This window comes from Bos javanicus, chromosome 11, assembly GCF_032452875.1.
Source record: "Bos javanicus breed banteng chromosome 11, ARS-OSU_banteng_1.0, whole genome shotgun sequence".
NCBI classification, from domain to species: Eukaryota; Metazoa; Chordata; class Mammalia; order Artiodactyla; family Bovidae; genus Bos; species Bos javanicus.
The window spans coordinates 75,807,841-75,879,929 of NC_083878.1; the positions used below are offsets into that span (position 1 = coordinate 75,807,841).

Below are 72,089 nucleotides of genomic sequence, written 5' to 3' on the forward strand. Positions count from 1 at the left end.
GAAGATTTTTAGGATAGTGAAGACTCTGTGTGATACTGTAATAGTGGACACATGTCCTTACACATGTGTTCAAGTCTGCAGAATGTACAACACCATGAGTGAACCCTAATGTGAATTTTGTTGTTGTTGTTCAGTTGCCCAGTCGTGTCTGACTGTTTGCAACCCCACAGACTGAAGCATGCCAGACCTCCCTATCCCTCACCATCTCGTGGAGTTTGCCCAAGTTTGTGTTCATTGCATTGGTGATGCCATCAAGCCATCTCGTTCTGACGCCTTCTTCTCCTGCCCTCAGTCTCTCCCAGCATCAGGGACTTTTCCAATGAGTCTGTTCGCATCAGATGATCAAAATACCGGGGCTTAAATTTTAGATGATGATGTATCGTGTAGGTTCATTGACTGTAACAAATATACCACTCTGGTGGGGATGTTAGTAATGGAGGGTCTGTGCATGTATGGGGATGGTGGGACATGGGAAGTCTCTGTACCTTCCTGTCAATTTTGCTCTGAACCTAAAACTACTCTTAAAAAAATCTTGGAAAAATGTTCTGGGTCCCTGGGAAGTCATAGTGAGTCTCAGCAATCCAAGGTTGGGAGATAACTACACATGAAGGGAAGCAAATCTGGAACTTGTGTAGAACTATGAAAACTTCCAAATCGCTGTATGTGATAGATTTTTTTTTTTTTAAATAGGGGTATAGTTACTTTACAATGCTGTGTTGGTTTCTGCTCTATAATGAAGTGAATCAGCTCTATGTATACATACATCCCCTCCCTCTTGGACCCCCATCCCACCCTCTAGGTCATCACAGCACCTAGCTGAGCTCCCTGTGCTATACTGCAGGTTCCCACTAGCTGTCTGTTTGATGTACGGTAGTGTACACACAATAGACTTTTAATCCCAAAGGAGATTCTATTTGTAAGACAGTGTCCACCAGGAAACAGTAGAAGAAGGATACCTAGGACCCTCTCTTCTTGTCTGGCTTCAGGAGATGGGCTCAAAGACAAAGAAAGAATGGGGACAAGAGCCTTACAGACAATGTGACACCTGTGTGCAGTCACTTAGTCCCTCGGGGAGAGAGGGAGACTTCCTGTTGATGTTGTCAGGCAGACTTGCTCATAACTGCATACACTGTAGCAGCCACAGTTGGGAGATGTGAAGCTGCTCTCAGAGCATGTGGCAGGGCCAGAGATTCCTTCCCTGTGTGCAATTGACAGACCTATGAATGAGGTCCCTGGATGAGGCAACTCTAGGTAGGGCTGGAGGACAAGGGGCTTGGCCCCAGCAAAGAAACTTGAATTCCTTAATTTTCCCCTCTTGGCCCTGGTCACCCCATCTGAAAAAGGTGGGCAGATTGAAGATCTTGTGTAAATCCTAGCAGCAATCAACAGCAGTGATTCTATAATTATATAAAGAGTTATGCCACAGCATTTTTAAATAAATACTTCTCAGATGATTCATGTGAAGATCGTCTGAGCCAAGTGTAACTCTTGAATTTTGACTCAGTCCATGGAGATGTCTAGGTCATGTCCTCCTACTTATGTTTGTTCATCTTAACTCTTGGAGGAACTCTTGGGGCTCCTGAGTTCTGCCTCTTATCCACATTCTAGCTTTGCTGTGACCAGCTGACCCCTCAGGGCCTTAAGAGGCTCCAAAGTTCCTAGGATGGAGGAGAAAGATGTATGCACTGATGATTATGGGATATTTCCCAAGCACCAGAGAAGTAAAGTGTTTTACTGCTCACTGTGGTTGCAGAAAGAGAGGACCAGTGGCTCACAGCCCTGAGCTGAAGGAGGGTTTAAATAGCTTCCCTTTGTGGTCCACAAAGGACATGACTTTGGAAACCAGAGATGACCTTAGAGTACATGACCTACAGGGAAGGGTCAACCTTTTGGATGGTTTCTGGGACCCCCTGAACTTTGAGGGGAACATGAAGGGTCTAGGGTGAAATGGATCGTCCTAATAGTTGGGATAATATTCTACTGCAAGAAGAAAAAAAAAAAATCAAGCCACGTGGGTAAGAGAGGAAGTGGCCCCTTGGGGCCCAGGGTGGGGATCAGGGAGAAATCAGAGGATGGAGGAACAGAGGAGGGGCTACATGAGCAGAGTTCTGGGGTTAAGTCCAGACTTGTGTGTTTGGGCTGCTACAACCAGCTGAGTGTTTCTGGGGTGTGGAATGAAGGGGAGGCAGTAACATGATGGGCTGAGGCTGGAGAGCTGGGCAGTGGCAGACCAGGGAAACCCTTATGGACCAGGCAAGGTGTTTGAACTTGACCCTTTGAGGGGGTGGGGATGGCAAGTCTTGCAGGGTATCAGGTGGGGACATGCCACGGTTCATCGAAGGTTCATTGCCCTTGTTCCCTGTCGGCAGGTGCACACGCTCTGTCTCCTTATTTCCACGGCAGCTGCAGGCTTTACACTCAAGGAATTGTCACTTCAAGCCGAGAACAAGCAGAACAACAAATTCTCAAGGGAAATCTGTGCTTTGCCCAAAGTGTTGCTGCAGAGTGGGAGGAAAGAAACTTGACATCAAGATATTTGGGACTTTGGGGACAAATAGTGTATTCCGCATGTTGCTGCAGGGCATATGGGCATCCTCTTCTTGCTTAATTACATCCTGCGTGTTTTCATGGAAAATGTTGAGGTCACAGCAAGTCCGAGGCTGCACAACTCCAACTAACTCTGAGGATGCTGTACCCCCTCCCTAGACAGTAACTCTCAGAAACAAAGTAGACTCCATTGCAGTCTAACCAAGGGCTGCAGGAAAACAAAGAGAATAAAGGGGGAAAAAGAAACTCCTCTTGCTTAGTCTTGCTGGACACAGTGGGTGTGGCCAGAGCCCCACGTGTCCAAATGTGTCCTGATCAGTGACTGTGAGGGAGGTAGCACTGAGTCATCATCAGGCGCCTCTGTTTCAGTCCATTTGTCCGCTGATGAGCTGTGTGACTTTGAGCAAGTCTCATTCCCTTTCTTGACCTCAGTGTTCCTGCCGGAGGAATGAGACATTCAGCCAGACATTCTCTTTTTGCTATAAAACACTGGAAGTGTTTTCCTTGAAGTCTGAGTCCTTCCGCCCATTTTATCTTAAATACTTTGTGATGGTGCTTATTATTTATAACCAGCTATTTCCAAAGAGGATTTGAGTCAGCTTACAATATGAGATGTGGTCAAGATGGAGTCATTAAAAGGCAATTAATGATCAAATGTCATTTGATAGGTGGCGGTGATGGGGTGAAAAATACACCAGAAACCTAGGATGAAAATAGCTTTTTCAGGGAAGTACCAAAGGAGAGTTTTGAGCTGCCTGGATGCCTGAAAGAAGGAAAGCCCCATCCAATGCTCAGAAGGAGCCTGTCATGATTAGGGAGTGGGTGTTTGCTGGCACCTACATAAGAGGTGCAGGGAGCATTTAAAAATACCAATCACCAACAACACTTATATAAAGATGCAAGATACTGAAGTTACTCTACTTGTGGCTTTATTTTTGCTCTCATAGAGTCCTCTCTCCTTTGGCAGAAATGAACAGCTCTGTCTCACAAACTGATGAAGGTTCATAGTACTAAAGTCTGCGTTGAGCATTTTCTAGAAGGTGGGAGAAGTAAGCAGGGTCTCCTCTCTGTAGGGGTGGATATAAAGCATGTGCCTTCTTTCTGGAGGTGCTGAGCCCCTGGCTCTGGGGCACCCTCACTGCACGTGAGCTTGGAGACTCTTCTGGTCCAGCTTTCCTAACTGATGCCTCACAGCCTGAAGATAGACGCTCCTCTCCCGTCTCTAAGTGGCTCCCTTACCAGCCCCTCCAGGGAGCCAGCCCCAGGCTTCTGGACCACTCTTCTCTCTCACTGACCTAGAAAAACCTTTCTGAGGGTTTTGAGAGTCTGCCTTTCCTCTTCTGAAGCAAGCTGAGAAAATGTCACCTACTGAGTGGATCTTCTGCACAGCAACCTGTTGAAACCAGAGAAAATAAAAACTTAGCTTGAAAATGAGCAAGTTTTATGTTCTGCGATGGCTGCATCAGAAGCCCGCGTCTGCTGCCTGAACTCTGGCAGAGAGAGAAAGCCATCCTTCAAAGGCCTGTGATTCCGACTCTGCATAAATTTTGGGAGCTGCCCTGGGAACTGAGGGGTCCAGGACCAGCTCTCTTTCCACTGCAGGTGCAGGTGGCTGACATTAAGGATAATATAAGATACGTGGGCGCTTGGACACCAGCAGAATTTAACTCATAGCTTGGTGGAAGCATTATGCGTGTGTATGTGTTTAACTTCGGGCTGCAAATAATGGTAAATGAAGAGCTCAGAACATCAGCTGTATATCCATTTTTAATACTGTGAGACTTTTAAAGATGCAAGGGTTCGCTTCAGTCTAATCAGCTGCACACAGGATGGAGGCTCAACTGAGAGGCTTTGGTGATCCCACACGCAGCATAAAAATCGGTGAGGCTGGAGCCCTGGGCAGATTCTAACTAGGAAAGCCCTAGAACATGCATCTCGTTAACGCCTCCCTTGCTGTTCCTCCTAATCTCCCCTGTTTACTGAAGTCTTCCACTCCCATCCTTAAAGCACTAATTCCCTTTCTGACTATACTAATCCTGATTCACATTCTTATCTTCATTCCTCTTTGAAATTTCTCTTGAATCCTCAAACCACCGGTTAACTATAGGATTGTAATCAGGGCAGCTCAAGGCTGGTGGAACCTTAGAAAAGGTATTCACCTTCACTTTAAAAAAGGTTAAGGTTCACTTCACCTTCACTCTTCTTCAAGGGAAGGGGTTCCTTAGAAAGTGTCTGTCCCTGGTGGCCCTCCACTTCTGCTTGAGCACTTCTGGTGATGGAATACTCACTACCTTGTGTACTGTGTACTACTCAGGAACTTGTGCTCTGGAACTAAACAGGTTGGGTTTGACATCTACTCTGCTGCTTACTCATTGGTTGTTTTTTTTCCTTTTTTGGCAGTTTTTGCAACTTCTCTGAGGGCTTTCATCCAAAATGGAGTTACTCATCATATCTAGTTAGGGCTTCCCTAATAGCTCAGTTGGTTAAGAATCCACCTGCAATGCAGGAGACCCCGGTTCAATTCCTGGGTCAGGAAGATCCACCGGATAAGGCATAGCCTACCTATTCCAGTATTCTTGGGCTTCCCTTGTGGGTCAGCTGGTAAAGAATCCACCTGCAATGTGGGAGACCTGGGTTCGATTCCTGCGTTGGGAAGATCCCTGGAAAAGGGAAAGGCTACCCACTCCCGTATTCTGGCCTGGAGAATTCCATGGACTGTAAAGTCCATGGGGTGGCAAAGAGTCGGACATGACTGAGCAACTTTCACTTTCACTTTCAGGGTTTTTGGCCTAGCCTTGGGTTTTGACTAAGGTTGTGCCTTTTAGAGGCTAGCATTTGTAAAAGTTTCTTTCAGAGAAATTGTGCCTTTTCACTTTTAAAGAAGTCAAGGTTTAGAGTTACCTAAATTATGAAATAAAACCCACATACCTGGCTCAGTGATAAAGAATCTGCTTGCCGACACAGGAGATAAGGGTTTGATCCCTGGGTCAGGAAGATCCCCTGCAGAAGAGAATGGCAACTCGCTCCAATATTCACGCCTGGAGAATCCCGTGAACCACGGAGCCTGGTGGGCTACAGTCCATGGGGTCACAAGAGTCAGATGGGACTGAGCAACTATCACTTTCACTTTTTCCACTTCACCAGGCTGGCCATCTGAGGGTGGAGGCTTGGGTCTAAGTTCTACTGATGACCAACAGTTGTATGATGCTGCCTGAGTTTCTGGACCTGTATTTTCCCCACCGTTACGTGGGTGTTTTGACTTGCATGGCCATGGAGGTCCCTTCTACTCTAGAGTTCTGTGGTTTGAGTGGCCCATTAGTTTTCATGGTGAACTGGCAGAGATTCTAAATGTGAGGCTCAGATAGTGGTGGGGGGGGAAGGGGTTTCTGAGCAGAGGGGCTTATGCTGTTTGGTTACCCTCAGATCACACCATCCGGGTTTCAGGAAATGGACAGCAGTTTTCCATGGTTCTGAAAGAATCCTTTCTTCCTCTAACATCCTGTTTATTAGCTACAGTGCTGTATTTTGAAGGCCCTAAAAGCCCCATAAAGGGATGATTTGGGGTGAGGCAGCTGAGGAACGCACTGACTTTAAGAGCGTATTGGTAGTATTTCATAAAAATAAATCAACTTTTACCTTTTATGGGAACAAACATTTTCAAGTGGGAAAATTGTGGTTTTTTTCCCCCTCTACTCTAATTCTTAGAAAAGTCCTGCAAAAATGGTACCCAGTAGAGTCCTTTGTGCATTCCTGCCTCTTTACTTTACTGTTGAAGTCCTTGTAGGATGGTTTTACTTTTGTTAAGTGACAGTGTTTAAATGTTGATCCGTGTCAACAGAACACCGAAGCCATCAATGCATAATTGCATTAATATTAATTCTCATTTCAATGAGAAAGCTGCTTTATAATCACTTGTTATTTAACCTTGACTGGAACCTTTCCAGGAAAAAAAGAGGACCAGTTGGCAGATCTGAGCCATTGTACTATCTCTCCATGTAGGGAAAGAACAGGAGAGAATGGCAAGCCTCTCCATCACACAATGTGGTACTGGGCACACATCAAGATTTTCATCAAAAAAAGGGAGATTGGTACTTTTTGCTGGATGTAAGAATCTAGACCTAAGCCAACTCAGGGGGAAATGTAGAGAAGTTTTTTGTTGAGTGTAGTTAGGAGATCCTGACTCAAGACAGATGAACCCTGGGGTGACTCGCATTTCGATGCACTTCCTGATGCAGTGATGTGTGTGGCAAAGTTTTCTCTTGGAGAAAGTCACTTCGTCTTGGGGTTGGGAACAAGGTGTCGGGAACAAGGTGTCTTCCAATGGGGGAAGCGTCCCTCGCAGATCCATACAGTGATTGAGGAGGGAGTGAGGACCATGGCCTGAGGTCTCCCAGTTGGTGCCGGAAAACTGCTGTTTTGCACATCTTGCCATAGGAACATGGCTAGCTGGCCCCTCCCTCCCAAGGTGGGGAAGTGAGTACTGTGGAAATCTGGGTACAGCAGGGAGCTTATAGGAAAGAATGTTTCTCATCATGCAGAATCTCAAAGCCTGGCCTATTCCTTGAGGTGGTGAGACATTTAGGCTGTATCTGTATTTTACTTCATTCCTTTGTGATTAAATTGCCAATGGTGTTGCCTTGACTCTGGTCAAGGAGATCTCCTGACTTGCTCTTCTGCCAGGAGACACGCCGGGAACTCAGATTGTCTCAAGAGCAGCAGAGGCCAAGGCCTCTGTTGTTAGAGCACCTGGCGAGCCTGGGTCAGCATCCTAAATTCAGCGACTGCTGATTCAGCCTGCCTCTCCTTGCAGCTTGGAGAATAACTGATGCATCCTGGAAACTTCTGGAAAATATTCTGATCTTGGAAAATTGATTTTATATGTACTAATGTGAGATCTTTTAGTAAGTGAAGCATCACAATCATGGTGGTGTGAACCTTTAAAAATGACAGGATTTCCTTTTTCTTGTGTCTATAACCCAAGATGGGGCTTAGTTGAAAATGCTTTTGCATGTGGAGGGGAACTGGGGTGGACCATGACTGTGTGAGACCAGGCTCCTTGGGGAACAAGTGGGAACTGGGGTTTCAGAATTCTTCCCTGAGTTTGAGTTGGGGTAATTATGTCATTTCTAAAGAAGTCAGGAAATTGATTTTTCTTCCATTGCTCTACTTCCCATGTGTTTTCTTTCTGAGGACAAGACAGAGCCCAGGTTTCTACCTCTGCCTCCCTCCCGTCTTCCCATATAGCTGCTCCCCATTCATCAGGGCCTTTGTGGTCCTTACTTTTTCACTGGTAAGTGTCTATTCCTTTCTGAAAGCAACCTTCTTTCTTTGGCCGTCAGGGACTTCCTGGGTGGCACTAGTGGTAAAGAAAGCCCCTTCCAATGCAGGAGACATAAGACATCAGGGTTTGATCCCTGGGTTGGGAAGATCCCCTGGAGGAGGGCACGGCAACCCACTGTAGTATTCTTGCCTGGAGAATTCCACGGACAGAGGAGCCCAGCAGGTTACAGTCCATAGGGTTGCACAGAGTTGAACACAACTGAAGCAACTTAGCTCACATGCATGCATAGCTCCTCCCCTCCCCTCCCATCACTATGACTGTCTCTGTTTTTTGCATGCAGAGTCTTTGGACAGGAGACTTGAGGGGGTGGGATGATGTTGGGGTTTCAGAGGTTCTATCTTTCCACAAGCCAAAGCTGAGTTAACATCCATGAACCTTCCTCTTGAGGGACCGGGTGCTTGCTCCCAGCTGCCATCTGGGAAGATGGGCCAAGATGCTATTGACAGCATCCTCTCGGGGGTCTCTGGAAAACAGCAAGCAAAGCCACTCTCCATCATGCTGAGTTCAACTGGCTATCCAGCAGGCTTTCCCTGAGGGGCCAACATGTGCCAGGCGCTGGGCTCCGTGGTCATGAACCCACCATGCTTCCTACTTTGAGGTTCGCAGCCTCTCTAACAAGACAGGATACCCACAGGGAAAACTGCCTTATCTAAGACCTAGGATTTGCGTCTGCCACAATTACTTCACAGCAAGGCATCCATACCTGTTTTGATGAATGATTAAATGAAAGAAGTGCCAAATGGCTACTAGGAAGGAATTTCCAGGAGGAAAAGTGCTCTGAGATCTGGGAAAATCAACAGAGAATGTTTGGTGATTGGGTAGCCCTGCAAGACCTGCAGGGGATGAGCAGACAGAGAAGAGGGGAGGGCTTTCCTGGCCAGAGAGGACTGACCTCAAGGCTGGGAGGAACAGGGAAGAACAGAAAGGGAGCTGATATATATGTATACAAATATATATACATATTTCTTCTAAAAACTTCTTTAGTTTTTTTCCTCATTTTACTCTTTTCAACCCATTTTTGCTACTGCCACCCCACTATACTCTCTGATTTCCTCTTTGATATTGCATTATTTTAAAAACAGGCTGGGGAAGTACTGCATTTTAAAGCCTCTCTTGCCTGCCAAGCTGTGCTCCCAAGTCCTCTAAACTCCACATGCAGCCAGAATAACTTGAGGATGAAGCTCATTAATAATGTGCATGAGAAATCACATCTCTCCAGGAGGCCAGGAGAGGGGGAGACTCTGCCCCTGTCATCAAGCTTTCAGAAATGGAGCTCACAAATAGGACATCCCGTCTCCACTGCCTGAAGGTCTGGGGCTGTCCACACAGGTGTCCTGGGGGGACATTTCTTGGGTGAAATTTCTCCATCCGAGTGGGGCCTCAACCATAAGAGCTTGCTGTCCCTAAGCGTCGTTGCTTCCTGGCCCGGCATCTTCATAGATATTTCCAGTTGGAGGAGGGGGATTTCCAATGGCATGTCACTTAGTATGAGTGCACCCATTAGTTATAATTAAACAGGCTGCTGCAGTGATGACAAATAAATTTAGCACCAAAAGGACTGTGTGGATATTCAGAGCCAGAATGGTGGCCTTCAGACAACAAATCCACCAGGTTTTCCAGCTCTGGAGGGGGCTCAGGGGAGGGGTGTCTCCTCTTGGATGGATGACCTCACATTCTCAAAAGGCGATGCTTCCTGAGAACAGCTGGATCTTGAGTCTATTTCAGACAACATCCTCAAGCCCTGGGACCCTGGGAGCATCTCCTTACTTTTTCTAATATTTGTGAGGCATTTCCCCACCCCCTGCTTCTTTCTGCATGCATTTGCATCATCCATCTCTGACTTCTTTCTAGGAGGTAAAGAGGCCTGCTGTTCACAGTAGAATTTCCCTGTGATTGGCCACCATCAGCGCCCACACGCCTACAGGGTCCCGAGGAAGAGCCCATGTGGACACCTCAGCCCTTACACTGGACCACTTTTGGTGGTCTCACCAGCCAGCCATCATCAGGTGAGGCTAAATCCCATTTTGTGTGCTTGTGGTGAACATATTATATCCTGGATACCCCCACCTGGCTATTTGCTTTTATGTTTCAGAAGGCTACTTTGTTATGCCTTTGATATCCCCTAGGCTCCACATAGGCAGTGTTTCACTAGGCTGCTTGAAATATGGACACAAAATTTGGGGAATGGGGGAGAGTATCAGAACTTAACACAGAATAAATTGGGAGAGGGATGATGGATGATGGGAAGGTTCCCTGGGTAGACGGCAGGGAATCAAAAGGAAAGACTGTCGTTTGCAATAATATGAGTCAATACAGAATGAGCATGACGGTGTGTTAGTTGCTGTGCGGGTCCTTTGCATGAGGGCAGCGCGGGGAGACAGCTGAGAGCACGACCATCATCATTTGGTGCTTGATGGCCTGGCTTTGAAGCTTAGCTTTGCGGCTAACTTAGTAGGCTGACCTTAAGCAAGTCGCTTACCTTTCCTGTGCCTTATCCTGCATCTGTAAAATGGGGGCTAATAGTATTGTCTCCCTCCTGGGATTGCTGTGACAACTAAGTGACACGATTTATGTGAAGCATACAGAAGAGGATCTGTATCTTGTGAAGGTTAGTGAGTTTTGTCACCTCAGGACGTCCCCACCTTTAGACGTCATTAGCTTCACAATTTTGCTAGAGTCATACACCCATGTATTCACTTGATATTCAAAGACCATGTAAGTTTTTTAAAAATTATGAATATAATGTATTGAAAAGTGCAAAAAGCATAAATCAAGACATCATCACGAAATGTCAAGAAGCAGAACAGGGTAAGGGCCTTGGACACTCTCCTTGGACACTGCTTCGCCAGAGGTGCCTCTGTCCTGCCTCTCACTCTTTTGTTTGGTTTGCTCATTACACATATGGAATCAGAGAGTGTGCATGTGTTTGAGTATGTCTGATTTCTTTTATTAATTAATTTTTTGGCTGTGCTAAGTCTTCATTGTTACGGGCTTTTTCTAATTGCAGCAAGCAGGTGCCACTCTAGTTGCGGTGCGTGGGCTTCTCATCACAGCAGCTTCCCTGGTTGCAGAGCATGGGCTCTAGACCTACGGCTCAGTAGCTGTGGCTCATGGGCTTAGTTGCCTCGAAGCATGTGGAATCTTCCTGGACCAGGGATCAAACCTGTGTCCCCTGCATTGGCAAGCATACTCTCAACCAGGGGACCACCGGGGAAGCCCTGTGTGTGTCTGATTCCTCTAATTCAATGTGGTGTTTGAGAGCATGGCTCTGATTGCGTACAACTGGGGATCTTTCATTTTCCTTACTGTGTAGGATCCCATTGCATGATTATAGCACCGTTATGTATTTATTCTGCTGTTATTATTTACTTATTTATTCTGCTGTTTGTGAACATTTTTTTGTGTTGTTTCCAGTTTCTATTGCAAATAATGGTAGTATTAACATCTTTGTACATACTTATTAAAACACTTGTATGCTGAAGATATATTTAGGAGTATAATTGCTGGGTTATGCACTGTGACATTCAGTTGCAGGAGATAGTGTCAAATCGGCCTTCCAATGGTTGTGCCATTTCATCTGTTTTGTAATCTTTTATTGATTTGTAGAAATTCTTTATATATTCTGTATACAAGCTCATTTGTCCCTTTGTCAGTAACATGTATTACAAATACCTTTCATGATCTGTGTAGACTTAAATGTTAGGTTTATCTTAAGTATCTGTGTGAAATTGAACTTGATATTATTTTTTACTGAAAGATATATGTATACTAGATCAAAGTTTGCCCCTGCTCCAACTAAAATAATTTTCTCTACTCCTGATGGTATGCCTTATCATTCTTTAGGAAACATCGATTATTTCATTTAGTCCTCACAAAGAATCTATTAGGTAGGTACCATGGTAACTCCTGTGTTCTAGGTTTGGCATTGGAGGCAGAGAGGTGTCAAAATTTACCCAAAGACACAGCTGACATGAGGACCAGGTGCAGTGCTTGCAGAGCTCATATTGTTTCTATCATGTCACTGATCATCAGGCTATTTTATCGTCTCTTATACGCCCTGAATCCTCGAGAGACCCACTGCATTTCCACAGAGTCCTGAGTACAGTGAGGCCCTCAGCAAACATTTGGGGGTAAATGAATAGATGGATGGATAGATGAATACGTGGATGAATGAGTTGGTAGATGGGTGAATGGGTGAATGGAAAGATGGATGATGTCGAGAGTCAGTGTTTTCACAAAATCTCCCTGCCCAGGGAGGAGTCCATTCTCAGGCCAGGCCCTGCCGTCACCCCACAGCAGCCCTGCCATGGCCCTTCTCTCCTCAATGGCCTTCGAGGGAAAAGGTAAGAACAGAACTGGAGCTGAGGTCAGGATGTGGCAGTCCCAGCCTTGCCTTTGCTGGGGAGAAGTGCACTGGCGACCCACTCTAGTAGTCTTGCCTGGAAAATCCCATGGACGGAGGAGCCTGGTGGACTGCAGTCCATGGGGTCTCTAGGAGTCAGACATGACTGAGTGACGTCACTTTCACTTTTCACTTTCATGCATTGGAGAAGGAAATGGTGTTCTTGCCTGGAGAATCCCAGGGGCGGGGGAGCCTGGTGGGCTGCCGTCTATGGGGTTGCACAGAATCGGACACGACTGACGTGACTTAGCAGCAGCAGTGTGATCACATCTTTACCAACGCAGGGGCTCTTTTAGGAACTCTTGCTCACAGAGGAAGCAGACACTTGTGGTCTGCCTGCTCTGATGGGTTGTTATACCAGCTCTGTCTACATATCCAGACTTGGGATATGGGCGCTCCTCTGGGGTGCCTTTCATGCCACGGATGGGGGACCATTCTCTGCTCTATATCTAGGAAGACAATGGGCAGATTCAAGAATTGGTTCCTGTGTCCTTGAGACCTGTTGCATTTGATCTCGCTTCACTCATGCTTTCGTTTGCACAGCAGAATTTGCCCTTGTTCACTTGAACATTTTCTAGCTCTGTCCCAGGAGCTGATCTGGGTGTTTCTGTAGAAAGGATGGTAAATTGGATTCTGTCTAAAGAGCACAGATGAGGATCCCACAGGGAGAGCTCTGCTAGAGATTGGGATGGGGTGATTATGAGCGTCACTGTTCCTGGTTTGAACTCTCTCTTGAGGCATTTGTTGAAACTTTGTTCATACTAAGTAGCTACCAGAACCTTTTTCCATTTTGAGGGCTGGTGACATGCTGTTCTTGACTCTTTCTGAGCACTTGCCTGGGAAAGTGCTTGTTGTATTTAATAAATTGTGTTGATTTATTGCCTTTATTGAACTGCCGAAGTCCTCTGTATTATCAGAGGTGATGGCCTTCTTAGGAAAACATGGAAGGTCTCTTCATTAGCATCCATTTTTCTATGAGGCTTTGGAGGGTGAAATACCGAGATGCACAGTGTTCATTCTGGTGATATATTGAGCACCATCAGGGTGAACAATGGCTTCCGTATAAATCAGGTGGAAGGAAAGAATAGAGGCCATTTGCTACAGGCTTGCAGGAGTTTTGTGATGAAACGAGCAGGCTACTTTTCTTTCCTTTGGTGATGACAAGCTCCTCTCTTAATTTTCCACAAGGGAGTAGCAGCAGGCGGAAGGAGCTCTTAGGGGAGAAGCACACCTCCGCAGGCAGATCGGTCTATGATGTTTCAGCACATCCCACTTAAGGCTTGTGCTGTGACAGCAGGTGAATCACTTGGCACGGTTGCGCCTGTGCTTCTTGTCTGTGTTAGTTGGTGCCCTGACCCTCACAGTGACAACAAGCTTTCTTTGTATCCCTCTGCTTCTTGCCCCAGATCCAGCTCAGTCTGAGACTGGCTCTGAGGCTTCCTGCATGCATCAGACCCCAAGTTTCAGGGAGAAGTCCAGATGAGCCTGAGAGAGATGCCAAGAACCTCGGGGGGCAATGATGCTTGACACTCCCATCACTTTCCTAGGACCTGCCTTAGGCTTCTACCTTCTTCTGGGAGAAACCTCGTAGAGTCTGGTACCTGCTTTCACCTCCTTACTGAGGATGCTGTGGGCTTAGGAGCACTATCCCTGGAGCTTTAGATCCTGACAACTGCAGATCCTTCTGTCTTTCTCATGGATGTGTCTGTCAAGCACTCAAAGCTCTGTGGATCTTTTCCACATCTGGATAGAAGCACTTACTGCTCCTTGCACACTTAGAGGAGAACACACTTCCACTCCAGGGGAACTCAGGCCAGCACCTGTGGGGACCAGAGACAGTTCTGAGTTTGAATCTAGCCAAGCTGTGTGACCTTGGGCAGATTACTTAGTTTCTCTGGGTTTTGGGCCCCTTATTTGCATGAGGGGGATAATAATGCCACACTCAAAAGACTATTGCAAGGACTAAATGAGCCCATATTTGCCAAGTGCTTAGCAGCGTCTGACACATAATGCTTGTTCAAACAATGCCAGCTATGATTATTAGCAAAGTTTTCATAAATGCTCGTTAAGCAGGGGGTACTTATAGCTGTAGCCAATGTGCCCTGTTAACTGTAGGCTCTAAGAGTAAAATGGTGAGTGAAATGAGATACCCCTGCCTGCAAGGAACTTCAGTTCAGTTCAGTTCAGTTGCTCAATCATTTCCAACTCTTTGTGACCCCATGGACCACAGCACGCCAGACCTCCCTGTCCATCACCAACTTCTGGAGTTTACTCAGACACACGTCCATTGAATCAGTGATGCCATCCAGCCATCTCATCCTCTGTCGTCCCCTTCTCCTCTCCCCTTCAATCTTTCCCAGTATCAGGGTCTTTTCAAATGAGTCAGTTCTTTGTGTCAGGTGGCCAAAGTATTGGAGTTTCAGCTTCAGCCTCAGTCCTTCCAATGAATATTCCAATGAAAGCAAGAAACTTAGTGTTCAGCAGATAAGGCTGGAAGTGAAACAGACAATTAAAATACAGCATGAGAAGTAATATGGGTGGTGGTGGTTGTCACTGATCATTGTTGTTCAGTCGCTCAGTCATGTCTGCTTTGCGACATAGACACCATGGATGCTTTGTGACACCATAGACGCCAGGCCTCCCTGTCCTTCACCATCTCCGGAGCTTGCTCAAACTCATGTCCATTGACTCAGTGATGCCATCCAACCATCTCGTCCTTTGTCGTTCCCTTATTCTCATGCCCACAGTCTTTCCCAGTATTGGGGTCTTTTCCAATAGTTGGCTCTTCACATCAGGTGGCCAAAGTATTGGAGCTTCAGCTTCAGCATCAGTCCTTCCAATGAATATTCAGGGTTGATTTCCTTTAGGATTGATGGGTTTGATCTCCTTGCAGTCCAAGGGACTCTCTTTTAAGAGTCTTCTCCAACACCGCAATTCAAAAGCATCAATTCTTTATGGTACAACTCTTATATCCGTACATGACCACTGAAAAAACCATAGCTTTGACTATACGGACTTTTGTAGGCAAAGGGATGTCTCTGCTTTTTAATACAATGTCTAGGTATCACTGATCATAGGATGAGCATATAGGAAGGGCTTCTAATCCAGTCTAAGATCTGGGTATTGGCCCTCCTCAGGCTGAGCCAAGCCTCCAGAAGCTGACCAGGACAGGACAGGCTAAGGAGTAAAGGCAGTGTTGGAAGCCTTCTGTTTATAGCTGAGCAATTAGAGGTAAAATCTTCACACTCCGCTAACTCTGGCCAACCAGAAAAACCTTCCACTCCCATGATGTCACTCAGCCCTTTAAAAATTGATCAGCCTAATTTCTCTTAGTAATTGTCATCTTTCTTCCCTGCTGGAATGGGCACCCCCTACAGGCAAAGCTCAGGGCTGTCAGTTACATCCATAGCACTCAGCATAGGGTGTGATAAATTTAATACTTTGGGCACCTGATATAAAGATCTGACTCATTGGAAAAGACCCTGATGCTGGGAAAGATTGAAGGCAGGAGGAGAAGGGATGACAGAGGATGAGATGGTTGGATGGCATCACCGACTCAGTGGACATGAGTTTAAGCAAGTTCCGGGAGATAGTGAAGGACAGGGAAGCCTGGCATGCTGCAGGCCATGGAGTCGCAAAGAGTCAGATTTAGCGACTGAATTGAACTGAACTGAACTGATATTAATACATTAAGTGAGATGGAGAAGACATTGAGATTTGCCACACTTTGCCTTTCAGAAATGCCCAGTTAAAACTACTGGGGGTGACCAGCAGAGTCAGTTCTCTATGCCCCCTTCCTCTTCTCTCCTTCTCACAGCTGGGGCCTGACTCACAGTGGGGAGGCTCTGGGCCCCTCCGACCACCAGGCTTGGAGCTGAGCTGGGAGTTGTACTCATCTAGGCAAAGTAGGAGCCCGCAGCCCCCTCCTGAAGCTGGTTTCGGCCCTTTTGCTCTGGCAGGGGGCTCCTGGCTGTTCAAGGCTGCTGTACTTCGTATCTGATAATCGATGCTGCCCTTATCTTGGGAGGAAATGCTGCCCAGTGATATCACACACTGAATCGATTAAAAGCAGAACTTTGAACTTGTCTGTTTGGAGAGGTCCCTGTAGAGTGAATCACTCAGTCCTCCTTTAATGCGGTCCAGATGCCTGCCAGAGACCCCATCTGCAGCTCAGGAGCAGCTCCATGGCAGGGCCAGAATATCCCGAGTTTTCACAGGTTGCCTGGGGCCAGAGCCAGAGGGTGTGTTTATCTACAATGACATCACCTTCTTCAACCTACCCATCCCCCTTCAATTTTTGGTTTTGACTCACTTCAAAGAGAGAGACTTCCACGTTTTCTCTGCTTTTTCTGTTTTGTTTTAGCTTTGTGTTTTAATCCAATGCTTTACCATTGCTCTACCTTCTTTGTAGAGAAAATCCCCAACAGATGGCTATTTGTATCCATTGCAATTTTCCCAGCCCTCAGCTCTGTGGGAGGTGGAGGTCTCGTAACTCAAAAATGAGGCTAGGAAAAAGAGGAGTTCAGGAAGTGTGTGATCAAGGCTGAGTTTGTGCTATGGACACCTGGGGATTCAAGAGTCCTGAGGGAGACACATGTGGCCTAGAAAGGCTAGGAAGACTTTTATCAAGGAAGTGGGACTGGAATTGGGTCTTGAAGAAGGAAGGAAGGATTTGAAGAGAGCTGGGGTAGGGATGCTTTGAAGAGCACTGGTGATGGGTAGCTTGATAAAGCACAGAGCTGATGGTGAGTAAGTAAGACCAAGGAGAAGGAGCAGGCACTGTCAGAGGTATAGGTGGGCAGGCTTAAATGTGATGGTCGGAGAGCAGAGTATGCTGAGTATGATGGTTCATTTGTGTGTCATCCTGGCTAAGCTATGGTGCCCAATTATTTGGTCAAACACTACTGGAGATGCTGCTGTCAAGGTATTTTTTTAGATACTATTTTAATCAGTAAATTTTGGATAAAGCAGATTATGGTCCATAAAGTGGGTGACCCTCACCCAATCAACTGAGGCTTTAAGCGTAAAGACCAAAGTTTTCAGAAGAAGGGATTCTCCTCAAGACCATCACACTGACAGCCTATCAGTGTTTCCAGCCTGCTGCCCTGCAGAATTCAGACTCAAGACTGAAGCACCCACTCTTAATTACCAGCCTACCAGGCTGCCTTACAAATTTCAGACTTGCCAACTGCCCTCCCCACAGTCCCATGAGCCAGTTGCTTAAAATAAATCTTTCCCTCCGTATATCCACTTAGATCCTTTTGTTTCTCTGTAGCACCCTGGCTACCACCCGGATCAGAGCCAGGCTTGCCGGAGTGATTGTAGTCCAAGGGCAGTTTTGGAGAGCCAGGCTCCATTCGCCATGTATTTGAGGACTAGATACTGAGTCAGATTCTGCAACCAAGTTCCATGGCCACGAGACTCTGCCCAGAGGACCTCACACAAAGGGAATCCCAAGGACTCTAAATAGGAGCTTCCATGCAAAAATGTGACAAGGATTCTGGGTGGAGCCTGGCTCACGCCCAGTTTTTTCCCTTCTTGCATGGACTTGGTTTTAATTGACAAAAAGTCCTACTACCAGTGGATGTTTTCTTGTTAAAACCGACACTTGCATTCTGTCGTGCAGCAAAAAGATTGCTTTTTTTTTTTTTTGGCAAGCAGGCCTTGGATTTTTCTGAGCTAGCTGTGTGAGAGACAGCCCTCCTGAAGGCCACTGTGCAAGTGAGTCCCTGCAGAAACATGCCTACGCTGTCAGGTGCGGGGAGAAATGTCTTTAGTAAGAGTAGGTCACGGAACGAGACTTCCCCACTGCAGTGTGGATGGGCAGGGGGGCTTTCCACAAGGACAGGTCTTAAGAATCTCCGTAAAAATGCATGACTCCATCTGTCTCCTCTCTCTTCTTTGGCTTCAGATGAGCTGAGCCATTTAAAAATTCCCCAACGAGAGACCCTAGACACCAGAAGAAGTGATGAACAGATTTTCAATTTGGCCCGATTTACATGAATTTTTTTTTTTTTTTTTGGCAGTGGAAATCATTGTCTGAACTAGAGGTTGGAGACGGGGATTCGGTCTTCCCTAGAAGAGGCATATTCTTGATTGGTCTGGACAGACTGCTGGTGCTCTGAGTGAGCTCTAACCTCAGTTTCTGAAAAGGAGGAAGATGTGGCAAAGAGGGAGATGGAGAGGAAATTGATGATCTGAGTGGTGAAGAATCTGCCTGCTAACGCAGGGGACATAAGAGATGTGGGTTCAATCCCTGAGTTGGGAAGATCCTCTGGAGAAGGAAATGGCAGCCAACTCCAGTATTCTTGCCTGGGAAATCCCATGGACAGAGGAGCCTGGTGGGCGATAGTCCATGGGGTCCCAAAGAGCTGGACACATCTGAGCATGCAGGCATACACACACGCTCGTGCTGACACTGTCCCTAAGCTACCTCTGGGCCTTGACGCTGTGTCCTTTTCTCCAGCCTAAAGTGCAGTCCAGCCCCACGCCTGCTTCCCGCAGTCCTTTATATAGAAGTACAGACCTTCTAGGAGGCTGCTACAGCTCAGTGTCAAGGATCTTCCAACTCTGTAAGGTGTTTCCCCAGCGCCTTGTTCAAACCTTTCATCCTACCCAAGTGCCCTCCAACCTCTCTCTTCTTACCAAGTCAGATCCTGCCTCCTGGCCATGGAGGCTCAGCTCCTGTCCCCTGGACTCACCAAGATAGTGAGAGGAAGACTACCTCCTCCTAGGATGGTGCTCTTTGGGAATAAGATTCAGTTTGATCTGGAGAGGACTCTGAATTCACAGTACTCATCGCAACATAAACCTCAAGTCTAGATGAAAAAACGATTCCAGTCCCACAAGTGGGCAGGATGTCCGTGTCCCCTGAGAAGACCTGGAGAGACACCAACTTTTGAGGGCCCGTCTTGACTCCTTCCTGCAGCCTTGTGAGGGCAAACCCACCTCTGGAGCCTCAGTTCAGTCCAGTCACTCAGTCGTGTCTGACTCTTTGCGACCCCATGGACTGCAGCACATCAGGCTTGCCTGTCCATTGCCAACTCCCGGAGTTTACTCAAACTCATGTCCATTGAATCAGTGATGCCATCCAATCATCTCATCCTCTGTCATTCCCTTCTCCTCCCACCTTCAATCTTTCCCAGCATTGGGGTCTTTTCAAATGAGTCAGTTCTTCACATCAGGTGGCCAAAGTATTGGAGTTTCAGATTCAGCATCAGTCCTTCCAATGAATATTCAGGACTGATTTCCTTTAGGATGGACTGCTTGGATCTCTTTGCTGTCCAAGGGACTCTCAAGAGTCTTCCCCAACACTGCAGTTCAAAAGCATCAATTCTTCAGTGCTCAGCTTTCTTTATAGTTCAACTCTCACATCCATACATAACTCCTGGAAAAACCATAGCTTTGACTAGACGGACCTTTGTTGGCAAAGTAATGTCTCTGCTTTTTAATATGTTGTCTAGGCTGGTCATAACTTTTCTTCCAAGGAGCAAGCGTCTTTTAATTTCATGGCTGCAATCACCATCTGCAGTGATTTTGGAGCCCCCCCAAAAATAAAGTCTGACACTGTTTCCACTATTCCCCCATCTATTTGCCATGAAGAGATGGGACCAGATGCCATGATCTTAGTTTTCTGAATGTTGAGCTTTAAGCCAACTTTTTCACTCTCCTCTTTCACTTTCATCAAGAGGTTCTTTAGTTCTTCTTTGCTTTCTGCTATAAGTGTGGTGTCATCTGCATATCTGAGGTTATTGATATTTCTCCCGGCAATCTTGATTCTAGCTTGTGCTTCATCCAGACCAGTGTTTCTTCTGATGTACTCTGCATTTAAGTTAAATAAGCAGGGTGACAATAAATAGCCTTGACATACTCCTTTCCCAATTTGGAACCAGTATGTTGTTCCATATCCAGTTCTAACTGTTGCTTCCTGACCTGCATACAGGTTTCTCAGGAGGCAGGTCAGGTGGCCCCTCTGGGGCCTAGGCATCACTTAAAGTCCCTTCAACAGGGCAGAAAAGAAAGGGCCAGCACTCTGTTCCGGGCGAGAAGGGAGAGCCGTGGGGAGGAGTGTTGCGGGGGGTCAGGGCCAGGGCAGGAGACGGGTCAGGGTTGGAGGGGGGTGCTCTGCTGTGTCCCTAGAGAGGCAGGACTTCCCTGTGGTGCCCTGGCCACACTGAGTACAGAACACCCCTCAGCCCTCGGGCACCGAGCCCCTGTCTCATCAGCCGTTGCCTTCTCCCTTCATAAGGTAGACTGAGAGGCTCGTCATTAAAGTGGTGTTGTCCAGAGAGAATTAAATGATAAAAATGATAAGACCAGCTCTTAATTAGAGCCCGTGGGGCTCCAGGCAAGGCCTGCAGGCAGTTTTTGAGAAAGGTCTGAGGGATCTCAGCATGCGGGCAGCAGGTGCCAGGCGACAGATTGGGCCGCGGGCACCACTCGGCCCTGTCATTTTACACATGAGAAAACCGAGGTTGTGGACAGGAAAGTTGCTCCCACTAGGTCTTGCAGGACCTATGCCCCAGTCTGGGGATCCCTCCACCTCAGCTCAGACTTCTCCAAGGGCTTCACATTGCCAGGATCTACCTACAGAGGGATGCTCTGTGGTTGGTACTTATGACAGCATTCATTCACCCAGTCATTCATTTGTTCAACACATATTACAGAGTGCCTTCCATGGGCCAGAGAGTGTTCTGGACACAGGATAGAGCTGTGAACAAAACCAGAAAAACAAACCTCCCCTCACAGAGTTATTACTGGTGCATATTTCTTCTGGTAGGGGGACGAGACATAAATTGAGCACACATTAAATACTGTGTCAGAAAGTGGTAAGGGCAGTGGAGAAAGTGTAGACAGGAGGGTGCAGGGTCCCCTCTGTGGGGTCTCTCTGGTCAGAGAGTGGTAGGAACTCTTGGGCAGTTGTAAGATCGGTGACAAGATTCCCCTGGGCCAACCCCTCACACCAGCCTCCCCCTGCCCCATCCCTCCACCCCCCCGTGAAGTGGAAGGAGGATGGAGTTGGGGGCCACAGTTCACAAGACCATGGAGAGGTACCCAAGAGGCAGGGTCCTGGGGGCCAGGCCTGAGCTGTGGCGTGAGCTGGTGAGGTCAGGGTGAGCTTCCCCACAGAGGGGAGGCTGGACTGGGCACTGAGGATTTGGCCTCGGGGAAAGGGCAGAAGGAAGGCTGAAGAAGATGGTCCTGGTTGGCTGGGGGGCAGCACGTGGGAAGGGAGGAAAAGGGGATGAGACAGAAGGTGAAGCTGAGAAGCAGTGTTGGGGGGACAATGAAGAACCCACTAAGCAGGCTTTATCTCCCAGGCATGGAGGGCTCCCTGTGTTTACTGCTGGGGGATGATATCAGGAAGAAACCACCTTTAAAAAGGTCCCTCTGAAGAGATACAGAAGATGTTGGCACATATATACAATGGAATATTACTCAGCCATTAAAAAGAACTACTTTAGTTTGCTGTTAATGATCAGTTGTGAAGGACTCTGTGTGACTCCTTGGACTGTAGCCCACCAGGTTCCTTTATCCATGGAATTCTTCAGGCAATAATACTGGAGTGGGTAGCCATTCCCTTCTCCAGGGGATATTCCTGACCCAGGGATCAAACCTGGGTCTACTGCATTGCAAGCATATTCTTTATTGTCTGAGCTACTTAGATTGTCCCATTAAAAAGAATGAAATAATGCCATTTGCAAAAACGTGGATGGACCTAGAGATTGTCAAACTGAGTGAAGTAAGTCAGACAGAGAAGGAGAAATATCATATGGCATCCTTTATATGTGGAATCTAAAAAGAAATTACACAAATGAGTTTACAAAACAGAAAGAGACTCACAGACTTAGAGAACAAACGCATGGTTGCTAGGAGGAAGAATGAGGGGAAGGAATAGTTAGGGAGTTTGGGAAAGTCATGTACACACTGCTGCATTTAAAATGGATAAGCAACATGGACCTATTGCGTAGCACAGGGAACTCTGCAGCCTAGATGGGAAGGGAGTTTGGGGGAGAATGGATACATGTATATTATGGTTGAGTCCCTTTGCTGTTTGCCTAAAACTATCACAAAATTGTTAATTGGCTATACCGCAATACAAAATAAAAAGTTTAAAAGAAGATGCCTATATCCACTTGTACATTTCTTTAAAAAATAAATGAAAATAAAAAGGTCCTTCTGCCAGGTACCGGAGAGTTGTGTTGGAGCAAGAAGTCATCTACGATCTAGGGCAGTGATGGTGAGATGGAGAGAGGGGATGGATGCAGAGGGAGAGGAAGGACCACAGGACTTGATCCCTGAGCTCCAGCTTCCTCCAGGCAAGGCTGATTGTCTAGGTTTTGGCGAGACCTGCAGGATCCTGTTTCACTGCTCTGTGCAGGTGGCAACTCTCCAAGATGGGAGAAGAGACCTGAGCACCCAGGGGAATTCTCCAGATGTCAAGTCTTGTGCTCTGACTGCCATATACACCTCCCAATCTCTGCTTCTATTTCCACCTTCACTGAGTCTGGCTCAGACTTGGACAGCTCAGATCCAGCAGACCCAGGGAGGTGGGGGGCGGTCCACTGGCAGGAAAATCTGGGGTCAGCCCAGGACTAGAGGAGATGCATGCGATCTATTCCTAGAAAACCAGCCAAGAAAATTTGGAGGCTTTTTATGTGTGGGGTCTAGCTACAGTGCTGGAAAGAAGCCCCAGGGCAGGCCTGGGTCCCTGCCAGTCAACAGGTACAGCTTGGGTAGGCTAGGACACCAGGGACCACTCTAAGGATCTGACTAGCCTGGGTCCCTTGGCGTGTTGCAGTCTGGCTTTTTATTGTCATTGTTTAGTCATTCAGTCATGTCTGATTCCAGCCAGAATTGTGTGTGACTATAGCCTGCCAGGTTCCTCTGTCCATGGGATTCTCCAGGCAAGAATACTGGGTGGGTTACCATTTTCTTCTCCAGGGGATCTTCCCAATCTAGGGACTGAAACTGTGTCTCTTGTTTGGCAGGCAGATTCTTTACCACTGAGCCACCAAGGAAGCCCCTGTACACCCCAAATTTTAGGGGCCCCTGTTACCCCAAAATTTTAGGGGTCTCTGTCATACTTCAGGTGCCCCTAAAATTTGGGAGTGTATAAGACCCAACCCAGTGCTTGGTGGTCCATCCCAAGAGTCTTTGCCTGTAGCCTGCACCAGACTCTGGGTCTGGTAGGGGAATCTTGCTTATGATTCCAAGCTTACTTAATGCTCCTGGTGGAATCCAGACAGGTATAACCAAAGCCACCACTGAACAGAACTGGGCTGGCTGTGATGGGGGCTCTGGGGACAGCCAGAATACTAAAGGAACATCCCAGGCCTGTTAGAGCCATGGCTGCTGTTTGAGTTGTAGCTGCTGAGGCCTCCGGACTCACCTTGGCTGGGAGAGCCCTAAGGTGGGACCTAGACTTTGGTGATGGGGAGGCTAGATGGAAAACTGAAGACTGAAAATGAAAAGTGGCCCACATTTAATGCAGCACAGGGGATAGACTTCTGCCACTCTCTTCCAGCCCACTGCCTGTTCCTTGACTCCCAGGGCTCTTAAGTGAACTATGAGCTCATGGAGGCCAGCACAGGACTGTCCAGACTGAGAGCCAGCCATCCGAGGCTGGGATTCTCCTCTGCCTCAGCCAGGCAGCTGCTCTGGGCTGTAGTTGGCTTCCCCACCCTCTCTGAGCAGACTGAGGTGGGTGTGTACTTTGTGCTTAATTATAGTGCTCATAACTAGAGAGGAGCTGCTGGGAAGCACATGTCATTTTGTTTGGGGATAATACGCACAAAGGCTGCAAAGTATCTATTAGATCGTCCCGTCCTGCCTCTGCCAGACGCGTGTCAGATCACACGTGCTTTTCTCCTGCCTGTGACTCAGGGAGGGATGGGGGCTGGGCGGACCTCCTGAAGGCTGGCAGCCCCTCTGCTTTCTCTTGAGCTCTGCTCTCCTTTTCCTCATCTATCTACTCGGGTTTTCATCCATGCATCTGGTTCTGCTGGCCTTGCTCTCGTGTCCTCCCTGTGAGCCTCGATTCTTCCAGTCCCTGTTTCTGGAGACCCCACTGTGTGGCAGGCCTGCCCCAGCTCAGTTCTGGGGGTTCAGACAGTGATACACACCCACCCATCACAGTCCAGAACAACATGAGACCTGCCCACAGATGGTTCTGATTTAAGGCTAAATATGGGTGCACCATGCAAGGAGGGAAGGGAGAGGTCACCCTGGGCTCTGCTTGTTGGGATGCTTCATGGAAGAGACAGCCTTTGAGCTGGGAGAATGTCACCAGGTGGGGAGAAGGGAGGCGCCTCGCTGGAACCTGCAGCCCCTTTCTCATCCTATTGTTAATATCCTGGTCTCCCCCACACCTTCTTGGTCACGGATTGATTCCCTCTAAATCTAACCTTTACCATCTCAATCCTTCACATCTCCCTCTTCTCTGTCCACCTCTGGCCCATTTTAGACACAGTGGGCCAGTTGGTCAATGCTGAAGCAGAGGTGGGGATCTGGAGATGAGAGAACTTAGGGCCATAGCTATCTCCCATCTTCAGCTTCCTCACCTGCAGAATGAGGGGTGAGGGCTCATCTCTATGACCCCTTCAGGTCTGACGTTCTAGGAATTTCTAAAGCAGGGAACCACTCGGCAGAACCAGGGCCCAGAGGCGGCAGCCTTGCATCTGTTTCTTCCTCTTCTTGACTTCAGCTACCACCTCTCTCCTGACAGCTCACAGATCTGCATCTTCAGCACAGGTTCCCTGCCTGAGCAATGGAAACACACCTCCCACTGCTCTCTGCGTGTGTCTCCGGAGGTGCCTTAAAATCAGCACATGCAAAAGGGAAGTTGCTATATTGTACACCCCCCTGGTTCACCTGCTGCCGGATATATGTGCACCACGCATTCACACACTCACATCCTTCTGGATCCTGTTACTTTCTTAAAACCACTTCACCAGGATAAAATCTCTGGAGAGCTAGACATTGTAGGGCATAGGTCTTTTGAGACCTGATGGTAGGCACATCTATCAAGACTCCCTGACTCCCCAGACACTGGACCCCAGCCAACCCTAACTGCTGAGCATACCTTTTCTGCGTCTTTGCATGAGTCCTTTCTCTGGTCTAGAAGATCACTCTCATGCCGTGGTTTCTTCCAACTCATTCCTTAAAACTCAACTTGCCTCTCACCTCTGTGATGAAGCCTTCCCAGACATCACTTGTCCTAGCTGATGAATCATCGCCACTCCTTCTTTTCTATCCTTGATCTTGTGAAGGCAGTTTTGATAGCACTTCTCAATTAGTTATTATCAGTTTACTGTGATAAACAGTGGGCACCCCAACTCCCATTCATCTTTTGGCTCCAAATTTTTCTAGCATGTTGCCCAGCACTTATTGAGTGCTAAGGATTTTGTTCTTTAAATGGACCTGAGTCCTAATGATTGCCCTGTGGTGCTCACAATCCCTTGACATCATGGATCTGCCCAGAGTCAGGAGTACACCTGACTCTATACACGTGACAGCCCACCCCAGAGGACGCTACAGTGGGGAGCGGCAGTAAGTCTGTTTTCAACTTGATGCCTGCCCTGAGTTAGGTGTTAGGAGTTTTTTTTTCTCAGACTGGGGTAAGCCCTTGAGCTGACCCAGTTCTGAGCATTTATCACTGAGTGTCAATGACCACGTATTCCACCTCTCTGCCTTGTGCCTGGAGATGAGGGAAGAAACACAAGCTCATGTTACAAAGAGTATTTCTCTGGTTTATCAGCTCTCCCTCTCTCAGCCCACGCTCAGAACGATTTCTTAGTTCTCAGCTTTTCTTCCTCTGATCAAAGTGCCCGAGGCAGTGAGCACCAGGAGGGGAGCCCAAGCATTTCTGGCTCAGTCTTGCACTCCCCTCTTCAGCACTGTTTGAAGAACCTGTAGCCCAGAGTTCTCCAATCAGGTGGGCATGGTGGCCTAGCTGCAGAAGGGTCTCCAAGGGCTTGGTGAGGGGATGATGGCCCTGGGATACTGGGGGCTCCTGCCTTGCCTCCACCTGGATGAGATCAAGGCTGCCTGTGTCCTTCCTGGTCCATTTTTTCCCATTCTGTTCACTCAATCGCTCTTTTTCTCTCCAATGAATTCAATGCAGAAAATCCATGAGCAGGATTTCTCTCTTCAAAGGATCAAATAACCTTTCTTTTTTTTTTCCTCCCTTTTAATTTTTTTTTCCCCAAACTGCAAAAGGAAAACATGCAAACAGACTTAGAGTTAAAGGTGAGAGAAAGAAAGAAAAGTTGCTGCAAAGTAATTTCAACTTGAGAAGTAGAGCGGTTGAAACCCAGAAAAAATGTGCATTCAGCAATATGGTCCGCTCCTACAAATTAATTAACCCAGAGCGCTGTGTAATTAGTGTGCAGGGTAGGGAATTGAGCAGCTCACAATATCCCTCACCCAGTGTGGAATTACGTTTGCGAAAGAATTTCCTCTTCCTTTCCCGAGAGACTTGAGAGAGTCACCCCGTTGGTCTGGTACCAGCAGGTGCCTCACGGCTGGAGACACATTTGGGACTGGGTTTCGCCTGTGAGGAGGGGTCTTACGGCTGCATCCCCCTGATGTCTACCTTTGACCATGGCATAGCTGGGCTGTCACAGAAAGAGGAGGCAGCCAGTCAGTTCTTCTCCTGGAGAAATGGACCCTGAGGAGACCCTTCTGCCCATGTGCTACATCTAAACTCTGAGTTCTTGCTTTTTTTTCTTTTTTCTTTTTTTAATGTTTTTTGGGGTTGATTTACAATGTTGTATTAGTTTCAAGTGTGCAGCAAAGTTAATCACTTATACATATATGTTTGTATGCTGTGCTTAGTCGATCAGTCATGCCCAAATCTTTGCAACCCCATGGAGTGCAGGCTCCTCTGTCCATGGGGATTCTCCAGGCAAGGATATTGGAGTGGGCTGCCATGCCCTCCTCCAGTGGATCTTTCCAACCCAGGAGTCAAACCCAGGTTTCCTGCATTGCAGGTGGATTCTTTACCAGCTGAGCTACCAGGGAAGCCCATACATATATGTATATCCACTCTTTTTTAGATTCTCATCCTGAGTAAAGTTGATGCTGGTAAAGACTGAAGGCAGGAGGAGAGGGGAATAACAGAGTATGAGATGGCATCACTGACTCAATGGACTTGAGTTTGAACAAACTCTGGGAGATAGTGAAGGACAGGGAAGCCTGGCCTGCTGTAGTCCATGGGGTTACAAAGAGTCGGACATAATTTAGCGACTAAACAATAACTGAGTGAAGTAAGTCAGACAGAGAAAGACAAATAATCATACAATATCATTTACATGTTGAATCTAAAAAAGAGGGGGAATGGAGAGTTAGTGTCTAATGGGGACAGAGTTTCAGTTTAGGAAGGTGAAAAATTCAGGCGATGGACGATGGTGAGAGTTGCAGAATAATTGAATGTACTTAGTTCCACTGAACTGTACAAATATGATTGACTTCTATCACAATTAAAAAATTTTAAACATTTTGAAAAGGCTACTTATGAACTTATCTACAAAATAGAAATAGAGTTAAAATGTAGAAAACAAACTTAACAGTTACCAGGGTATAAGGAATGAGGGAGGGATAAATTCGGAGATTGGGATTGATGTATACATATTATTGTATATAATTAGATAACTAATTAGGATTTACTGTATAGCACAGGGGACTCTACTCAATACTCTGTAGTGGCCTATATGGGAATAGAATTCAAAAAATCAATTTCCCAATTTTGACATGAATGTGGATATTTATCATCTCTTGAGGAACTATGTAAAGTACTTGCAGGGCTGTATTTGAAGACTCTGTGACTGATACTGTCACAGGAACCTTTATGGTGGGGGCATGCTTCATGGGGGTCATTGCAGGGGTTGGCTAACCACCTTTTCCCTTTTTTCTGTACACTCTTTCAGCATCTAGTAAGGCCAATGGACTTGCTATAAATTTAATGTTTTTGTCTCCCAAATTCATTAACCCTAATTCTCAGTGTAATGGCATTTGCAGACAGGCCTTTGAGAGGTAATTAGGTCATAAGGGTGGAGCCCTCACGAATGGAATTAGTGCCTTAAAAAGAAGAGATATGAGAGAGGCGATCTCTTTCTGCCATGTGAGTGTAAAACAGGAAGTTAGCTCTCTGCAAGCATTTCTTCACTAGACACTGACCTTGATCTTGAGCTTCCAGGCTGCAGAACTGTGAGAAATCTGTGTCTGTTGTTTAAGCCATTCAGTCTGTGGTATTTTGTTATAACAACCCAGACTAAGACAGGACTCATCCTCAGAGTGCTTTTAAATGCACAAAATAAAATATATAGGATTACAAAGGAAACTAATAATATTGACATACAGTTATCAAAATACAAATAAAACAGATATGTGGTATAGTCATATATGTGCTTCTTTGTTATTAACTCATTAAAAAGCAGGATCTACTTATGGGTTGAATAACTGACATGTCATAAATAAATAATATTTTGAGAAATCTGCAACAATCATACTAAAATAACTGATTTCTACCATTGACAAATCATGTGTATGTGTTTGTGTCCTCAGTCTGACTCTTTGTGACCCCATGGATTACAGTCTGCCAGGCTCCTCTGTCCATGGGATTTTCCAGGCAAGAGTACTGGAGTGGGGTGCCATTTCCTTCCCCAGGGGATCTTCCTGACCCAGGGACCAAACCTGAGTCACTTGCATCTCCTGGATTGGCAGGTGGAGTTTTTACCACTAGCACCACCTGGGAAGCCTGTTCACAAATCATAGCATTGCTAAAATAACTGTGGTTTATTGCCCACTTTTGTCACTGAAGGAAATGCTATAGTTCAACTAGAGACTAGTGAAAAAGCAGACAGACATTTTCCCCACCTGAGTTCATTGACCTTCTGACTTCTGTCCATGGGCCTCTGGATGAGTTTCTGCTGATGAATAAATGGGTTTCTTAGGAAAATGATGGAAACATTGGTGACATCTACTGAGTCCTTCTGTAAATTCCTCTGCTTGTGGGGGTTCTTTGTCCCTCTCTGAAGGGGAACTGAAGGACCGATTTCTTGGAGTCAGGTGTCACTGAGGGTTGTTGCTAAGGACTTGGAGAAGCAAAAAGACAGAGATGATAAGGGAAACATCACTATGACTTGTGCATGTTAAGAATCGCTGGGTTGGTGGCCTGTGCTGTGAGCAGAGGGGTGAGAGTGGACGTGTGCATGGCCAAGGAAGGATGTAGGGCCACGTGCTTCCCAGGGGGGAAGCCTGGATGCCTAAGGGGTAAACTGGTGAAAGGGAAGTAGCGTGAGGCTAGACAGGGTACAGGGAGTGGGTGCTGGGGCATCTTGGCTCTTCAAGGCAGTCTACCTCTTTGGGCTGTGGGCAACTAGGGGCTCTCTGAAGCTCATCAGGATAAAGGACGCTAGACTTGTGTTGCAGGCATATGGACTCTTAGATGCACCGAATCACATGGTTTGAAGCCCTGCTGGTCTATCAGGTCTCCACGAGCCAGGTTTCAGCATTATCACTGTACTTAAATCATTTTCACCTACAGGTCATTCACTTCCTCCACAGCTCCTTCCAGATTCAGGCTTCATGAACAGACATTTGTAAGTTGGTTCTCATTTGCCATCTATTCAGTGCTATGATAACTGAAATCATCTCTGAACAGGAAAATATTTTTATCTGTCTTAGTTGCTATTCAGAGGACCTGGGGTGGGCTACTGAACTTCTGTACTTGAGAAAGATAAGTTGCTCCAGGTAATGTTTAATTTTACTAAAGAAAAAAATCCCAAAATGACTTTTCCCCTTAAGTTAATAGTTTTTGTCCTTGAAAACAAAGCCGACACAATACAGGTGAATAATACCTTGAAGTCTTTGTTCTCTGGGCTGAGTCTCAGAGCTGAATGCATCAGACAGGGCGCTAAAACTTGCAGGCAGAGGTATAGAATCCCAATCTCTACCTTTTAACATGAATCCGGGCTCTTCTAGATACCAGGCCAACCACGTGCCCCTCTGGAGACCTCATGGTGAGAGATGAGAATAGATGAGAATCCCTGTTGCATATTAAAAACTATTGTGACTTCCCTAGTAGTCCAGTGGTTAAGAATCGACTGCCAGTGCAGGGGACAGGGGTTCGATCCCTGACCTGGGAAGGTACACGCCGCAGAGCAACCGGTGTGCTACAACTACTTGGCCTGTGCTCCACAAGAGAGACCACTGCAATGAGAAACCCGTGCACCGCAACTAGAGGGTAGCACCCGCTCGCTGTAACTAGAAAAACCCGCTTACAATGAATGTTAGTTATATTGTATTTTTTTTTTGTACAAAGTCTTCAAAATTTGGTATGCATTTTATACTGACAGCACATCCCAGTTGAGATTTGCCTCATTTCAAGTGTTTTGTGGTCACATGTAGTGAGTGTCTGCCACACTGGATAGTGCTTCTCTCTCTCTCTCTTTCTCCCTCTGTAATAAAATGTAGTTGACACTCAATATTATGTTAGTTTCAGGTGTGCCGCATAATGATTTGATGTCTACATACATTACATAATGACCATCACAGTAAGTCTAGTAATCCTACTGTCCCTGTACAAAGTTATTACAATTTTAGTGACCACATAGTGAAAAGGAAAAATGTTAGTTGCTCAGTCATGTCTGACTCTTTGTGACCCTATGGACTGTATCCTGCCAGGCTCCTCTGTCCATGGATTTCTCCAGGCAAGAATACTGGAGTGGGTAGCCATTCCCTTCTTCAGGGGATGTTCCCGACCTAGGGATTGAACCCAGGTCTCCTGCATTGCAGGCAGATTCTTTACCATCTCAGCCACCAGGGAAGTCCATTGGCCACATTCCTTATGTATATTACATCCCTGTGACTTACGGGATTCCCAGGTGGCTCAGTGGTAAAGAATCCACCTGCCAATGCAGGAGATGTGGATTTGATCCCTGGGTGGGGAAGATCCCCTGCAGGAGGAAATGGCAACCAACTCCAGTGTTCTTGCTGGGAAAATCCCATGGACAGAGGAGCCTAGCAGGCCACAGTCTGTGGGGTCGCAAAGAGTCGGACATCACCGAGCAACTGAGCATGACTTACTTTTTATATAACTGGAGGTTTGTGCCTCTAAATTCCCCTTGCCTATTTTCTCCTATCACCCACCTCCATTCTGGCATCCACCAGCGTGTCCTCTGTAGCTATGAATCTGTTTGTCTGTTCTGTGGGGAGCTCTTCCCTGGGACTAGCTTTTCACCATGAGCTGTGTGTGCCGCTCCCTGGCTAATCTGTCCATGGGTCTCAGAGGTTGATCTGTTAGAGCAATGTTGTTGTTGTTGTTTGGTCGCTAAGTTGTGTCCAACTCTTCACGACCCCATGGACTGCAGCTCACCAGGCCTCCCTGTCTCTCACTATCTCCCGGAGTTTGCCCAAGTTTGAGTCCATTGAATCGGCGATGTTATCCATCCTGTTAGAACAGTGGCTCCAGACAGAGGTGCAATGTGATGCAAGGACCCGGGAAGAAGCTCAGTGGAAGGCAGAGGCATCCATGGCATGAATCCTTTTTCACAAAAGAGAGTGACTTGAGATTACCATCCCCTTGAGAAATTGGAAGGTGCTCCTCCTGGGGATGCTCAGATGCTCTGAGACCTGGAAAGGTGTCTTCCTGGAGGCTGACACACACAGAGCTGCACGGAGCAGAGGTGGGAGATCTGCTCGTTCGTAGATGCTGTGGGTGAAGCAGCCACACCTGTAATGCCAAGACCTTGGCAGGAAGAGAAGGGAAAAGCCAGTTTCTCCAACTTTCTCTAATAGCTTCTGGGTCATTGCTCCTCTGGTATTGGGTTGATAATCCTGTTGTTTACCTATTTGCTTGTATTCCATTGTGTTCCTTAAGTGGACTAGACACAGTTCACAAAGATAGTTGGATTATGGCGTGATGACATAAAAATGACAAAAAACGAAGCATAATAGATGGAAGAATAGGAAAGATGAATGGAACTAGGTGTGAGGTTGGTTCAAAATATACATCTCTGAATGGCCCACCTATTTGCTAGAGATGGGCTATATTGATCTGAGTCTCAGCTGTTCAACAGCCAAGGCAAAGGGAGGCACAATAAGTGACATGAATCACAGCACAGGAAATGAAAACAAACAGGAGCTGAGTTGGCACAAAGCCACACTGTAGGGCAAGGAAGTGAGGACATAGGACAGAGCACAGTGGAAACCATACCTGTGACACCAAAATCCTATCACATCCTCAGAGCGATGTTCCTCCTGAGTTCTTGAAAACAAGCTTCATCAGGCCCAAGCTTCCAACCTCAGTAGTAGCATCTTATACTCATGGGTATTGAATCTGAGTGTTGCTCTTCTGTCTGTTTAGACTAAGGGTGCACCTCCTTGCTTTTCTAGAGAAGCCATTCTGCAGAGCCCACCTTATGCTCTCCTGACACTGGGCTCTCAGATGGACTGCTTAGTCTGGATCCATTTAAGAGATTAGACAGAGCCACACATTTCCACAGCAGGGAAAGATCACCAGTGACTGTTTCCTTCCCTGCTGGGTGCATGAATACTTTTCCCAGACTTCTTTGCAGCCAGGCGTGGTCTTGACCCTGAGCTTGAGCAGAAGTGATATTCATCACTTCTGAGCTGAAATAGTTGGGAAGTAAATGCATTCTTTCCATACTCCTCATCTGCTGGCTGAAAAATGAAGGCTACAAGGGCCCAGAGGAAGATGGAGCCCCAGGAAGGAAGAAGCCCAGGCTACTGAGGGTCTGGTGGAAGACACCCAACCAGAACACCTTCCCTGGACTGTGATCTGCACAAGGACCAACTCCTCTTGTGTCAAGGCACTAGGATGTCTGGATTTGTCTGTTAGAGTAGCTAGCATTATTTGAACTAATACAGTTCTCCTTGGGAAATGCTCTCTAAACACAATTCCTCTCTACCAAGAGGAGTTGAAATGTTTGAGTGACACCAAGTTCAAGGTTACGTTCCCTGACAACTACTAAGAGTGCAAATATTCTCTGTTGCAGGGAAGTGGGTAGGTGTAAAACCTTATGTTTTAATAGTCACCCAAGGTGGGAGTAAGATGAACACACTCTTGTCAAAATCATGTCACCTTACAAGAACTCCTGCCTGAATAGAAAGCTTGTACCTGTGTGTAAGACCAAGATTCTCCTCAGAAAGTCACTTTGGATCCGCCTTAGCACACAGTGAAAATGGTAACCAAGGCCACACGATTTCATACAGTATAATCTGCTGTAGTATTTTAACCTGAAAAAAAATTTAAACGGCTATATAACCCTTTGACTGCTGCAGCCCTTGTAAACAAAACAGAACTTGGACAGTCAACTTGGCCAAGTCTCCTTCTCACTCTGGGCTTTAGTTTGCAGGCATGACCAATGACAACTGTATGTGGTGGGCCAGAACTACAATTGATAATGTATGTGTACAATGCCAAACAAAAACTCTCTGCAGCACACATCTGTAGCACGTCGATAGGAACTCTAATTCTGTCCCCATCATTCTTACATGGTGTAAGCACTAAGCACCAGCTATGGTGGCAGAACAAACATTTCCAGGTGCCACACACATTACACAAGGTGGTTGGTGGTTTAGTTGCTAATTTGTGTCCGGCTTTTGCTACCCCACGGACTGTAGCCCACACAGTTCTTTTGTCCATGGGATTTTCCAGGTAAGAATTCTGGAGTGGGTTGCCATTTCCTTCTCTACAGGATCTTCCCAACCCAGGGGCTTCCCAACCATGATTCCTGCATTGCAGGCAGATTCTTTACCTGGGAAGTCCATCACATAAGGTGAGACAGTTGTAATATTTATGGACCAGGTCCTGGGGGACAAAGCCAGGAGGAAAGGGTAGTCCCTGATTCTCCCTGAGAAGAACTGCAGGTCTGCAGTTACATTCAGAGATCGTGGAGGCTGGGTGGTTATGCCACCATCACATTAGATGTTGCGGAAGGATCCAGGTTTGTGAGCCTGGCTGGTGTGCATGGCAACTTTCTTCCTGATGGGTCTTTAGTGACGAGTCATCTGCAGAGCTTTGTGATTTGTCCAGGAATGAGCTCATAAGGGCTCCAGATTAGTGACCAGACAAACAGCATTGAAAGAGCCAAGTGCTGAGACGGGTCTGGGCTCCTCGCTTGGGCCACAGTGTGGCCTGTGTAGCCAATGTCCTCACTTGCTCCCACTGTGTGGCCTGTGTAGCCGATGTCCACCCAAGGGACACAGATACCCTGGATTTCCAACTTCACCCAGGCTGCATGGGACCTGGCTCCTTTGTGCCTATAGCAGGTAAAGCCAAACTCTGGCTAAAGGGTGAAAAAATCAAAATGAAAAACCCAGATCTGATTTATTTATTTACTCTCAGTTGATGTCTTGGGCTTCCTTGGTGATTCAGATGGTAAAGAATCTGCCTGCAATGCAGGAGACTAGGGTTCAATTCCTACGTTGGGAAGACCCCCTGAAGAAGGGAACTGCTACCCACTCCAGTATTCTGGCCTGGAGAATTCCTTGGATAGAGGAGCCTGACCTGTCTACAATCCGTGGGGTTGCAGAGTCAGATATGACTGAGTGAGTTTCACTTCACTTCGATGTCTTAAATCATCCTGGAATCGAGCTCTACCATTTTGCTCTTCCAAAAAGGTGAAGGAAGAATATGAGAAGATGCTCCCTCACTATAGAGGTTGGGTGGCTGCAAAACTTGAGTCCTGGGGGCTGTGGGATCTGTAGTCCAAGTGCCTTATACTCAAACCTGGGCTGTGACTGGGGACTGCTATGAGACAGAGGGCCTTTGTCACTTTGTAATTCACTGTCCATCTATCCTTCTCCACTGGCAGGACCGTGAAGACACACGTGTCCAATTATGAGGATGCTCTAGGAAGTTGTCAGGCAGTCCCTGTAAAACTTTTCATGTGCCTATGAAACACCTGGGCATCAAGATTCTCCCTTTCTTTCTTTAAAAAAAAAAAAAAAACCTATTTATTTCCTTATTGGCTATGCTGGATCGTCGCTGTTGGTGGGCTTTTCTCTAGCTGTGGCAAGCAAGGGCTCTTGCAGTGCGTGGCCTTCTCATCACAGTGGCTTCTCTTGTTGCAGAGCACGGGCTCTAGGTACTTGGGCTTCAGTAGTTGCAGCACGTGGGCTCAGTAGTTGTGGCTCCCAGGCTCTGGAGCACAGGCTCGGTAGTTGTGGCGCATGGGTTTAGTTGTTCCATGGCTATGGGATCCTCCTGGATCAAGGATTGAACCCACGTCTCCTGCACTGGCAGGCAGATTCTTTGCCACTGACCACTAGGGAAGCCCCAAGATCCTGCATTTCTAACTAACCTCCTGGTGAGGTTGATGCTGCCCGGAGGACCCCACCTGAGTAGGAGGGTCCCATGGGTCATGCCATGTGTGGAGTGATATTTGGACAAGCAGTGCTTCTGGGCAGCTCCCTAGAGCCTGCCATGGAGGCTGGAAGAATCTGTAATGAGAAGGGTCTGAGTGTTGTCTCAGAAAGAAGAAAATGTCTGGGAGGATGGTTGCCCGGGGCCTGCGAAGAACACCCCTCCTGGGCCTCCATCTATTTACCTTGACTTTGTGCTTTCCATCTTTGCTTTTACAAATTAGGAAAAAGTGCAAGTGTTAGTAGCTCAGTCAGCTCTTTGTGATACCCTGGACTGTGATCCACCAGGCTCCTCTGTCCATGTAATTCTCCCAGCAAGAATACTGGAGTGGGTTGCCATTCCCTTCTTGAGGGGATCTTCCCCACCCGGGAATCAAACTGGGTCTGTGTTGCGGGCAGATTGTTTACCTTCTGAGCCACCAGGGAAGCCCTGAATGGGCCTCATTATACCTCACATCTGAGCTAGGCATTTACCAATCTGAGAATATAAGCAAACTGGCAGAAGGCATCTGACAGAAAGCCCAGCTGCGGGGTAGGGGGCTGGAGTACATCCTCGGCCCTTTGCTCCCTCTCAGGCATCTCAGGTCAAAGCCTAGCTCAGCCTGGTCCTCCCCATCCTCCTGGGATGCAGAGGAGGAGGAGGCCTCCACTCTTGAAGAGGCTTGGCTTCTTGTATCCTGACACGTGCATGTTTTCTGTTTTATAGGAAGAAATGTGTCTTGGCTGGAGGCCCACGTTTCGTTCCAGCACATCCTTTTTACCAAAAGAGCCGTCCCTGGAGCTGCCAACAGTGTTTACGAGAAAACCATCCAACAATAGTTTGGATCTGGGAGCATGGCCTGACCACAGACGTGGCCTTCCCCACCCTGAGAACCAACCATCAGGAAGCCTGGCACATGGTATAGTGTCTTTATTTCTACCCCAAAATGTAAAAAATGTAAAGCTGGTTTCTTTCTTTCTTTTTTTTCTTTCCAGCTGGGAAAACTCCTGTCAGTGGATGCAGTGTCCTTTCCAGATTCAATATTATGCAAACTGCATATCGGCAAATGGAGTAAACAAATATGTCCATGGAGCCTCCTGATGCATGGAGAGACAGGGCTGGGAGAGATGGGCCTGTCCCAGAAGAGAGATGCAGATCCGTCGGTCTGCGTGCGAGCTGCTCAAACTGCCGCTCAGCCGGCTCTGTCGCCATCTCTCTCCTTCAGAACAGAGTCAGAGACTGAGATGATGCACCACCCGGACAATGGATGCCCAGCAGCAGGGGCATAGCTGAAGTCACAAACAGACCTAGGGTGGCTGCAGGCCAGATTGGAGCTCTCATCGACTGGGGTGGGGGGTTCACCACCCAGCCAGTCCTGCGCTGGCTCTAAGCCCCACCGTCTTCAGGCCCGCCCAAGGGAAGGCAGAGAAGTTGAGTTTTCAGCTCCATCTCCCCTGTCTGGCAGGCTGAGCAGGAGGCAGTACCCCATATGGCATGTTTCTGGCAGAGAGACCTTGGTCAAGTCCCTTTCGAACCATGGGCTTTAGTTTCCAGGCATGTAGAGTTTTAATATGGGTGTGATGGGTCTGGGCTGGCTTCAGTTCTGCACTTCCAGAGTGTAGGATGCTTCTGTGTGATGCCAGATCCCAACACGCTCCCGTGGCAATAACTCAGGGAGATTAAGTGCCTTTTAAATGTTCCCTTCTAAGAAGATGAGGAAACAGATTTAAGGGGATTAGACTGTTCTATTGAAAGGTGGGCAGAGAGTAAGTGGAAAAGCTAGCATTTAGACCTAGGCCGTCTTTTCAGAAATCCCATACTGTCTTTTTTTGCAAAAATAGCATCATGCTTCCACAAACACCTGTGGATTCAGAAACCAACCCACAAACAAACAAAACCAAGGGACAAGGAGCACCCAAAGGGTCCATCGTCAAAGTCAGAAATGAAATTTTCATCCATCTCGCCTCCATGTATCGCCTCCCCTGCCCTGGCTGGTTGAATGTTTTCTCCTGTAGCTTCTGTCCTCTTTGTCTGTGGTGGGGTAACGGTGGCGGCAGGGCAGGTGAGAAGATGCCTGTATGCCCTTTTGGGTGAGCTGTATTTCCCACATTTTTTGTTGTTTTTTTTTTTTTGGGAGGGGGCAAGCAGAAATTGGCCTGTCCTATGCTCGTTTACAATGAAGCAAGAGTCCCTTCTCGCCATTAACTACCCCATGGAGTTTGGTGTCACAGAAATAGTTGCTCAGGCAGACTAGGTTCAGTTGCTACCAAATACACTTGAAGTCTCAGAATTACTGAGAACAGAGATTTGCAGCCACGCTCTCTGGATCCCTGATAAATCAGGCATGTCTGTCCATATTGTTTCAGAAGGGAGATGCGTTCTCAGGTGTTCAGAGGAAATGGCCCCGTACCCAGTTTCATGTCCCGAACCAGGGTCCCTGGTGCCTGGGATGCCGTATTGCTGAGCAGATGGCAGTGTCACGGGCATGCTTCTGGTGGAGACAAGATGGAGATAAAACCGCATACCCCCTCACGTTGACAGCTTTGGAAAGTCTCTGCCAGCTCTTCCAGAGAAGGTGCTGGGGTGGGAGGTCACTCAGGGCACAGGAGGAACAACCCAGGCCAGAGCTTCATGCGTTCAGCAGGTTGTGGATAAATTGGTTATCTGTGATCCGATTTCTGGCACCTAGCATATATCTGATATTTCATGTGGGTTTTGATCATTTTTTTAATTTTTAAAAATTAGAGTATAATTGTTTTGCAGTGTTGTGTTAGTTTCTGCTGTACAACAGTGTGAATCAGTTATAAGTACATATGTATCCCCTCCCTCTTAAGGGTTTTTATTACTGACTTGAGGAAGTTTTCAAATATTTCGTCTTTGTAGAGTCTTATCAACTCCATTCTTCCTGGTGGGAAAGTGGAGAAATAAATTAACCAAAATATTCTCTGACCAATCACTATGCCCATTTGGTGATTAGATGTCCCAAGAATATCCCAGGTAATGCATTTGGAGGGTTATTGTCAGCCTCACTGTTTTTCTTCTCCCTCTCTCACTCTCAACCCTTCTGAAATACAGGATAGGGACCCTCATAACAGAATTATGCCGATGAATGTGTTTTATAAGTGGTTAATATGTGAGCTGGTAAACTTACTTTCCTCACTGTACTGCCAAAGTTTGTGGTCTTTTGCACCTTTTTTTGTGGCTTACCATGGCAGAATATGTGGTGGATGTGCCCCACTCTGCTGTATGTTAACTGCTTGGAGATAGATGGCTTTTCAACTCTGTGTCCATGCTTCTCCCATGCACACAGCATGTGGCAGACAGATTCTGAGGTAAATGACTCTCCATGGTCCCTGTCTCCTATTCATGTCCTGTATAAAACCTTCCCTCTGAGTGTGGGGGGACCAGACTAGCTTCTAACCCATTGAATATGGCAAAAATGATGAATGTCATTCCTATGATGACATTGCATTATACCAGACTTCGTCTTACTAGTGAATTCATTCACTGTTTTGATCGAGTAAATGGTCATGTTGGGAAAGTCCACATGGGCTTCTCTGTATGGTGGGTGACTTCTAAGAGCTCAGGGCAGCCTCCAACCATTAGCCATCAAAAATTGGGGCTCTCAGTCCTACAGCCCCAGGAAATAAATTCTAGTAATCTGAGTGAGCATGGAGTCAGGTTCTTCCCCAGTCAAGCTTTTGGATGAGAACACTGCCTGGTTAAAACCACAAATGCAGCCTTGTGAGATCCTGAGCAGATGACTCAACTAGACCACACCCAGACTCTTGACCTGCAGCAACAGTCAGATAATAAATGTGTACTGTTTAAAGTTGCCAAGTTTGTGATAATCTGTTATGCAGTTGTTAAAAATGGATACCGCACACTCAGAATTTCCTGGCCACATGCATTGTGAGAGCAGTTCAGTGCTGTTCCTCTGAAATCTCCTGTCTGTCATCTAAGACATGACCTCTGCATGCTCTTGAAAATGAGAAACTAGGTGATTTCCTGGAGAGTAACAACAAATACCCCTGGACTTAGGTTGGTATTTGTAACATCTGTGTCTCTAGCTGATGTCCTTCCGGAATTCCAGACCCTAGTGCCTGCTCATATATCTTTACTTGGTAGTTACCCTTCAAAATAAAAATGTCCCAAACTCAACTCTTCATCCTCCAAATAATTTTCTACTTCGCCACTGCTTTTTTGCCTTAAGAAAAGGCACACCACCCTCGTCACCTTAGATCCTCACATCTTCCCAAAAGTTCCCTTGGGATGGCCCTCAGATCAGAGTTCCAACTTTATGTCTGGGGCGGAGAGACACTGCAAGGATCTGTAATCTCTGGGCCTTTGTAAATTGTCCCTTGGGCTTCCAGGGGTGTGGGTGGGTGGTGGAGGCATTGTCCCATCTCCAGGGCCAAAATGATTCTTTCATCTGGAAGGCAAAAAGTCCCAAGCTCCAGGCCAGGATAATAAACCAGACAAATTGAAAAGGTACTGAGTCCTGGAGGCTCTCAGGTTTTTTCTCAGGTTTGCTCCACACAGTCCTATATTCTCTGCCAGGTATATGTGATTCCCTTCCTTGCCTTCCCAGTCTATTAAATCTATAAGCTATTAAGAATTCAGAGAAACTGTATATAAATTTCCTCCTATATTAAATGACACTAAAGTTAACATCCAAAGTTACCAAAAGGTTTATTTGATAGGGAACATTCTCACTTCCTTACAAAGTCTCAGTGTCGATGCAACCATCCTTGACAAGTATAGGTTAACATGTCCCTCTGTCTCAGCAATATTTGTCAAGATGAAGAGTCCTACCAGTTGCATTGTCAAATGCTTCTAATGAAAAGGGTATATCTTTTCAGATACGAAAAGGCAGAGGTGCAGAAACAGACGCTGTGCATGTCCCTGCAAGAGTGATACAAGATGACTGAGAAATGTCATCTGAGAGAAGGGGAAGAACCAGCCCTACATTAAAAAGGTAAAGAAATAGAAGAAAAAAAAAATCATGAAGTCAGTGTGTAATTATAGTTGATGCATATATTGTGTTTTATAATGCCACCTGACCTGCCTCTTGAGAAATCTGTATGCAGGTCAGGAAGCAACAGTTAGAAATGGACGTGGAACAACAGACTGGTTCCAAATAGGAAAAGCAGTACGTCAAGGCTGTATATTGTCACCCAGCTTATTTAACTTATATGCAGAGTACACCAGGAGAAATGCTGGGCTGGATGAAGCACAAGCTGGAATCAAGATTGCCGGGAGAAATATCAATAACCTCAGATATGCAGATGACACCACCCTTATGGCAGAAAGTGAAGAGGAACTCAAAAGCCTCTTGATGAAGGTGAAAGGGAACAGTGAAAAAGTTGGCTTAAAACTCAACATTCAGAAAACGAAGATCATGGTGTCTGGTCCCATCACTTCATGGCAAATAGATGGGGAAACAGTGTAAACAGTGTCAGACTTCATTTTTGGGGGCTCCAAAATCACTGCAGATGGTGACCGCAGCCATGGAATTGAAAGATGCTTACTTCCTGGAGGGAAAGTTATGGTCAACCTAGGCAGCATATTAAAAAGCAGACACATTACTTTGCCAACAAAGGTCCATCTCATCAAGGCTATGGTTTTTCCATTGGTCATGTATGGATATGAGAGTTGGACTATAAAGAAAGCTGAATGCTGAAGAATTGATGCTTTTGAACTGTGGTGTTGGAGAAGACTCTTGAGAGTCCCTTGGACTGCAAGGAGATCCAACCAGTCCATCCTAAATGAGATCAGTCCTGGGTGTTCATCGGAAGAACTGATGTTGAAGCTGAAACTCCAATCCTTTGGCCACCTGATGCGAAGAACTGACTCATTGGAAAAGACCCTGATATTGGGAAAGATTGAAAGCAGGAGGAGAAGGGGACGCCAGAGGATGAGATGGTTGAATGGTATCACTGACTCAATGGAGATGAGTTTGAGTGAACTCTGGGAGTTGGTGATGGACAGGGAGGCCTGGCGTGCTGCAGTCAGACACGACTGAGTGACTGAACTTCTAAACTGAATTCAGTGCTTGGATGATTAAGCAAAGAAACATCAGGATAGGAAACCTAAGATGGAGCCAGAAGCAAGGTCATTGCTGAACCTGTATGCTGTGAGCTCTACCATACTTGATGGATGTGGATATTGGGTCCTCAGCCGCCACTGCAGACTAGCAGTCTGGTGAGTCCTGCAACTTGTTTAGTTATGGGACAAGCTGGGCACCAGTGCAGACCAGTGTTCTCTGAGAACGTCTTTACTTCTTCCCTAAATGGTTGTCAAAGGAGAAGCTAAAACCACTTTAAACTATTTGTTTATAAAAATGTCTTACATTTTATGTGCAATTTATTCTTGAGTATATTATATATTTTGCGGACATTTGAGATTTATTTTCCCATTTTATTCTCTGTCTGATGCTGGCATAGAAAGTAGTCATTAATTTCTAAATAATTATTTTTAAAAATGTCTAATAACTTCTCATCTACACAGTCATCTAATCCTCAAACAGTAATAATTGCATCTTCTTATTTCTTGTGACTAAAGACTTTTTCTTTTCTTTTACCGTATTACACTGTCTAGAAGAGCACTACCCAATAGAAATATAACACTTGGTAAAAGAAATTAAACAGAAACATGAAAAATTATTTCAATAATATACTGTTTATTTTCTAAAAAAATTTTTTTTGGGGTATAGTTGATTTACAATGTTGCATTAGTTTCAGATGTACAGCAAAGTGAATCTGTTACATGTATATCCATTTTTTTTAGATTCTTTTCCAGCATAGACTGTTACAGATTATTGAGTAGAGATCCCTGTGCTTATTAAGTTCTTATTAGTGATCTATTTATATATATTAGTGTATATATGTCAATCCCAATCTCCCAATTTATCCCTCCCCCCTTACCCCTTCATAATCATAAATTCATTTTCTACATCTGTAACTGTTTCTGTTTTGTACTAGATAAGTTCATTTGTACCCTTTTTTCTCAGATTCTATATATAAGTGATATCACATGATATTTGTCTTTCTCTGGCTTACTTCACTCAGTATGACAATCTAGGTCTGTCCATGTTGCTGTAAATGGTATTATTTCATTCTTTTTATGGCTATTATTCCATTGTGCAAGAATGGCTAATTATCCATTCTTCTGTTGATGGTCATTTAGGTTGCTTTCATGTCCTGGCTATTGTATTGTAAATAGTGCTTCAGTGAACACTGGGGTGCATGTATCTTTTCAAATTATGTTTTTTTCTGGATATATGCCCAGGATCGGGATTGCTGGATCACATGGTAGTCCTACTTTTAGTTTTTTAAGGCACCTCCATATAGTTCTCCATAGTGGCTGTACCAGTTTACATTTCCACCAACAGTGTAGGAGGGTTCCCTTTTCTCCACACCCTCTCCAGCATTCATTGTTTGTAGATTTTTGATGATGGCCATTCTGACCAGTATGGAGTGACACCTCATTGAAGTTTTGATTTGCGTTTCTCTAATAATTAGTGATTTTAACATCTCCTCATGTACTTTTTAACCATCTGTATATGTTCTTTGGAGAAATGTCTACTTAGATCTTCCACCCATTTTGATTGGGCTGTTTAGGGTTTTTTGTTGTTCTTAAACAGCATGAGCTATTTCTATGTTTTAGAGATTAATTTCTTGTCAGTTTCTTCGACCCAGAATAAAATTTCAACCTAAATAAATATAAAAATTAAAAAGTAGATATTTTACTCTCTTTAAAAAATACTAAGTGTTCAAATTCTGGCATGTATTTTATAGTTACAAAACACCTCAATTCAGATGAACCCCATTTCAAGTGCTCAGTAACCATACGTGGCTAATGGCTGTCATTTTGGATAGGTCTAGAACTTCTAGAATATGATAAACAGTGACCACGGTTGCAAGCAGCCTTGTCTTATTATTTCCTGTTGAATGGGAATATCATTTACTTATAACTAGCTATTATTGCCATTTGGCTTGCAGTTCCCTGGTGGCTCACTGGTAAAGAATCTGCCTGCGACGCAGGGGAAGTGAATTCGATCCCTGAATTAGGAAGGTGCCCTGGAGGAGGGCATGGCAACTCCAGTATTCTTCCCAGGAAAATCCCATGGACAGAGGAGCCTGGTGGGCTAGTCTATGCAGTCGAAAAGAGTTGGACATGACTGAAGTGACATCACACATCCACACATTGCCATTTGGCTTGGGATGGTTTTTTCTTTTTTATCACATCAAGAACAATCTTCCACTGCTAGCTTATGAAATATTTTTGTTGTGGTGGTTAGTGATATACATTCAGTTCAGTTCAGTTGCTCAGTCGTGTCCAACTCTTTGTGACCCCATGAATTGCAGCACGCCAGGCCTCCCTGTCTATCACCAACTCCCAAAGTTCACTCAGATTCACGTCCATCGAGTCAGTGATGCATCCAGCCATCTCATCCTCTGTCGTCCTCTTCTCCTCCTGCCCCCAATCCCTCCCAGCATCAGAGTCTTTTCCAATGAGTCAACTCTTCGTATGAGGTGGCCAAAGTACTGGAGTTTCATCATTCCTTCCAAAGAAATCCCAGGGCTGATCTCCTTCAGAATGGACTGGTGGATCTCCTTGCAGTCCAAGGGACTCTCAAGAGTCTTCTCCAACACCACAGTTCAAAAGCATCAATTCTTTGGTGCTCAGCTTTCTTCACAGTCCAACTCTCACATCCATACATGACCACTGGAAAAACCATAGCCTTGACTAGACGGACCTTTCTTGGCAAATGTCTCTGCTTTTCAATATGCTATCTATGTTGGTCATAACTTTCCTTCCAAGGAGTAAGCGTCTTTTAATTTCATGGCTGCAGTCACCATCTATAGTGATTTTGGAGCCCCAAAAAATAAAGTCTGACACTGTTTCCACTGTTTCCCCATCTATTTGCCATGAAGTGATGGGACCAGACACCATGATCTTCGTTTTCTGAATGTTGAGTTTTAAGCCAACTTTTTCACTGTTCCCTTTCACCTTCATCAAGAGGCTTTTGAGTTCCTCTTCACTTTCTGCCATAAGGGTGGTGTCATCTGCATATCTGAGGTTATTGATATTTCTCCTGGCAATCTTGATTCCAGCTTATGCTTCTCCCAGCCCGGTGTTTCTCATGACGTACTCTGCATATAAGTTAAATAAGCTGGGTGACAATATACAGCCTTGACGTACTCCTTTTCCTATTTGGAACCAGTCTGTTGTTCCATGTCCAGTTCTAACTGTTGCTTCCTGACCTACATACAAATTTCTCAAGAGGCAGGTCATTCTCATCTCTTTCAGAATTATCCACAGTTGATTGTGATCCACACAGACAAAGGCTTTGACATAGTCAATAAAGCAGAAATAGATGTTTTTCTGGAACTCTCTTGCTTTTTCCATGATCCAGCGGATATTGGCAATTTGGTCTCTGGTTCCTCTGCTTTTTCTAAAACCAGCTTGAACATCTGGAAGTTCACGGTTCACGTATTGCTGAAGCCTGGCTTGGAGAATTTTGAGCATTACTTTACTAGCGTGTGAGATGAGTGCAATTGTGAGGTAGCTTGAGCATTCTTTGGCATTGCCTTTCTTTGGGATTGGAATGAAAACTGACCTTTTCCAGTCCTGTGGCCACTGCTGAGTTTTCCAAATTTGCTGGCATATTGAGTGCAGCACTTTCACAGCATCATCTTTCAGGATTTGAAATAACTCAACTGGAATTCTATCACCTCCACTAGCTTTGTTCATAGTGATGCTTTCTAAGGCCCACTTGACTTCACATTCCAGGATATCTGGCTCTAGGTCAGTGATCACACCTTCATGATTATCTGGGTTGTGAAGATCTTTTTGTACAGTTCTTCTGTGTATTCTTGCCACCTCTTTTTAATATCTTCTGCTTCTGTTAGGTCCATACCATTTCTGTCCTTTACGGAGCCCATTTTTGCATGAAATGTTCCCTTGGTATCTCTAATTTTCTTGAAGATATCTCTAGTCTTTCCCATTCTGTTGTTTTCCTCTATTTCTTTGCATTGATTGTTGAGGAAGGCTTTCTTATCTCTTCTTGCTATTCTTTGGAACTCTGCATTCAGATGCTTATATCTTTCCTTTTCTTCTTTGCTTTTTGCTTCTCTTCTTTTCACAGCTATTTGTAAGGCCTCCCCAGACAGCCATTTTGTTTTTTGCATTTCTTTTCCATGGGGATGGTCTTGATCCCTGTCTCCTGTACAATGCCACAAACCTCAGTCCATAGTTCATCAGGCACTCTATCTATCAGATCTAGTCCCTTAAATCTATTTCTCACAATGCTATTGAAGTCACCTACTTATTTTTTAAGAAGCAATGTTATCTTTTCTCCTTTGGTTTAGTGATACGATGTTTTAAAATTTCCCCTAATATTTAGCTATCTCTGCATTCCTGAAATAATCATTACTTAATGATGGAACACACTTCTTTTTGCTTGGCAGGATTTGGTTTGCTTTGGTTTCACTTCATCAGGTCATCTTGCATTTCACAGAGTCAGACTTTCCCTTGAAAAATAGAATGACTAATAATAGTAGACAGGCACAGGTAGGCCTTGGACTGAGTGAGAGGACCGCTTTTTCTCCTGAGGGCCAGGAAGCTGAGTGTGTGGGGCAGGATGTCCAGGCAGGGTGTGCGGCTGAGTCTGGAGGCTCTGCGACTCAGTCACCTGGGCCCCGTGCAAGGTCCTTAGGGAAAGTAGCGAGTGCAGGAGAAATGTACCAGGTAAAGAAATGGCAGCCTTGGGAGCTCAGTGTTGAATCATGTGGAACCGCAACTGCAAGCATCATACTGGGATAGAGCTGTGTTCCCTTCCTTCTCTGCATCCTGAGAAGTCCTGAGGGACTAGCCTGGGTGGTGCATGCCTCATGCACTTCCATCTTGTGACAGTGGCCCAGGAGCTTGGACCAGTTGGTGCTCCTGGACCAACAAGTTGGTATCTGGACCATTGATGAGCTCTGGCCCTTGGGCAAGGATAACCTCTGTTTCTGGGTCACATGCTTTCACCGAATGCTGTATCTGTGTGATCTGAGAATAACAGCAGTACACTTGGCCCTCTGGGGGACTGGTCAGATTTCCTAGCACTTTTTCTGTAAAACTAGTAACCAGGACTCTTTGCACAGAGTAAGTATCCTTAAGCTTCTTGGAATTTTCATGAACGTAGTGCCAAGAGAGAAAGAAAAAGAGATATTTTTATCATGAGGGGATGAATACTCAGTAATGATTCAAACTTGACTATTAAAACATAACTGTGTTAGTTTGCTAGGGCTGTCAGAACAGATTCCACAGACTGGGTAGACTGAACAGCAGAAACTTATCTTACAGTTGTGTAGGTTGGCAGTCCCAGACCCAGGTGTTGGCAGAGCTGGTTTCTCTCCTTGGCTGCCTCCTCACTGTGTCCTCATGCAGACTTTACTCCGTGTGTCTCTGTGTTCACACCTTCTTGTCTTATACTGGGTTGGCCAGGAAATTCATTTGGGATTTTCATAAGACATGAGGGAAAATCCTAAACAAACTTTTTGGCCAGCCCAGTACTTTTCAGGACATCGGTCATCTTGGATCAGGGCCCACACTTGTAACCTTACTTTAACTTAATTACCTCTTTAAAGACCCTGTGTCCAAATACAGTCGAATTCTGAGGTATTGAGGGTTCCAACATATGAATTTGGAGGGACACATCAGTATATAACAAGACTACTTTTTTTTTTAATCACCAAGTTGAAAAAATAAAAAATATCATTTATCAAAGCCTTTGGCTTCCATAGTCAAATGAAATCAGACTGTAGTTTCTTTTTGAGTGAATTCTCCTTTGCCAAAGTTTAGATCAGTGTTAACAAACTTCTTCAAATAGTTGAGAAACTTTCATCTTTTTTAATATGCTGTGTACTAGTTTGTTCAGGCCCACAAGGCCTGCTGGAAACCCTTGGGACCAGATATATTTCAGAATTCAGAACCTTTGGCTTTTTAGAAAGGTGATAAATGACATATACCATGTATTGCATGTCACACCCAGTGGGATCTGGGATATCAGAGCATAATAAAGCACGTGTACTACTTCATACCATGACATGAAAACAGTAATTGGAATGATTATTATATACATGTATATATATGTATATATAAATATATGAATTCAGATCAAATTTAACGTTAACTGAGTTCCAGTCAGGTTTTGTCTTCAGATGTTTTACGAAATAAACTACAGAATGTTTGGAATTTTAGAGCTGTAAATAAGGGATTGTGGATCTGGGTACCACTGGGATAGTATCATTTCCCTGAGAACAGTAAAGTTTACCTAAATGCAGCTTGCTTAAATATATAAACATATATGCATGTGTGCAAAGTTGCTTCAATCATGTCCCTATGGACTTTAGCCCACCAGGGTCCTCTGTCCATGAGCTTATCCAGGCAAGAATACTGGAGTGGGTTGCCATACCCTCCTCCAGGGGACCTTCCTGACCCAGGGGTTGAACCCATGTCTCTTATGTCTCCTGCATTGGCAGGTGGGTTCTTTACCACTCATGCCACCTGAGAAGCCATTATATATTTGTATGTATGTGTGTGAATATATACACAGCTGGTAAAGAAGCTGCCTGAAATATGGGAGACCTGGTTTGCTCCCTGGTTTGGGAAGATCCCCTGGAGAAAGGAAAGGCTCCCCACTCCAGTATTCTGGCCTGGAGAATTCTATGGACTGTATAGTGCATGGAGTTGCAAAGAGTCAGACACAACTGAGCGACTTTCACATAAATACATATAATCTCTCTCTCTCTCTCTCTCTCACACACACACACACACACACACACACACACACATATATATATAATCTATTGAACGCTTTAAGGTTTGCCTATAATTATTGAACTACTTGGGCTGTTTGTTTAATGAATCAATTTTGGTGATTTATAGATTTTCTAGAAACTCTCCTCCTAGTGATTTTCAAATATACTAACAGGGCTGACATAGTACTCATTTAGCTCTTAAAAAAGTAAACTTCATATTTATGGTTACATCATTTTTATTCTTAACCATTTTCCACTTAATTGTATCCACTATATATTTTTCTGCTTCTTTTAAGTCAGTACTTGGAATAATTTACCTGTTGTTGTACATTCTTTCTCAAAAACATAATTTGTAATATTATCTTTATCACATTCTTATATAACCTTTCCTCCTATTATGTTCTCTTTCTGACACCTTGAGGTAGATGCTTAGTTTCTCTATTTTATTTCTTTATGAAGCAAGCAAATTGAGTCTCAGAGTTTTTCTCTGGGTGCTGCTTCAGTCTCATTCCATCCTTTGGTATGTAGTTGAGGAAGCAGCTGAGGCCAGTGGCTCCATGCTTTCCTGATCCTGTCTCTCCCTCAAAACTTCAAAACTGCCCTCCTCAAAACTTGCCACTATTGATTTCCCTTTTCTTTCCTATTCGTTCATCCTCTTACTTTGTGACTCTTTCCATTGGCCTTTTCTTTTTTTTATAATACAAATTTATTAATTTTAATTGGAGGCTAATTACTTTACAATATTGTATCGGTTTTGCCATACATCAACATGAATCCGCAATCCCACTGCTGGGCATACACACCGTGGAAACCAGAATCGAAAGAGACACATGTACCCCAGTGTTCATCGCAGCACTGTTTATAATAGCCAGGACATGCAAGCAACCTAGATGGCCTTTTCTTTTAAACAAAATGAACAGAATCTCATTTGCTTCTATTAAAAGCCCAAAGAAGCCAAAGCCTCCTCTTGAGCCTGTCCTCCCTACTTTTGCAGCTGAAATGTCAGGAGATGTGAGCACAGTGATTGGTTTGGTTGTTCCCGAAGGTGGGGCGCCGGCAGGGATCACAGGGTCTAATGAGTGACAGTGGCCGTGGCAGCTGAAGTGGAGAGAAGAAGTCACTGAGATGAAGAGGATGAGATGAAGAAATGAAGGAACCTGGGGCCCAGAGGGAGCGAGCACAATGCATCACACAGTCATCAGAAGCAGAGGGTGTTTTCCGTTTGGTTTGTCTTTTAGGAAAGCCTGTGTGTGTTAGTGGCTCAGTCGTGCCTGACTCTTTGTGATCCCCTGGACTGTAGGCCACCAGGCTCTTCTGTCTGTGGAATTCTCCTGGCAAGATTACTGGAGTGGGTTGCCATTCCCTTCTCCAGGGGATCTTCCCAACCCGAGGATCAAACCTGGGTCTCCCGCATTGCAGGCAGATTCTTTACTGTTTGAGCCACCAGGGAACCCCTTAGGAAAGTATGGTGTGTCTTAATTCTCCTCTCTTGTTTTCTATTTTCTCTTTTTTCCCCTCCTTTTTGAAGGGGTGGTGGTGTTTTGTTGTTGTTTTTTGCTATTTTCTTGCTTCTTCCATGTGGTTTATTTTCTGATTTCCTCTTGGCAGTTTCTGTGAGTTATAAAGCCTTTTACATTCTATTTGTGGTTACATTAAATAGCTTATATGTCACTTATTATCAGTGCCAGGTATATCTATGAATGTCTCTCTGTTGTCTAAGATGAAGAGAGATTCTTATTTTTAACTCAACCCTCCTCTCTTCGGTTTCCCCTGCACCTGGCCCTCCATCCCGACTCTGGGCTTGTGCTGATAAACTGTTACTTTTGACTGAATTTCTTATAGTTAAATTGAATTTTTTTAACATTATGTATATTCTGCTGGAAGGATTAACTATGACATTTGCATTCTGTTTTGTGACCACATTTGTAAAAGTAACTCATTATATAGAATTGCTTTTTAGCGTAAATGCTTTTAGTGCCTCCAGTTGAAAGGCAGGAAGGAAAGGGCTGGGGAGAAAACATTAGATGATATTCTGGGTGAGAGACCTGGCTTCAGCCCACGGTTAGGCCTGTTGGGTGCTCACTGGGAACTTGGGAAAGATTTCTTCTTTCATCTCATCACCCATCCTTGACCGCTCCACTTACTCTGTCTGCAATGATAATGGACCTGCCTATAGGACCGGAGGTCAAAAATGATACCAGTATTGGATGGCTTTCCTGGATTGTAGCTACATCAGACATCTTTTCTGAGAGGCAGAGCCCCATGGAAGTTCTCTGGCTCTCTTGCTCTGGGTTTCCTTCCTGCCCATTCTTGTCGTCGTTCTATACAAACCATAATACCCTTCCAGCATAGCTTTGGGCTTAGATATTTGGCCTATGAGTGTAGTTTGTCAACTGTCAAAACATTTTCCTGGGAGCATCCAGGTGTCTTTCCCACCTTTCATAGGGTTGATACATGTTTGAGAAATTTCCCAGAAACAATCTGCAGATGGGAGGTTGGTAGCGCTCTGGGTAGGGATTTCAGGGCTGTGGACACAGAAGTGATAGCCAACATCCTACATTGTCTCCATCCCAGTGGTAACCCTGCTGGTTGCAGTCCTTGTAGAGGACCCAGCAAATGTGTGGATGTACCAGATACTAAAGACATTCAGATGCTTCCCAGGGATGCCATCCTGGCCTCCATCCGAGTGTGACTGTGTTAATGAACTCCTCTCATTCAGTCTTGAAGGCTTCTTGGGGGGTAAGGCAGCACTTTATTTTTCTCCAGAGAAAGGACTTGAGCCACAGGACATAAACTCGAGTTCAGATTTGGCTCACTACATGTTAATGTTTGAGTTGTTTTCAAGAGTTTAAGAAAAATTATAGGCTTGGATCCATTGAGATTGGTTTACTAGTTTGGGGGTCCTTCATTTTTACTCTTTGTGCTGAGAGAGAGAGTGTGTGTGTGTATGTGTGCGTGTGTATGCGTGGCATTTCTTTTTCATGAACTCATGCCTGCTGTTTAACTGGAGAGTTGGCGGCTGCATCTTAGAGCAATGCCCTTTCAGGTGTGGTCCGCAGACGAGCAGCATCAGCACCACTGGGGGGCTCATTTGACACGCATGTTCTCAAGTGCCATGAATCAGAAACTGAGGGTGGCGCCCAGCAACCTGTGTTTTAACAAGTCCCCCAGGGGACATTAAAGAAAGGGAACCACTGTCTTAAAGATGATCCTCTCTACCCTTCTCAGCCTGCACTTGAGGTACTAATACTCCCCCAGAGGGAGAGTGATTTACCCAAGATCCCGCGTAGGGTCAGTGACAGACCAGGGATTAGAACCCAGGTGTTAGACATGAAGACAGCTGACATCACAACTGGAATACGAGAGGTATTCAGTAACATGATTTTTCCTTCCTCTTGCTTCCGCCCCTGCTTAGGAGCAGCAGGACATAATCAGCTAGTGATGCACTGCTGTCTCTCAGTGCCTGTCTCTCTTTCTCCCTTTAATTCAGACAGAACCCAGAGAAAGGTCCCCATACGTACTGTTAACTCACTGTGCATCCAGGAGCGAACCACTTTGCCTGTGTCCCCATCGCAATGGTGAAGAAGTGAAGGGTTGGCCGGCCTCCCTAAGATCCCTTCCAGTTCTGACTTCCTAGGGCTTCATGGCAGGCTCTGACACACACGTTTCCCTGGTCGGCTATCAGCGGCCATCTGGCAATTAGCAGTCTCTGAGGCAGCTAATCCCACTCTGAGCTGGATTAAAGCTGAAGTTTAAAACATGGAGATAGGCAGGTGATTTATGTTTGAGTCTTTGGGTCCTGCTGTCCCTGGCAGCCCAGTGATGGAGGACAGAAAAGCTGATTTACTCCCTTATCTATCTCAGGAGGCTCAGCAAAGCCGGATCAGCTTTCCAGGGGGACAACCTGAGCTGGGGGGTGTGCTGGGCTGCAGGAGGTGCTGGGGAGCTCTGGGAGCCCAGCCCTTATCCATCAGGGCACGGCCAGGCTGGCCGGAGGAGACTGGAGAGAGCCCATTTCTGTGTTCAGTGCTATATTGCTAGAAGCATGTGTGATGGGGGAGCCGGGGGACAAAGGCCAGATCATTTTAAACCAGGACTCCCAGATGCCATCAAGGGCCCTGGGGTGGTGGCCGACAAGCCCTCCAGCTCCTGTGGGGGTGCCCTCTCATTAGGCAACATGGTCAGAAACCAAACCCGTGTGTTTGTTCACAGCCTGCGGAGATAATTAACTTATCTCCACAGAGGGACTTGATTACATTCCTAGCATGATCAGAATGAGAAATCTGAACCTGGAAATGCTGGTGGTGGTGGGACATATTCGCAATGGTTGGCTAAGGAGCCATTTGTTCAGAAATTGGCCGAGTAATCAGACAAATGCCTCTTTTCCTAATTGTTGATAGGAATCAGCTAGTATGGCCGAGCCAGGGACTCACACCTGAGACAGCCCATTACTTAAGGTGAGCATGCCTCCAAATATGTTAGAATGATCTAACAATAGTCCACATAACTTGAGTTTAAAAACAAGTTGTGCCTGTTGTGAATTTTGTACAGAATCGGGCACAGAGGAGCATGATTTGCTGCCTGTATTTCATGGCTGGCTTGCTACTACTGGCAGGAATTACCTTTCACAAATATTTACTCAGGGTAGGTATCTTATTGAGTACCTACTGCATGCAGCTTTGTGTCAGGGGCTGAGGAGCTGAAGCAGACAGGCTCTCTGTCCTTGAGACATTTACTCTTTGTCTTAACACAAAATTTTTATCCAGTATCTTTGAACCCTGAATTGCATGATTTTTTTCTGTAAGGGCCATGGATATTCCATTGATGGAGTGGACTGGAAAGTAACAGCTGAAACTTCCTAAGAGCTCACCTGTACTAAACATGGTGTTAAGCATCAGACCGCTTGATTCTCACACCATTTTATAAAGGAGCTGCTATTATAATCTCTCTTTTATATACAAAGAAGGGCTTCCCTGGTGGCTAAGACGGTAAAGAATCTGCCTGCCATGCAGGTCACCTGGGTTCGATCCTTGGGTTGGGAAAATCCTCTGGAGAAGGGAATGGCTACCCACTTCAGTATTTTTGCCTGGGGAAACCCATAGACGGAGGACCTTGATGGGCTGCAGTCCATGGGGTCAAAGAGTTGGACATGACTGAACAACTAAGCACCTCATACAAAGAAAACTGTGGCAGAGAGGTTAAGGACCTCCATCACAATGGTGAGTCAGACCCAGGAGGTACACCCAGATGTGTGGGTTTGCAGAACCCATGCTTTTAACATTGAGGCTGCAGAGAGATTGGTTTACAAAGGCTGCACCTCTATCTTTAATCTCTCCTCTGCCACACCCACTGTGTGTAACTCCTCCCTACACACACTGGTTTCTTGTAGTTACTAGAGCTCAATGAGTGCCTTCCTGTCTTCAAGTTTTTATCCCTGCTTCAAATGCTCTTGTCTTCTCTGCATAACTTTCTGCTTCCCCTTTTTCAAATCTCTGATTAAATATCCATTCCTTACAGAGAGCTCCCTTTAGCCATCTGATCTCAAATCACCCTCCCCACCTTCTTTCTTGAATCTTTTCTTCTATTTTGTTTTCATAGCATTTTATCTTTATCTGAAATTATTTGTACATTTGTTCATCTGTTTGTAGTCTGATGCTCTTACCAGATGGTAGGATGATACGGAATTTTTGGATCTTGCAGTTCTTGAAGCCCTTTCCTATGGGATTTTCCAACAAGTTGATGGGATAGGCAGTTTAGGTGCTTTTATTCCTAGTTATTTCCCAAGGATGCTGAAGTTCAGAGATCGGAATCGATTTATTCAAGGTCACACCATTTCTATGGCAGAGAGAGAATTATACCATGGATGGGCCTTCTGATGCCTGGTTCATTGCCTGGCACTGAGAAGGATCCATTTCATGTGACAAGCAGTAACCAATCTCCAGGGTCCTGAAAAGCAAAAAGTCACGGAATTAACTGATAACACTGAATTAAAGTTTCTTATGGGTTCTTTCACCAACTCTCCTTCTCCAACATATCATGTCAAGTGGAACAAAGTAAGATAGCCCCAGTTGATAAGAAATTTGATCTGGAGATTTGAGACAGAGCGCTTGATGAAAAAAGAAAGTATAGACAATTTTATTAATTAGTTTGTATACCTATTTCAGTCCACAGAGTTTCAATTTGGTTACAAAAAATAGCTAATCAAATGAGATGCATAGATAACAAACTGGAGCAAAAGAAGAAAGCAAAACAAGTTGGAAACAGTAAGTTTCCAAAATGCAAACTTAAAAGGCTAATCACATGAACTACACACTATTTAAGTTCTAAGTTTTCTAGAAGGTATTGTCAAAAGGAAAAACTTGGTTGGTTACATAATTCAAAATGTCTTTGCATAAAAACAAAAAAAAATTACTTAGGAGGAAAACAGCCATTCCGTTTTCTAAATTGGAGGTTAATTTCTCTTGAAAGAAGAGCATCTAGTACAGTATTTTTCAACTTTTGTAAACCTGTGAGCTGTTTGATAGCAATAACAATCTCAGCCTTCTGTTGTGAATTATTGATGCACAGAAAACGGATGCTATGCTGTCCATAGCACCACCAACTTGGAAAGTTTTGTAATCTTTACTTTCTATGGGTGCGTGCTAAGTTGCTTCAGTCGGGTCCGACTCCGTGTGACACTATGGACTGTAGCCCACCAGGGTCCTCTGTCCATGGAATTCTCCAGGCAAGAGTACTGAAGTGGGTTGCTGTGCTCGAACCCATGTCTCTTAAGTCTCATGCATTGGCAGGCAGGTTCTTTACCACTTGAACCACCTGGGAGATTGTAGTAAGAATAGGTACTGTTTTCTTTCCTAAGTTACAACTTAAACCATCTGACTGCCCAGAGATGCTGCTAGTCACCCCTTCTATAGATCATGAATCCCTTCTCATTTGGAACCATTGCAATAATAATTAATTTAGACAAGAGTCATCAACAGATGTTGAAACTGTTGAGTGAAAATTTGGTGAGGAAAAGGATGTTTGGTTAATCTCAAAGTATCTCCACTTATAAATTACAAAGGGAAAAATAGTAACTTTACAATGGATGCCATTTTAGTGAGATGATCAAAGTTATTATCACCATTTATGAGATAAATGAGCATATGCTCCTGATACCAAGACACATCACCTCCATGGCATTCCTGCCAAAAATGTGCAATCTGAACATAATCATGAGGAAATATAGACAAAACTAAGCTACTCTACAAAATACTGGCTTGTTTTCAAAAAGTGAAAGTCAGAAGAAAACAAAGACAGAGGTTCTCTTCCAGATTAAGGGAGACCGAACAGATATGACAGCTAAATGCAATGTCCCGTGGTCCTGAGTTGTACCCTGGACTAAAATTTTCTTTTGATTTCTCTTCCTTTCTCGTCTCTTCTCAAAATTTTCTTTTGATTTCTCTTCCTTATTTAGCTATCTCATTTTTTAAACATATAGGGCTGTTTTTGGGGCAATTGAACCAATTTGAATAATATCTATAAATTAGATAATATTAAACATTATTTTCCTGATTTTATGTTCCCCTATTTTGTGAAAGAGTGCCCCCAAATAATATACACTGACGTTTCAGGAGTGAATGGGTATAATAAATGGGCAACTTACTCTCAAATGATCAAATATATGTATATATTTAATTATATATGGAATTTGAATGTATATAATTTATATATAGATAGATATATGAAAAAGTAATAAAAATGTAACAGCTGTAGAAAATCTAGAAAAAGGAATCTTTAGTTCTTTTTATTATTCTTGCAAGTTTTCTGAATATTTGAAACTATTTCAAAATAAGTGCTGACAACCACCCGAAGATTGACGGATCTGATTAGTTGATTTTAAGGACTCTGGCTCACAGACAGCAAGCCCACCTATATGGGTGGGAGGCATATCTGTTGAACTGAGTGTAAACTTCAGTCACTTATTGGGCTGCATTTTCACAGACAATATTTGCCACTTCCAGGACACTTTCTTTTTAATTGACTTATTTTGTAGACTCATTCTATCTCACTATTTAGGTGCTGTCTCCAGATTTTAGTGTGAGAGAATTCCTTGTTAGCACAGAGAAATGAATGGGATTCAAAGAGGATTTAAGTATTTCTCATCTTAAAAGATCCTGCTTAATTATTAGCATCTCCACTGCCTCCTTATTACTGTTATTTATGCCTTGCTGGGAGGGTTTCCACAAGCATCTTTCTGTTCCTTTCATCATCTCTTTTTTTGATATATTTTCTTTTCCTCTGCTTTTCCTTCCAGTTTTTGTATTTTATTTTATGCCGACAGTTTTATAAGGAATGGTTTTAATAGGTACATGTTGTAAAATGGAAATATTTTACTAGGATATTACATAAAATACACAGGAGAAGCTAGGGTATAAATTATATTTTTTATAGTAAGATTTTACTGCAAATAAGTTCGCATATACAATCTTTTATTTATGATAAGAGCAAATTCTTTTTACTTATAGCTGCTTTTGAATTTGGTGCTTCAGTAAGGAAGCTTCTGTGCAGCTACATAAAAGAAGGTTCTATTTTGATGAGAAATGAATCTCTTATTTGGGGAATGTAATTTTTCCTGTTGACTTATAGAGGGAGGAAAGAGAAGAGGTGGTGTTTGCTGAGGGATGGGCTCAGTGTCAGTCTCTGATTGGAAGAAATGGCTATGCTGTTCTCTTACACTCCCTGCAAAGGAGTGTGTGTGGTCAGCCCTCAGGGCGTCCTCAGTCCCAGGGTAGCCCCACCTGCCCTTCGTCCACCACCACCACCCAGCTTACCCTCATCTTTAGTCACTTTCAGGCAAAGAGAACAGAGTGATGAGGCCCCTCCTGGTTATTTCTGGGCCCTGTGTGTGATTGGGAATACAAGACCAAGGGAATGATGCAGCCTGTCTCTCTTTCTTGCTGACTTGCAGTTTCTATCTTATTGAAATAGAAAATTAACTGAAATGTAGTCTTGCCCCCTGAGAGGAGGTGTTCCTATTTTGGCAGGCCGTGAAAGATGTCCTATTGGAAACTGAAACACGACGAATAAGACGCTTTCAGTTAATGGCTTGCATGCAAACATTTATTGAGTTCTCTTTACAGGATTCTGCTCCTTCCCAAAGCCTCTCCTCCTTGTGACTCCCCATTTCTGTTACTGGCACCCTCATTTTTTCTGTTCCTTGGATGAAATTAAACAACACCACATTGTGAAATGCAAGAATTTGGGAAAGGATTTTTAAGAGAACCAGTACGTAGATGTATTTGAGTTTTAATTGCCTCTTTTTTCCCTTGGTCAAATTTCATGTTGTTTCTTCACCTCTCACTTTCCTTTCTTTTCTCCTTTCTCTTCTACCCTTTCAATACATTCTTTGCATAAAGTGGAGAACTTACTTAAAGATCCATCTCTGGAATTCATTTCTATGAAATGGTGCTGGCAACTTCTGCTTTTATTTACTTTCCAGGCAAAATCAAGGTTTTGTGCAAGTCTTTTTTATGTTTGGCAGCTCAGCAAAAGGAAATTGGCGTTTCTTCTCCCTTTTTATATATCCATTTTTCCAGCCTGCTGATATGTGTACAGTTGACACCAGAAATGTTCAGTAGCTAACCAGTTAAGACCCCCGGTTTCTATGTTCTAGTCAGTTGATAACTTTGTGTTTTCCGGAGCTCTGATGGTGGAACAGTGATGAAGCTAGTCTTTCATGAACAAAAGTCTTGGTAAGCAATTTAAAAATACCATGCAAGGGAAAAATCAATTTTAAAATTGCCAGAATTCTATTTCTCTAATAAACTGACCTTTGCTGTTATCAGGTTCACAAGTCTTTGTCAAATATGCACATACAGTTTTTATTGGATTGTAATCAGTGAGTAGATCCATTTTTATATTCTAACTTTAGTTTATCTGTTGTAAACATTTACCCAGCTACCATGGTAATTTTATTTTTATAACAATCATTGAGCGGCTATTCTGTGTCAGCTACGCCTGCAATACAGGAGACCTGGGTTCAATCCCTGGGTTGGGAAGATCCCCTGGAGAAGGGAAAGGCTACCCACTCCAGTATACTGGCCTAGAGAATTCCATGGACTGTATAGTCCATGAGTTTCAATGAGTCAGACACAACTGAGTGACTTTCACTCACCATATCAAAAAAGAGAATGAGACATTATGGTGGGTGGAATACATTAGACAAGAGTTCAGGTCTTGGCTGTGCTCATTCTGTGCACTGGGCAAGTTACTCAACTTCTTTGAGCCTTAGTTTCCATGGTTAATATTTTGAACTGACACTAATAAACAACATACTTTATCAAAGTTGTAAGATTTTAATGAGATATGGAGATTAAATGCAAAATGCATGTCACAGTTCTTGGCATATAACAAGCATTAAGTAAATGCTGATGAGTAAGATGTTGATCTGATTGACTAGGTGTGCCATGTCCTCAAGGAATTTAATAGAGAGAGACATATATAGACATACCTGCAATGAGGAACAATAGATGCCATGATAAACATCCATATAATCATGACAAACCATCCGTTGAGGTCCCAAGGAAAGCATGGTTGATTTCACCTGGCAATGAAGGTGTAGAAAATTAAGAAATTATTTTCAAAGAGGCAGTTAATTAGCTCAGTCTTGAAGGCAAAGTTGAATTACTGCACAGATATAGCCCTGTTCATTCTAAAGACATGTGAGCAAAGCCCAGCTAACATTCTTGGCTGGGTTGTGAAGTATGCGAGGGATTTTACCAAGTGGAAATGAAGGGAAGGATATTCCAGGTAGAGGCTACAGCGTAAGCAAGGCCACTGGATTATAGATGTTTATTCAGGAGAGAATGTGTTTATATTGTATTGAATACTCTAGGAACACAAACCTGCAGGTGGGGTAGGTGCGAGAAAGGAAGTTGGACAGGCAGGTGGAACAAAGCACGCAGAGGCCCCAGGGGACTACATCAGGACTTGGAACTTCACCAGGTTGGCGATGGGAGTGCCATACTCAGAAGACCCATCTGGTGGCAGAGTAGAGCCTGGATTGGAGAGGACAACCAACGCTGGTGGCAAGGAACAAGCCTATTGCAGTGGTCCAGGCCAGAGGGGATAGACTGAGCTAATGCTATAATATTCCATCCACCATGTAACACAAACATCCCCTGTTTATGGGCATTTACTCAACTTTAAACTATTGCTGTTTTGAATGTTGCTATGGTTTGCATCTTTAGCTATATAAATACAATTTCTTTCTCTCAGATATTTTTCTTTAAGATAAAGGGCATAAACAGCTGCATGACTCTTGACAGTTACAGATAAATTCGTTTCAAATAGGTGTTTTATATTTTCACCAGGGTCCATTTGTGTATAGCCTTCACACCACATGGGTAACACTGAGCACCACCATTCTTTGTTATTTTAGGATGCATAAAGCTGTTGTTTTAATTTGCCTTTTCTTGATATCTATAGAAATTAAATGTTTTCCACATTTGTCTTCTAATTATGTGTCCTCACTCATGAATTCCGTGTCCTGTCCTTTGCCCATTTGATAAGCAATTGTGTTAAATCCTTTTTTGGCTGGCCTCTCTTCTGGCAACTCTCCACATACACATTTCCCCACAGGCTTTCTTTCTAATTTCTTTTCTCTTTGATCTATTGAGACCAAATCCTTTTCCTGACTCCATATTACAATAGACATAACAATTCTAATTGCTCTATTGATTCATGGCCACTACAGTGGTGGGCACATTAGGAAGAACAAGATTTTGCTATGAGAGACCACAGTTTAAAAGCCTGGCTTCATGCTTTCTAGCTGTGTCATTTGGTGCAAGAATCTTAATCTCTCTGAACTGGTTTGCTTACCTACGAAATGGGAGCAGCAGACTATGTTGGGATGGACTAGAAACTCCATTTGGCCATTGGTAGCAGAAACCCAAGTAGGAGCTTAAAAAAGTAATAGTCTATTTTTTCTTTTTTTATGTGAAATTATGTTGGAGGGGAGGAACCTAGGACTGGGAGAGCAGTTCCATGAGGCTTTTCTTCTGCCTTCAGTGTAGTTGTGGGGTGAGGTTGTGGGATTAGGTTATAGGACTGGACAGCCTTATTCCTTAAAGACTAGAGAAGTAATTGGACAGTGGTGGATAGTGGCAGATATGAACCTATTCATGTACTCATTGAACAAATATTTGTAAGTACCTGCTGTATGCAGAATGAATTTTTTTTTTTCTGATGGGAAATATACCTGCTAGGTCAAGTAAGAACTTATTTCATTGATGTCTAAGTCATACAGAGTGAGTATTCCTCTTTTAGGAAAATCCAGACTTGGAATGTCTGCGTTCCAAGGTGACTCTGTGGCTTTCTACATACAAGTATCCTTGTAATAATCTCCCACCCCAGAAAAGGCATCCCTGTAGATTCACCAAATCCAGGCTAACAAATAGCTTTCAGGATTTTTCAAAAGAGCAGTCCATATTCTCAATGGTTGATTAATTCAGTAATGGATGGTTATTCTCTGTACCTATGCATTCTGATCTATTGGCTGGAAGAATCAGCTTCATGATTTTATAATCATATTATTTATACAGATGCTTCTGGAGCATCACAAGACTATGTCACAGACAGGGAGGTCTCACAGGTCCCCTGCCAGCTCAGAGAATCCTCTGGTTCCTATGATATGTTTATTATTATTATCATCCACAGAATCATCATAATTCTACTTCTGTCAAAATATATTCATTACAAATGAAATTTCTGTTCAGATCTCATAGTTCATGCCTGAAAGCAAAGATATTAGAATTAATGAGCATTTTTGCTGATGAGAAGAAAAATCACTGAAGGGTGATTGGACTTTAGCCTTTTAATGGGTCTGATATTCTTTTTTCATTAGGGTTGACAGGGACATATCTGGCTCTCTTATGCTGTGTGCTCTAGTTTTAAAATATATTTTATGTGACATGAAGCTAGCTTTTCTTTCACAATAAAATAGCCCAATATCAGGGCTACATGTAAACAGAGCTCCACTGAACCTGGGCAGAGGAAAGGTGACAATGTTAGCCTAATTAACAGGTGGTCTGTAGGCTCTGGGGCTGCCTGGGTGGAACTTCAGTTCAGTTCAGTTGCCCAGCCATGTCCGATTCTTTGCGACCCCATGGACTGCAGTACACCAGGCCTCCCTGTCCATCACCAACTCCTGGAGTTTACTCAGACTCATGTCCATTGAGTCAGTGATGCTGTACGGTAAAGAGTCTGCCTGCCAATGCAGGAGACATAATAGAGGCAATTCAATCCCTGGAGGATGGCATAGCAACCCACTCCAGTATTCTTGCTTGAAGAAACCATGGACAGAGGAGCCTGGCGGGCTACAGTCCATAGGGTCGCAAAGAATCAGACACAACTGAAGTGACTTAGCATGGCATGGCAGATGGGCTTTGAATGGTTTATTAAAATGTTAGCATAATTTAATTCCTTTTTTTTTCATGGAGTGGGCACAGGGATTTACAAACAGCGAGTCTACTCAGAGAAGCATGCAGCAATTCTGAAAGAATTGAAGACGAGCACTGCAGACAACCAGGGCAATGTTGATAAGCATGAAATACAGCCTCTAACACTTTTGACTTGCAGTTCAAATGGATATGGCTCTGCACTGGGACATGCTGTAACAGAGGGTCCAATGTTGAGTCAAGGGAAACATAATCCAGAACCTTCAGGACTTCCTTATTAATGGAGTTGGGGAGGAAAAGCGTTCAATTTTTTATAGCCAAGGCTGTGAAATTATAGAAACCCGGGAAAAGAACTGAGGTATCAGTTTGAATAGGTTTTTTCTGTCACCATTTTGTGGACATACTATTCCAATGGATGGGATGCAAGACTGGTGAGGGTATAGTTTGATGTTTGGTACCTCTTAGCTAGCATATTTCTAGTAGATGGCTGCTGATTTCTGTATGAACCTAATTGGCCTCTCTGAACTGGTTTTACTCCCACTCCACCAAATGGGTGTTTTTTATATTTTTTCCCACACCAATCAATTCTTCAACTCTCTGGACGTCAACTGGGTAGCCTACAATTCAATTCAATCTGACACAAACAACCCAGATTAAGGGTACAGTCCCATAAAACTTCCCAGGTGGCACTAGTGGTAAAGAATCTGCCTGCCAATGCAGGAGACTCAAGAGATGCAAGTTTGATCCCTGGGTCAGGAAGATCTCCTGGAGGAGGAAATAGCAACCTGTTGCAGTATTCTTGCCTGGCAAATTCTATGGACAGAGGAGCCTGGTGGTCTATAGTCCATGCGGGTGCCAAGAGTCGAACATAACTCAACAACTAACCACGTACACGCACTCATAAGACTGCCTCCTTGCCAGTTGCAAGCTCAGACTGACATTGTGCTTCTAACCAACTGCTTATAAATCTGAGATTCCTGCAGCTTTCCGCTCAGATTCGATAAGTAGCCATAACAGTTTAAAAGCCTTATTATGTTTTCTGGTTTATCTGAAAGAGTATTATAAAAGAAATGAATGGCCAAATGCAGAGGTACATAGGGTTCCAGAAGGGTCTGAAGTGCAGGAACTTCTGTCCTATGGAATTGTGGTGCACCATTTTCCTAGAATATGAATGCATCTGTCAATCCAGAATCCCTTTCAACCCTACTATTCAGGGTTTTCAATGAAAGTTGCCCTAGGCAGGCATGGTTGGTTAAGTCATTGGCCACTGGTGATTGGACTCAATCTCCAGCCCTTCTACCCTCCTGAGAAGGTAGGAGAAGGGACTAAAAGTTCCAAGTTTCTAATTAAGAGTTTATCTTTTGAATGAACAACCCCCATTCTGAAGCTGCCCAGGAACCCCCAGAACCAGTCATCTCCTTAGTACACAGAAGACACTCATCACTCTGAAGGTTTTGAGGGTTTTAGATGTGTGCCAGGAAGCTGGAAGAAGATCACATATTCGTTTTTGTTATATCATAGCCTCATTAGCCTAGGGGCCAGGAGAAGTAAGGCTGAAGTGGGGAGGCACTTGGGGAAAATACCATCTGCATCGGAACACAAGGTCACAGGCGGGGATGTGGTGCTAGAATAAGACTGTCACCCTCATGTCCTCACCCTCCTTCCCAATCAGTATCTACCATGTGCCATGTGCCAAGCACTTTCTGGGGGTGGCATGATAGATATAGAGGGCAGCCAGACAGTGTTCATATTACCAAGGACCTCACAATATTGGAGGTAATGGCTTGTAAGCAACTGTACATGATACACTGAGGAGAGCCACATTCAGAAGCTTGTAAAAGTGCTAAAGGAGCACAGAGGAGAGAGCAATTAATTATGCCAGGAGGTTCGGGTAAGTTGTCACAGGGGACATAACATTTTCAGCTGGGCTGTGAAAGATGAGAAGGATATTATCAACTGGAGGCAAAGAAAGTATGTTCCAGGTAGAGAATACAACATGAGCAGAGACATTGAGTTGTAGATGTTTACTCAGGGAACAGTGAATTTGATCAGCATGGTTATGGCATACGATGTCTAACAGGGAGCAATCATAATAGTCAGCATTAATCAAACATTTATTATATGCTAGGGAGTTTTTTGTGCATATGAATTTATTTAATCCTAAGAACAATCCCATGAGGTAGTTACTAATGTTATCTCTACTTTCTGGAGGAAAAGGAAGACATAGAGAGAGGTTAAGAAAATTTAGAGAAGTTAAGGAAATTTCTTAAGGTTGTAACCTATGGCCTGGAGCCAGGATTAGAGAGCACACAGCCTGGCTGTAATTGACTAGAAAATTACAGTAGGACTTTATATCTTAAGTAATGCACTCTTTCTTAATCTTTGTCCCTCCCAGAGTCCTCTAATGCAAGGTATACATCACAGTCCACTTGGATGCAGGAAGAATAGTCCTGAACTTTCTGTTCATTTTTATCTCATCTTTTTATTATTTTTAGTATGTTTCATGATGTACCCACTATGCTAGTGCATTCAAACATGTATTAACATATCAGTTCAGTTCAGTCGCTCAGTCGTGTCCGACTCTCTGCAACCCCATGAACCGCAGCATGCCAGGCCTCCCTGTCCGTCACCAACTCCCAGAGTCCATCCAAACGCCTGTCCATTGAGTCAGTGATGCCATCCAACCATCTCATCCTCTGTCATCCCCTTCTCCTCCTGCCCTCAATCTTTCCCAGCATCAGGGTCTTTTCAAATGAGTTGGCTCTCTGCATCAGGTGGCCAAAGTACTGGAGTTTCAGCTTCAACATCAATCCCTCCAATGAACACCCAGGACTAATCTCCTTTAGGATGGACTGGTTGGATCTCCTTGCAGTCCAAGGGACTCTCAAGAGTCTTCTCCAACCCCACAGTTCAAAAGCATCAATTCTTCTGCACTCAGCTTTCTTTATAGTCCAACTCTCACATCGTTACATGACTACTGGAAAAACTAAAGCCTTGACTAGACATAACTTTGGTGGCAAAATAATGTCTCTGCTTTTTAATATGCCGTCTACGTTGGTCATAACTTTCCTTCCAAGGAGCAAGCATCTTCATGACTGCAATCACCATCCGCAGTAATTTTGGAGCCCAGAAAAATAAAGTCAGCCACTGTTTCCCCATCTATTTGTCATGAAATGATGGGACTGGATGCCATGATCTTAGTTTTCTGAATGTTGAGCTTTAACCCAATTTTTTCACTCTCTTCTTTCACTTTCATTAAGAAGCTCTTTAGTTCTTCACTTTCTGCCATAAGGGTAGTGTCATCTGCATATCTGAGGTTATTGATATTTCTCCCGGCAATCTTGATTCTAGCTTGTGCTTCTTCCAGCCCAGCGTTTCTCATGATGTACTCTGCATATAGGTTAAATAAGCAGGGTGACAATATACAGCCTTGATGTACTCCTTTTCCTATTTGGAACCAGTCTGTTGTTCCATGTCCAGTTCTAACTGTTGCTTCCTGACCTGCATATAGGTTTCTCAAGAGGCAGGTCAGGTGGTCTGGTATTCCCATCTCTTCCAGAATCTTCCACAGTTTATTGTGATCTACACAATGACAGGCTTTGGCATAGTCAATAAAGCAGAAATAGATGTTTTTCTGGAACTCTCTTGCTTTGTTAATGATCCAGAGGATGTTGGCAATTTGATCTCTGGTTCCTCTGTCTTTTCTAAAACCAGCTTGAACATCTGGAAGTTCATGGTTCACGTATTGCTGAAGCCTGGCTTGGAGAATTTTGAGCATTACTTTACTAGCGTGTGAGATGAGTGCAATTGTGCGGTAGTTTGAACATTCTTTGGCATTGCCTTTCTTTGGGATTGGAATGAAAACTGACCTTTTCCAGTCCTGTGGCCACTGCTGAGTTTTCCAAATTTGCTGGCATATTGAGTGCAGCACTTTCACAGCATCATCTTTTAGAATTTGAAATAGCTCAACTGGAATTCCATCACCTCCACTAGCTTTGTTCGTAGTGATGCTTCCTAAGGCCCACCTGACTTCACATTCCAGGATGCCTGGTTCTAGGTGAGTGTGAGTGATCACACCTTCATGATTATCTGGGTCATTTTTGTATAGTTCTTCTGTGTATTCTTGCCACCTCTTAGTATCTTCTGCTTCTGTTAGGTCCATACCATTTCTGTCCTTTATTGAGCCCATCTTTGCATGAAGTGTTCCCTTGGTATCTCTAATTTTCTTGAAGAGATTTCTTGTCTTTCCCATTCGGTTGTTTTCCTCTATTTCTTTGCATTGATCACTGAGGAAGGCTTTCTTATCTCTCCTTGCTATTCTTTGGAACTCTGCATTCAAATGGGTATATCTGTCCTTTTCTCCTTTGCTTTTCACTTCTCTTCTTTTCACAGCTATTTGTAAGGCCTCCTCAGACAGCCATTTTGCTGTTTTGCATTTCTTTTCTTGGGAATGGTCTTGCTCCCTGTCTCCTGTACAATGTCATGAACGTCCGTCCATAGTTCATCAGGCACTCTGTCTATCAGATCTAGTCCCTTAAGTCTACTTCTCACTTCTGCTGTATAGTCATAAGGAATTTGATTTAGGTCATACCTGAATGGTCTAGTTGGGGAAAACCAAAGTTTTCCCCACTTTCTTCAATTTAAGTCTGAATTTGGCAATAAGGAGTTCATGATCTTAGCCACAGTCAGCTCCCAATCTTTTTTTTTTTTTTTTGCTGACTCTATAGAGCTTCTCCATCTTTGGCTGCAAAGGATATAATCAATCTGATTTTGGTGTTGACCATCTGGTGATGTCCATGTGTAGAGTCTTCTCCTGTGTTGTTGGAAAAGGGTGTTTGCTATGACCAGTGTGTTCTCTTGGAAGAATTCTTCTAGCCTTTGCCCTGCTTCATTCTGTACTCCAAGGCCAAATTTGCCTGTTACTCCAGGTATTTCTTGACTTCCTACTTCTGCATTCCAGTCCCCTATAATGAAAAGGACATCTTTTTTGGGTGTTAGTTCTAGCAGGTCTTGTAGGTCTTCATAGAACCGTTTAACTTCAGCTTCTTCAGCATTGCTGGTCCGGGCATAGACTTGGATTACCGTGATATTGAATGGTTTGCCTTGGAAACGAACAGAGATCATTCTGTTGTTTTTGAGATTGCATCCAAGTACTGCATTTCAGACTCTTTTGTTGACTATGATGGCTATTCCATTTCTTCTAAGGGATTCCTGTCCACAGTAGTAGGTATAATGGTCATCTGAGTTAAATTCCCCCATTCTAGTCCATCTTATTTCGCTGATTCCTAGAATGTTAATGTTCACTCTTGCCATCTCCTGTTTGACCACTTCCAATTTTTCTTGATTCATGGATGTAACATTCTGGGTTCCTATGCAATATTGCTCTTTACAGCATTGAATCTTTCTTCTATCATCAGTCCCATCCACAACTGGGTGTTGTTTTTGCTTTGGCTCAATTCCTTCATTCTTTCTGGCGTTATTTCTCCACTGATCTCCAGTAGTATACTGGGCATCTACTGACCTGGGGAGTTCATCTTTCAGTGTCCTATCTTTTTGCCTTTTCATACTGTTCATGGGATTCTCGAGGCAAGAATACTGAAGAGGTTTTTCATTTCCTTCTCCAATGGACCACATTCTGTCAGACCTCTCTGCCATGACCCATCTGTCTTGGGTGGCCCCCCATGGCATGGCTTAGTTTCATTGAGTTAGACAAGGCTATGATCTGTGTAATCAGATTGGCTAGTTGTCTGTGATTGTGGTTTCAGTCTGTCTGCCCTCTGATGCCCTCTCTCAATGCCTACCATCTTACTCGGGTTTCTCTTACCTTAGACGTGGGGTATCTCTTCACAGCCGCTCCAGCAAACTGTAGCTTCTGCTTCTTACCTTGGTTGTGGGGTAACTCCTCTCAGCCGCTGCTCCTGACCTTGGATGTGGGGTAGCTCCTCTCGGCCACACCGTCACAGCTGCCATGCTTGTGCGCCATTGATATAAATATATAATATGTTTCATAATATATCAGTTATAAATAAATAGGCATGCACATTTCAGGGAGTTGCACTGAAATATTTTTCCTGGAAGAGATACAAATCAAGCAGGTTTAAAGACTAGTGGTCTAAGACTTCCCTGGTGGTATAGTGGATAAGAATCTGCCTGCCGATGCAGGGAGCAGGGGTTCGATCCCTGGTCCAGGAACACTCCACATGTCTTGGAGCAACCAAGCCTGTGAGTCACAACTACCGAGCCTGAGTGCCACAACTAATGAGACTCATGTGCCTAGAGCCTGTGCCCTATGACAAGAGAAGCCACTTCAACGAGAAGTCCGTGCACCACAACAAAGAGTAGTCCCCACTCACGGCAACAAGACAAAGCCTGAACAAAAGCAATGAAGACCCAGCGCAGCCAAAAATTTTTTAAATGTATAAAAATTTTAAAAAGTAGACTAGACTAGTGATCTAGGCCAGGAATTTTCAAGTGTGATATCCTAACCAGCATCAGCATCGCCTGGGAACAGGTTAGAAATGCAAACTTCCAAGCCCCTCTATAGACTTCCTGAATCAGATGCCCTGAGAGGGAAGCCCAGCAATCTGTGCTTTAACAAATCACCCAGGGGAGGCTCATGGGTCTAGTCACTATAGCTTCTCAGGTGGAAAGTGAGAAGGTCTAATTTGAGTTCTAGAAGGGTAATTCTAGTTGAAGACAATGAGATGCTAGAAACTAGGAGGTTCTCTAAAAGATTATTCACATGGTTATGACAAGAGTTGAGCAGACCCTGAGTCAAGTAAGAGAAATGGATTTCAGAAATATTTAAAAGGGCAATGTAAGTATGATAATTTGGGGATGAGCTAGAGGGAGTTAAATCCAGACAAGGCACCAAAGATTCCGATGCGCAGAAGTGCTGTCACCGTGTGTGCCTTGGCGTTAGTGAGTCAGAGCAGCTGATGGTAGGAACAGGGAAAGAACGATCCTGTTTAATTTGAAGTGTGTGGAGGATATTTAGGATGAGGAGGCGGTTGGAAATTTAGACTTTCCATTTCAAAAATGGCATGAGATTTGTAAATGTATGCATTTGAGGGGGAACAGCATATAGGTAGCTGTAGAATCTTTGGACACAGATAAAAGGAGGACGTTCCAGCTCTGTAAGGGAGTGTGCGGCAGAATTCATCTGTGATCAAAGATGTCAGAAGCGAGATTGGGGGCCTATGTGAGGGGCTGATATGAGAGCAATTAAGGTAGGAGACAGGAAGAGGAAGCAGAGTGTGAGAAAGAACTAATGTATTAGAGTGTTGATTTCTGGGACCACATTGGGCCTGTGGCAGAGACTTGGTGTGTGTTGGCTGGCTGGAGAGTCTAGGAAGGGATTTGCAACCTTTTGGTGCCATGGACCCCTTTTCTAGATTTAGAGAAGGCTATGGATCCTTTTTCAAAATAGTTTTCTTGAATACACATGAATTTAAAAACATGGCATTAAAAAGGAAACCAATTATGATAAAATATTATCAAAATATCAAAAGCAAATTTTAATATAGTAGGATTTGTATATTAACAACATATATATTTTTCTTTTAAATAAATATTTATTTTATTCATTTTTATTGGAGTATAGTTGCTTTTTTATTGGCATATAGTTGTGTTAGTTTCCTATTAATGCATTAAATAATGACTCTCTCCATGGGATTAATAACCCTACATTCAAAGTTGTGATGAATGTAGATGATAATTTGAGAAATCTGCAACAACTGTTACGTGATATGAAAATACTGGTGATTGCTACTAGTGGCAAAAATCACAGATCCTGCTAATACTTCTTTGGCTTTCTACTTGCATGCATAATTGAAGTTAATGCTAAATTCAGTTAAAGGTCAGGGAAAATAAATAACATATTTTTTTTCCCATGAAAGTATATGAACCACCTGAACTCTATCCATGGACTACTTGAGGGTACGTAGACTCTGAGTTAAGACCTCCTGTGCTAAATAGATAGAAGTATATGCATTTACCCATATATACATAGTCACCAAAATGTTTGCACATAGGAATTAATTTTCTAGATAATTTTCTTATGTCTTGTTCAAGGAAATTTTGTTTGAAAGATTTGGCTGTTTTAGATATTAAATAATTTGGGTGCATTTAGCTAGCCCCTGTGGAGAGTCATTGAAAAGAAATCAGTTTGTCTCTCTATAAAAACAGTAACCTTGCTAATCTATCTTCAGCTAGAATGGTGTTTAGTATGTATTGACAATAATTCCCCAGTGCTTTAACTCCAGCTCTGATATTTTAGTCAGAAGTGACATAATTTGTAATGCTTACTATCTGTAAATGGTTTTATAAGTGAAATCATGGAATTTTAATCAAATTATTGTGTGTTATTTTGCTATTTTTCTTAAAATATGAAGAAACTTAGAGATCTGATTCAAATCTCACATTTTGTGGTGAGGAAACCAAGACCCAGTAGTAGAAAGAAACTTTGTTCTCTTATCTACTGCTGCAGAACATTCCCCCACCCCCTGCAACATAACAGCTTAAATTTAAAAATATTTTTATTTTTTCTCACAATTTTGTGTGTCAGACATTCAAATAAGGCTTGGCTGGGTGATTCTTCTACTCCACAGAGCACTGACTGAAGTGACCATCTTTTATTTATCACAGTCCACCTTTGGGCCACAAACCATTTATATTTCTTCCACATACAAAAACATTTACCATCTCCCAAGACCTGCAAAATTCTCACCTCATTCTTGCTTTAGGCTCAAGCTGAAGTGAGAATCTGGTTATATAAGTAAGTCTAGACGTTGATTGTGTTTTTAGTATGTTGAATAAAGAGATGTGTTATTTGCCCCTTCACAACCAACAGACAATGGTATTATAGGAAAAGGATAAGTATAACAGACATTCTCATCCAAATGGGTGGAAATAGGAGGCAGATAGCCATCACTGGTCCACACCAATTCAGAACTCCAACTACATATAAAATAGACCTGGGCACCTGTTGACACTTCCTTGATTAGGCCCAGTCTTTCTCCCTGGGAATGACTCTCCTTGGCTCCTATCTGTCTGCTTTGGGCTCTTGGTTTTACCTTCTGAGTCCTTTTCTTTTCTGTAACAAATGGCCTATGCTTGCTGCTGAGTGGCTTTCTCAGTCTGCTTCCTTTATGGGTACAAAGGTCTCTTTTCATTCTGGGCTGTCACTATTCAGCTAACTGCTTCTATGGAACAATTCCCTTAAAACTTACTGTGTTTTTGCAGGCCTCTTTTGGGGGGTCAATTCCATTAGATAAAAATCACACTCAAAATTATCTTCCAGGTAAGCTCCTCTCTGACTTATGGGTGACACAGAAGTGGTATGGGACAAAGCCTTCAAGATTCCTGAAGCCCTTTTATCTAGTGAGAAATTTTACATTTTACCCTTAGATTCTTAAAGGCTCCTTTCTTACCAAACAGAATCCACTAGGCATCCCTTAAGATTTTTATCAGTCCTACTAGGCACACCCTTAAATCTTTCTGAGTTACAACAGAGGTCTTAGAGCAATACCCTTAAAATCTTTACCCTTTCTTACTTTGAGATTATTTTACCATCCAGAGATTCTGGGACTGGGAAACATTTTTGTTTTGAAAACAGGAAGTCTTGGCCTCTTTGTATGTCCTCTAAAATCTGTTGGAAAATTGTGCATTTTTTCATTTAATCTGATTTCTCTCTATGGGCATTTTTATCACATAAAGTCAAAGTAGACCAGTTGCTACTTTTGATGTTGCCTGGAAATCTCTTTACCCTTATCTACTGCAGCCATGAAATTAAAAGACGCTTACTCCTTGGAAGGAAAGTTATGACCAACCTAGATAGTATATTAAAAAGCAGAGACATTACTTTGCCAACAAAGGTCCGTCTAGTCAAGGCTATGGTTTTTCCAGTAGTCAAGTATGGATGTGAGAGTTGGACTGTGAAGAAAGCTGAGCGCTGAAGAATTGATGTTTTTGAACTGTGGTGTTGGAGAAGACTCTTGAGAGTCCCTTGGACTGCAAGGAGATCCAACCAGTCCACTCTAAAGGAGATCAGTCCTGGGTGTTCTTTGGAAGGAATGATACTAAAGCTGAAACTCCAGTACTTTGGCCACCTCATGTGAAGAGTTGACTCATTGGAAAAGACGCTGATGCTGGGAGGGATTGGGGGCAGGAGGAAAAGGGG

General features: G+C 44.3%; 1 long non-coding RNA gene across 1 annotated transcript; it reads left to right on the forward strand.

Moving 5' to 3' along the window:
• Window positions 1-9,210: 9,210 nt before the first annotated feature.
• On the forward strand, window positions 9,211-40,866 carry LOC133257377 (uncharacterized). Its single transcript, XR_009739523.1, has 3 exons — window positions 9,211-9,894; window positions 36,388-36,580; window positions 40,524-40,866. It is a non-coding gene; the product is annotated as an uncharacterized LOC133257377 (long non-coding RNA).
• The last annotated feature ends 31,223 nt before the right edge of the window (window positions 40,867-72,089 follow it).